The sequence below is a fragment of the Paramormyrops kingsleyae genome, chromosome 4 (assembly GCF_048594095.1).
Source record: "Paramormyrops kingsleyae isolate MSU_618 chromosome 4, PKINGS_0.4, whole genome shotgun sequence".
Classification (NCBI taxonomy): domain Eukaryota; kingdom Metazoa; phylum Chordata; class Actinopteri; order Osteoglossiformes; family Mormyridae; genus Paramormyrops; species Paramormyrops kingsleyae.
This window is the reverse complement of record NC_132800.1, coordinates 33,557,734-33,629,822: the sequence shown is the minus strand read 5'-3', so window position 1 is coordinate 33,629,822 and position 72,089 is coordinate 33,557,734. Positions and strand designations below refer to the sequence as shown.

Below are 72,089 nucleotides of genomic sequence, written 5' to 3'. Positions count from 1 at the left end.
ATTATGCAGGGATTTGAAATAGCCTTGATTACAAACATAATGTGCCTTCTCTAATATTAGGACAAGAATTTACAGCCTCTAAGATATTAATGACTAGCCGGGGGCATAGTCAATGAAGCCATGCAATGAGAAATGAAGACTTCTCTCAGAATTAATTATCTTATTTTCAACATTCAGGCATGCTCCCAAGAAATGAAAATGTGTAGCAAAGGTTTACAATGAAAGACTGAGATGTTGCATTATTCAGAAACTATTGGACGGTACATTCTTTTCTGGTTCTTAAGAACAGATCAAATATATTCATTATTTACACCATAGTTAAGTATTTAAGGTAAATTCAGTTGGTTAAAATAAGCAAAAAGCCATATTAGAAAGTCAAAAACAATATACTTTTACTCAAGTTAGAATTAAATTAAAGGTTTTAAAACACAACATTAATTTCTGTATATAAATGATTATCTTTACATTTCACATAAGCATATACAGATACGTATAGGAAATTGAATGTTTTTTGAAATTCTTGAATAAGCTGGGATCTTGTTCTGATTTATTAAAGGTATGCTGGCTACTTAATGATGTAACATGGAATATGCAGTCCATAGCAGCGAGAGGGAATGGTGGAAGTTAATGTCGGCGGACTGAGGAGCCTTTTATTAAGGCCCGCAGTCGGAGGTCAGAGGTGCAATACCGTTATGGCAGACAGCGAGGCAGACACAGGAAAAGTGAGGCAGAAATCGAGAAAGATTGGCATGGGCTCCATAATTACTGGATAAAAGCTCTTCCATCCGAAAAAACACCCTGGTGCACAGAGAAAACAGTGTTTCTTGCAAGTGAAGACAACGGTTGCTAAGAAAATATGCTGAAAGCTTCCCGCGGGCGTTTGGCAGGGCAGAACCACAAATTAAGGTGCTGTGGTGAGGAGGCATTATGAGTCTCCTCTGTGTGGTCCTCTGCCCACCACAGGTCCCTCAGCCCGGCGCCCCCTGCTGGGGCCACGGCGACAGTGCCCTCCCCAAACCACAGGCCGGGGATCAGTCTCTGCAGCTTACGTAAAAATGAGAGGGAGATGATCAGGTCTGGGATCGTTGCTCTTGCGTCGCTGTTTGTCGTCGCTGTTGTTTCCCGGCTGTCTGCCATTGGCCTTTACAGAAGTGCAGTGGGTACTTCACATAGAGACATTTACCAAAATGTATTTTGCTCTCCCTGTGCAATCCAAAACCAGGTGAATTGGTGTCTCCAAATTAAGTGTGTGCCCTGCAATGGACTGGCATTCCATCCAGGGTGTCCCCTGCTCTGTGCTCTGTGATAGACTGGCATCCCATCCAGGGCGTCCCCTGCCTTGTGCCCTGTGACGGACTGGCATCCCATCTAGAGTGTCACTCGCTTTGTGCCCTGTGCTTGCTGATAGGCTCTAGACCCTGTAGTAGATCATTTCTTCTGGAAGATGAACAGGATGGATTAATGCTATTGTCATATTACTATTATATTATGATCTTAGAAGCACAGAAGTCTCAGAAATGTTATTTATTAATGCAGTATTTCACATTTTTTATACATAATTGAGGTTCCAAAGGGAGTATAGACACCTTCTAGCCTCTGGATACTACGGGGGAATTTCTGTGGTTCCTGCTACCACAGAATAAAACTTTGTGGTGCCCCAAGTATGGCCACGTGAACCACAATCTGTGTACTTATTCAACACAGTATGTGTTACCTAAAGTATCATATAACCTTCACCTGAGTAAGTGGCTTTGAAAATGACAAATTCTACCTGCAGTCGAGTGGATAATTGTAAATTTTCTCTATGTGGCATCATTGGGACTGTTCTGAAATTCTCTTGCAAAGGACTCAAAATCCATCATGGAAAAAATCCATTCTCAAACTCAGCAGCGAGAACGTACTTTAAACTCATCACCGTGATTTAATCCTGTTCACGTTAAAGTAAGTTACTTAAAACATGTTGTTTCTGTTACTTATAACGTGTGGACTCATTTCATCATGCTGCAGATGTTTAAATTTATTTGCCTGTTTGGTTGACGTACAACAGAGAGATTGTGTTTGGCGAAGGAGCATTACGTCATTGTTTTATATAGTCACTAGAGGGAGCCAAAGCACAAATCATGCGTCATACCTCCAGTCCTCAGAAAGGCAGGCATGCATTTAATCCAGTCGTTGAACAAATTAATCATACTAAATCTTTTTATCGAAAGACCATAATGACCCATTCTGGATCTGTATAAAATTCTGTACATTTTTTATAACTAGTTCCCAGGAAATGAAAACATGTATAGTCCCAGAATGAAGTTTCAATAAAGGATAACAAAGCTCTTTGGCTATCTACGGTCACAGCTTTTGTTTTTAGATGGCAGACCATTTGTCACCTTAGGAAAACTAACTTGAATAAAGCAGGCACTCACTGTTCTACATGCTGAAAGGTTCTGAACACGTTTAACGTTACCATTGCTGCCGTGGGGTTTGTTTTAGGTATTCATCATTAGTACCGCTGGGGGTAGTGGCAGCTTTCGTAAGCCTTACTTACTCTGTCCAAAGAAAATAATCAAGACACGTTAAGTGGCCCAAAGGTGGTTGTTGCGACGTTAAAAATGGAGCGAGGAGCTGGTCATGGGACTAACATGAAGCGCGTTCTAGGGACCAGCTGGAAATATATTGATGTCGAATACTGGGAGATGCTGCGACTGAGCGTCCGCATGCCAAAGTTGGAAGAAAAGCAAAAGAGAGTGATTGAGAAGAGGTGTGAAGCATTCGTTTTTTTTTTTGTTTTTTTTTTAAGAACTGTCGTCATTACTGGCACTTTTGGCGCTGTCAGTTTGTGCCGTTTAAATAGCTAGAGAAACAGCGGTGGTCACTTTGGAAGAAAGCAGCAGATGTGTTTTGCTTGCAGTGAAATAAAAAATGTGTGAAAACTCACTTATAAATCTTGCGGTGAAAAGGTGTTAATAGGTTGTTGTGTTACTTTACAGCGAGGTCAGCCAGGAAGTGACAGAGTATAAATATATATATATATATATTTATGTTTTGTAAGTTTTGCAAAAATAATTGACCTAATTTGGCACGAGAGCTTAGCACATCGCTGGACATGCTTATGGACTGAAAAAAAAATCTTGAAATATCCCTTTAAGAACACCGTGACACCTAAAGCCTTTGGTTCCCAAACTAAATACACAAATAGAAGTGGCAGTTTTAATAATGTAAGATGTAGGAATTACCACATAGATGACAGGCTCTCTCCAGACACTGATAAAATACTTTCATATTATTCGGAAAAACATTTATAATTCTACAATGTGTAAATCTGCCTCTTCATAGTATAATATGCATCATCAGACATAATTTCCGCTTTGTCTTTGGTGTGGAGTATATAGCACACTGCAAAGATATGAATGGAAACATTCATATGATAGTCATTCATGCTGCTTCAACACATCTAAATCAATGAGTCATCAAATAGTATGTCTGATGGTGCAATCAATACCAGCCATAGACCCGAATGAAGTCGGACTACATCATACCCAGACAATGATTTTTTCTGTCAGATGCACTGGTGCTTGGGATGACATCATCATTAATTATGCCACAACTTTGGAATGACTGCAAAGTCCTTTTGGAAGAATGTCCCACTCCTTTTGTGTCCTAGTGGCAGTTGTCGATGATGACATAAGAATGAGATTGCGACACGAACTGAAGTTATTAAAAACACAATCACTGAGTTGAATGGCAGTGATGCAAAACACAAGAAAACAAACAAACAAAAAAAAAAACAACGTAATGACTGTCACGTCACAGAAAACTTGAGAGAGATTCAGGTGCAGAATCCACGGGTCTATATTGAGCTAATCTGAGGGGCAGGGTCTTGACCGGAGTCACAGTGCTGGAGATTGGGTAAGCCAGTGAAGTCAGTCCTACACTGAAGGCACCAGACGAGGGCAGGCAGACGAAGGGAATTCGGGGAGGACAAGGACAGATCTGAGAGCAGCAGGGGGATCAGGTCAAGGCTGTACAAAAGACAGCGAAAGCACACCTAGTGAGTCACTACATAGATCAACGACTTTTAAGGGGTGAGATGCAGGTGCGGCACCTTTCCCTAATGAGCTGGCGTGCTCACGAGGGGGATGTGACATCCATCTATCCAAACATCCGTCCGTCCATCCATCCATTTTCTGAAACCGCTTGTCCTGTTTACAGCTGCACGGGGGTCGGGAGCCAAGGAGGATATTATTAAATATTGTGACATATATACATATTTTTACATATATATGAAAGAGTGTGTGCTTGTGTCTGTGAGTCTGTCTCGTGGTGGATCTCGCTCTCAGCCTTGCGTTCCCCGGAATACACTCCTGGCCCGGCGTGACCCTGTTTTCGACCAACAGTCCTGGAAGACGGATGGGAGGGATAATATTTTAAAAAAGATCATTTTTAAGCGATGATGAAATTACAAATCTCTTGCATTTTGCAGGTGGCCTGTTACCACGGAGTTATTTTAGAACGTCGATGATGTCATATGCTTCAGAACACGCTTTAGAACAACATTCGAGATGGAGTTCCTCGCCGGTGACACCGTTTCGCCTGCCGGCCAGGAAACATTTGCATATAGCTACAGAATTATTAAGTGTAATTATATTATGATGAGATCTGCCGCACTTTGCTGATAGCTGAAATGTTACAAAGTACCCAGCAGAAGGGCCTGGTTCATGTTTATGTTCTGTAGAATATAGAGAATGACATCATGGTCTTGAATGGGCCCCCAGTCATACATACTCTTGCGATACTTAATGTAAATAAAAATCAGGGAGATTTCATTATTTTGTCACTCTCACTTCTAATTTTTTAATAGCGCAAAGGAATTTCCTGACACAAAAAATGGTAGGAAAAATAACACAAAAAAACCCAGCGCAGTGTTGTTTCCAGAGGGGGGAAACCAGGTCATCTGTCTCCCTGCCCTGGGTCAAGGGGGGGCCACAGGGGCCCTCTAACTTTCAAACAGTTTGCTGGAATAATTAATCAAAAAAATATATTTGTGAAAATGTTATATTGTATTTCGGAATCACATATAAGCTTGTTATTTTTTTATCTTTCTAATTTTTCTTGACAGAGTGGTGAAAAAACTATTTTAGTTTCCCTCCCTAAAATGCAAAAAAATGGTTTGGCCCGTTACGCCATGGTTAACGTCAAAAGTGTAACATTTATCCAGCCCCTCCCCCCAACATGGCAAGTCCTCGTAATTCAGGTACTCAGAAGGACTTCATGGTCTGGTATTTCCCATGGGAATCTGGCATAAAGATCACTAAATAATTTTAATAATTTTTTTAAATAACCAGTTTGGTATAAATTTTCCAGTAGACAGCTTTAAAGCAAATAAAGCAATTCCAATAGACACTTTTAAAGCATTAAAATTGGGAATGATAGCATATTTGTAATATGACTGAATTTTCAATTTTGTTGGTAGGGCAGCTACCCATTTCCATGGAGACGGAGTTGCAGGTTTACCTTTAATTTAATCATTTTAAAAGAAATCTCATTGGTTTAGCACCTTGGAAATGCACTTGAACACTAAGTGCCACACCGGTTATTTTCCTCAAATGTGAGAACCACTTAATTATTTCTTTCCTATTCCTCAATAACAGCACGCAGTGTACTTCAAGAGCAACATAAAACAAATTGGCTCTTTGAGTTGTGTTGACGGCGGCCACTACTGGCCTTACTTTGGGGGGGGGGGGGGGGAGCAGAAAATCGCTGTGGTGAAGCTGGCATTCACCGTTATATCGCCATTAGCAACCAGTATACAAACACGTTAAGGGAGCCGCAGTGCCGCCCAGGCAGAATCCACCCCGTCGCTGTAAATGCCGCTTTTAATGCGCTGTTTTGCTGCAGGAAGTGACGACACCCCAGGCTGTGCCGAACCCCCCACTTTTGCCAAATGAAACGTTAGCCCAGGCCGCTGACACCATGCGGTCGCTGGGAATCCCGTGGCACTTATCGTCTAAAAATTGCGGCTCACACCCCTGCGTTCCGCGCCAACCAGCCCGGTCTAGCTAGCTAACCGCATCCATTGCCACCCGGTTCGCTCAACCGGTGTGATGTAGCATCTCGTTCCCGTTTGTGAAAATCTCTCCTGTTAGATGTTATGTTTTGTTACGTTATGACTTTATATTACGTTACGACTCTCCTGGATGCTGGGAAGGTGGCAGAAAGCGAGAACTTTGCAGCATGAATCCAGCAGGAAGTGGCGGCTAGATTAGAATTCCTGCTTACTAATTTTTCATTTTTTCTGTTTTACAGGATTCCGAACCATAATTATTGCGTGTCGGCACCACTCTCCGCTGCCGGTTCAGATTTTCCTCCGCGACAAACAGAGACATATTGTGAAGCCATTAGCGGAGCCTTGGATGGGTCCGTTCTGGCCTCATTGGGCCGGTGATGTCACCGTGCATGAGCTAAAGGCAGACGGGGCTGAATCGAGTTTCTCAGCCTGACTGCTGATTGACTGAAGGGTAAACAATGTTTTAAAAGAATTAAGTAACAGTCCCCATAATTATCTCTTGCTCTACTGGTTTTTTCAGGACCTGTGTTTTCAGATTGTTACATTGTGTCAAATTTAGTCGAGTGTCTTTTATCGGGAATGCATGTTTCTACCAATAAACAGACAAAAGGACCTTATGTTAATGAACCACAACTATGTAGAAAACAGTTAAACACTTCTCAGAACAGAAAAGAGTTCAATACTCTAAATATTTTCCAGAGATAATATGAAATCCAAGACATGTAACTGAACCAGTTGTAACTGAGGTGTGTCATCATTGTGAAAAGCTGACAGCCTTGCAGTTCAGGACATAAATGCTTTTTAATCCCGACAGCACAGTATCAGTATCAGGCTGTGTCATACGGTTGGTTCCGGATGGCATATGTGGGGTTGGCCTCCCCACTGCCTGAAATGCCAGCCTTCTGCAGTCTCTGACAAGACCTTCGAACTGCCGACAACCAGCAGGCAAAAATCAAGCACGCAGTGTAAATCCCGGAACACATGGTAATTAGCATACTGCAAGTATTGCAATAAATTGCAATTAATCTGGCCAGTGTACAATATAAATATGATAAACACACAGCAACTGAGTAAAGGTTGTAATCTAATGGCTGGGAGCTGATGACCCCAATTAAAGAACCGCTGAATTCTTCAGCATTTACTTCAGGTTTGTTTTAAATTGAGATGTGTTAATTAACTTCTGACTGTTTGCTGGACTTCCAGCCATTACCAGGGATTCATTAAGCTACTGGTGAGAGACAAATATCAATCATGAAACACATATAACCAAAGTCACCCGTGTCTGTGTGTGTCACCGATAATACCCTGTCAATGGGGTAGGACTGGCCATCTGCCATTGCGGGCATTTTCCCGAAGGGCTGATGGGTATGTGGACTGACAAGACCTATCATGGGCACCCCCGCAGTTGGCCGAGCGATTCGTGGACCACCCCCCCCCCCCTTGGCAAATTTTACGGGGGCTGTGGGGACCCCAAAGTCCAGTGCTGATTTTTAATCCCAGTCCAGCCTTGTCTTTAAGTAATTAAATTAGCAATTGAAAAAAAGTAATGTATTGATAGAAAATAATAGAGCGGAAAAGGAAAAAATAAATCCTGATAGTTAAATATTGTGCTAGGCATAGCTACTGTATTATCATTCTATTAATAAGGATCAAGGATTTTAAAAAACATTTTATTTATTCTTACTGATAGGAGCTTATTGATAAATGCAAGGTGACCGATAGCTGACAGAGGTGGTGCGGTGAGAGAGGCTTTTACTGTGTGGATTGTAGCGAGTCCATGCTTGTGGTCTTTTGCAGCATAAACATGGGGTGACACTAGGACCTGGGGCTGCGCCACTATCATCCCCAGGGGGTTGGGGGCAGACAAATGGGCATCGAGGCCAAGCCCCAAACCCCTCAGCTCAGACAGACACAGCTCACATCCTGTCTGAGGTCAGACCCTCCTGGAAGCCCCCAGCCGGAGATAAACGTCGCCCCCTGTCTGTCGGCGTGTGACGCCTCTTCCTGCCTCTTTGGTCGGGGGGGAACTTCTCCCTCACGTGTGAGTGAGGGAGCACGAGAGAGGAAGGCGGGGACGCCGGATTCACCTCCACATGGAAGTCGCTCCCTGTTTCTCTCCCTGAGGAAACATCTGCTTCTCGAAGTGCCACTAGCAGACCACTCGCATTGTTTAGCATCACATAAACCGAGTTAAATTAAAAAGAAGCTTTAATACATATAGGTTGTCTCGGATGAAGTGTCCCTATATAAAGTGAATTGAATTTTCTGTACTGGATATGAAATTATTATTTTAAGTGCTTTTGAAACAGCCCCAGGGAAAGCATATCGGGAGTGTGTTGCACTGTATGTATTTGTGCTTTTTTGTAAGTTTGTCTGTGCTCTCTGTACTTGCAACTTTCCTCTTGGGATCAATAAAGTTTATCTTAATCATAAAGGTGTCACAATTGACTATCCATCGATCCTCCATAACCCTTATTCAGGTGGTGGGGGGGAATCAGTGGATGAGGATGAAGAACTTATTAACTTATTAAACCCCACTGATAAAGCTTTCTATCGCTCTTCCCATTTCTATTAGCCTTGCAATCCTGAGTCAGTGTAAATGTGCATTTCAGCTGCTTACCACCAGGGGGCAGCCTGGCATAAAGAAATTCATACTGGCTCAAAAATGTAAGTTTGGCCAAGGACTACTTCACTGAATAATAATCCTTTCAAAAATGGCCTTTACTGACTGATGTTGGCAGAGGCGTCATTCTTTAGAACCGAATGACTCAGGACAACCTACCTGGGTTGGGAAGACCATGGTGGCCCAGAGCTGCTTGTATATGCAACAGGAGTGTGATAAGGTGCAGCAGTTAAAGCTGGCAGATTGCAGACTGGAAGGTCTGCACCATCAACAGTTGGTCTATGGCCAGTCATAAGCCAGTAAGTATGTATGGTGAAGCTATGCCAGGGCGTCGAACAGAAGAGTGACACATCATTTATCTCTGAGGGGAAATTCTCTTTTCTCTTATGTGGTGTGAATCATCCCTCGAATTAGGGGTCAAAGGCCCTGACCATGGACACGTCACCATTCTGCTGAGGCCGGGGCTTGAACTGGCGACCTTCTGATCACGGGCACAGAGGCTATCATCCCACAATCTCTGTAGCTTTGGGCACTATGTATCGCTCCATCAAAGCTCCGTGCCTTTGCATTACACTCAAGGCCGTAAATGTGGAAACTTGCGGGGCGCCGTACTCCCTGTTGAGGACCTGAAAGCAGACAGGCTTTTCTCAGCTGAGGCACGGTAGACGAGGCCTGGTCAGGGAATCCGAGGCCTGGTTAGGGAATCCGAGGCCTGATAATGACGTGTGGTTTCCAGGGAGACTAGCAGAGGGGATCATCATTTAACAGTTATAGCCAACAAACTCTTACAAGCTGAAGTTTTTTTAAACAGAGTTTCTGACTAGTATAAGGGCTTTAATATTGCCTTGACAGCAGCAATCAGAATTTGAAGCATACTGAGCCTCGACAATTAAAAAGCATTTTCCCCAATTTATCAAAGGCACCATAAATAAACTCAAAAAGGAGGGAAGCATCTCTTGCAGGATTTTGTCGATTTGTGTTGATTTTCACAACAGCAGTGACTTTCGAGAAGGACTAAATCAACGGCAAAGCCTTTGCGTGGCCACGACTCACTCTGTGGAAACAGCCAATGACAGGGGCCCTCGGGTTGCTCAGTAACCAATGAATGTTAGCCATTAAGGAGGTGTGAAATAAAATATGAATGGACGGCACAGCGAAGCAGCTGCGATGCTTCAGGGAGCCTGTGGCGGAACCTTCCTGTCATTGTGTAAACTCTGGAATCAAACAGAACCTGACTGATAAATCTGTTTGGTCAGCGCACATTAGTGAGTGTTAAAATAGCCGCCGCTGCTATGAAACTGCTCCTGTCCTAATCAACGCCCGAACTTTTGCCGTGCCTTTTGAGATCCTCGAAAGACCCTTTATGAGTCATTGTGTTTGCAAATACTGTTTTCTTTCTCTGTAAGAGGAAATCACGCAGAGAGCACTTGACCTGGTAGCCTTGCGTATTTACCTCAAGCCGAGATATGAGTTGGGTACATTGTACTTTAACGATGTTTTAATACAGCCTGCTCATAAGGTGAGCGTCAAGAGGGACAATAGAGGCTCACAGCTTCACAGCAGCCTGATCTGTGCTGTGTAATGGGAGCGGTCTACCTCTTTACGCTGGGAAATTTAACCATTCTTGCCACAGTAACCTGTGTCCCTCCAAAAGTCGTTTGCATTAATTTCAGCCTATTAGCTGTTCAGCCCGACTTAGCCTTTGGTTAAGGTACCTGGTTAACTGTCAGCATACTTGGCACCAAGCACCCTGAATATTTTTCCAACCTGACTTGCACTTGGGTAAAGAGAAGGTCTACATGCACTGATATGACCTCCATATAGATGTCCCAGTGGCCAACAATCAAACCTCACTGCTCAGGAGCCTTCAAGCGGCCCCTCACCCAGTTCCTTATGAGCCGCAGGGAAGATACGCTCTGAAACGACATGTGTGCTGACCACTGAAGGGCACTGTGTGATCACTGTCCGTGTTGCTCAGGTACGAAGCTGAACAGGGAGTTACCAAACCCTAGAGCAGAATCTCATTCAGACATTCAATTAGTTTAACTTACAAGTTTCTCGTTTTCTGAATTATTTGAGGAGCAGCATACAGGTACGAAGGCACGGTATCACTTTTGACTTATTTTAATGTGACAATATGCAATGACATGTAAAGAACTACATTAAGGGATGTCTGGACCCTCTTATGAACAAAACTTAGATAGATGCCTTTTTGATGGCGATTATCTCAGAGGAAATATGAGTAAACGTGAGTAATGTTTGTAGAGGATAATCGGCAAACTTTTTCTTACACAACTGGATAATTGGACACAGCACAGGGCGTCAAATGAGAGCGCGTTGATTTGTCACAGTGGCTATGGGGGGGGGGGGGGGGCTTTGAGAGGCGAGGCGACTGCTTATTTTTCCAAGAAATAAAAAAAAGGCAGGCCATGAGAATCAACCAACTGAGGGGGGTAAATGTGGAGGGAGTGGGGTAGGAAGGGAAGGGGGCGGGGGGGGGGGGGGTGGTAAATGATGCAGACGACGCCTGAAACAGCACGGCCGCTCAGACGCACCGTCAGCCTCCAAACCTCAGGCCACAAATGATGTCTGGAGCATGGAAATCTTCAAGTGGGCCAGAGCGGAAGCGGGTGGGGGGGTAGGGGAGTGGGGGGGGACACGTTTCATTTTAGTTTAGTTTAATTCATCTCAGCCCTGGTTTTTGAAAAGCGTAGTCTACATCAGCACAAGGCCTGTCGACGGTGTGGTAACAATGCAGGGCTCCCTCGCTCTCTCTCCCTCTCCCTCGCTCTCTCTCTCTCTCGTTTGGTTTTCCTCCCAAAGCCGGCTGCGTTAGCACAGTGACATCCCGGCGTCCGCTGCTTGTTCTGCAGTTTTTGTCGTCTGGACTGGCAGTGTTGCCGAGCGGGGAGCTTAGAGGGGAAATACCCAGGGCTGAGGGCTCTGTCAACATCCTGCGCTGCTGCTCGCCGCATTCCCTGCGCAGAAGGACGACCCGACCTCATCGCCCATAAGGAGCCCCTCACGGAAACTAAATGCTGCTCCCGTGCCCGGTTTGTCTGCCGCCGGCGGGCTGCTTCTGAGAAGGTCTCCCTGTGTTGTGGGCTTTGGTGACGCGACACCAAAGCCCACAAGCCCATGTGTGTGCGCTTAGAAGGCTAAATCGCTCCATTTCGCTGGACAGAGTTACTAAACTGGTGAAACTAAACTGATTACTTCTGATGGGCAGAGCAGACCTAGGTATTACAATTGCACGTAACCACTGGATGACAAGCACAGGCGGAAGTCAGACCTGGGGCCTGTATTACAAAGCTGGATTTCTTGCTTAGCCGGATAACATGTTGGATTTAAGGTAGCCCAGTTTAAATGGACTTTGTCTTCGTTCACTTACATTTAGCCCAGACTACCTTAAATCCGACAAGTCATCTAGCTGTGCAAGATATCCTGCTTCGTGATACAGGCCCTGGACTGAGTACACAAGGCAGAGACACACCCCTTCTTTACTACCCCAGGACTAGTTAGAAGTAATAAACTAACTCTCTGCACTAGGCACTCAACTCAAAACTGTGTACCTTGAGTTACAGTTCTCACAGAGGTAACACAAATTCCTATATTTTTACAATTTCTACACTTATAGTTGTTCAGTTCCTGAGTTGATGCACTTTTTCCCAAAGCAACTCATGATTTTACCAGTTTATACAGCTGGATATTTTGCTGGCAAGGCTCAGGTTAAGTACTACACTGTATAAACATCAAGGAAATGTGATTAGAGAAAGCGCTTGCCATGTTCTTCAGCTAGTCATCTAGGACTAGGTCATGCAGCTCTCTCGGTGACAAAAGGTCACACTGTATTAGGGTACACTGGTCATTCCAGTGAGCTAATCTGACACTGCTTTGGTAGAAAGCAGATAGTTGATCCTGGACTGGGACGTGGGAAGTTATAAACATACCCTTGTTTGTGTCTACTTCAGAAGGGCACCTTTACCCTACTTTTCACTTTACTTTACTTAAGGCTACATGTGGGTCAGCTACGGCCTAAGAGTGATCCTGCAGATCCAGAATTCCACTCCATGTCTTCGCCACCTGCAGCAGCTGACCGTCGCTCACTCTTTCCTAGCCATTGCCTGTGAATTGCTCTTCAGCTTGGTAAGGCCATGCCAAGCCTGTTCACCTAACTTCAGAGCTTCTCCTTAGCAGATGTCCATGACAAACCTGAAGGTAAACAGGTGATGAAGTCATTGCAGGCCCATGCCAAAGAAAGCAGCACAACACCCCTCGCACCTGCCCTCAGATCCGAGGTTTCCATTAAGTCTGCGTTGGATTAGCTCACTGGAATCGCTGGTTCCTGACATTCTACGGGCAAGGCTCCGAGGTGCAGGGCTCCCCAGGTTCTCATGTGCAGGCTCCCCAGGTTCTCATGTGCAGGCTCCCCAAGTTCTCATGTGGAGGCTCCCCTGGTGCCTTGGTGCAGACTCCCCAGGTTCCGAGGTGCAGGGCTCCCCAGGTTCCTAGGTGCAGACTCCCCAGATTCCGAGGTGCAGACTCCCCAGGTTCCTATGTGCAGGCTCCCTGGTTCCTAGGTGCAGGATCCCCAGGTTCCTACGTGCAGGCTCCCCAGGGTCCAAGGTGCAGACTCCCCAGGTTCCTATGTGCAGTCTCCCCAGGTTCCTATGTGCAGACTCCCCAGATTCCTATGTGCAGACTCCCCAGGTTCCTAGGTGCAGACTCCCCAGGTTCCTAGGTGCAGTCTCCCCAGGTTCCTAAGTGCAGACTCCCCAGGTTCCTATGTGCAGACTCCCCAGGTTCCTATGTGCAGACTCCCCAGATTCCTATGTGCAGTCTCCCCAGGTTCCTATGTGCAGACTCCCCAGGTTCCAAGGTGCAGGCTCCCCAGGTTCCTAAGTGCAGACTCCCCAGGTTCCTAGGTGCAGGTTCCCCAGGTTCCGAGGTGCAGTCTCCCCAGGTTCCTAAGTGCAGACTCCCCAGGTTCCTAGGTGCAGGTTCCCCAGGTTCCTATGTGCAGATTCCCCAGGTTCCTAAGTGCAGGCTCCCCAGGTTTCTCCAGGCAAGCTCCCCAGGTTCCCACGCACTGGCTCCCCAGATTCTTAGGCACAGGCTCAAAAATATGAGCATTACTTACATGGGCAACATACATATTTTCAAATTTATATTTGGGAAAAAAAAATCTTCAAAGTAATTTAAAAATAGCTAGCTCTATTGCACGTAAGGCCTACAAGCTAGTGTACTGTCTTAGCTTATGAGTATGCTAAGTGTATTCAAGGGGGCATGCAATTAAACAGACACCAAAACATTAAATGCAACAGTTCTCCATTTTATTTCATATTACTTTCTAACCAAACTCCTGCTGCCTGGATCATTTTTTAAAAACCTGTTGATGGCAGCTGCCAGATTCCAGATTGCAAAATGCTTCTTTTCATCTTCATGTTGTGCAAAACACCAAGAGAAGCTGCCTGGTTTCTGTTAGTGTAAATGCATCTTAAATGTACGTTTGAGTGACTTTAATTTCCCTTATTTTAGCTCCCTTTTCATCATCGACCCCTGAGGCTTTGGTTTTCGAAATTACAGGGAGGTGGAAAAAACAAAAAGTAGCTTAGCGTAGCTGTGTCACCGACACGACAATCCATGCTAGCAGTGACACGGACAATAAACACAATATCGATAACCTGCGTTGCGGAAAAGCGGCTTCGGAACCTGCGCCGGCATCCAATAAGGTCGAGTCTCATGGCCAGCAGACTAACTATATCGCCATTGGTGCCTTGATGAAATCCAGATAAATAGTTGACCCCGTGCTCTGACCCCAAGCTTGCAAGATGCAGAAACCAATTAACTAGGTACCGGTATTTGTACAAATGGCAAATAAAATCGTATTATTACTGATGATCCATGAAAATGCCCATAATTGGTCGATGCATCGCACTGACAATGGCCGTAGAATGGACACTCTGCTCTCATTGGTCTTCTCTAAACTTTGACACGTTCAGAAAAAAAAAAGACGGCTATCTTGCAGGAGGAAAGGAGTCCAGTCAGCAAGCTGTAGTCCGGTAGCCAACCCAAACATAACGAGTGCAGTATAAACTCCCACTCTACCAAAGTGCTTTTTCAATGTCAATTTTTCTTGCTTCAGTTCAAGTGTTTTGCTCCTCAATAACAGCCCTTAGGGGCTGGTGTTTCCATTGTTCAGCTGTCCGGCTCTTTGGGTATCGACCATTTTGGCTAACCTCAGTCAGCTGGAACTGTTAAATATTGACCGAATGGTTTATATAAACTGGAAAAGGCATCAGGGGCAACTGAACCGAACTTGTGTCAACATGGGAAGTCGCCACACTTCCAGCCACGTCGCCTGGACGCTTGCGCCTATCCGGCGTACCGTCATCCTCATCCGGAGTTACCGTGTTCCTGGTTTTCGTTGTGCATCAAATCCGCGTGACTGAACCCAGATGGGCATCCGTGACTGGATCATATGACACGGTGCCAAAACGGGAAGCGAACCTAAAATTACTTGGATACATCTGACATGAATTGAAGTAATCTCAGATTCCTCAGCGGTGCTCTAACTGATCACATCCAGCATCTCGGCTGCCAGGTAATGGTATCTTTGGCAGTGCAGGGGGTTGTGGCTTTAAATATGGCCTCCGATTTTTATAAGTGGTTTTTCCTTCCCACATTACAAATAACATGCTGTCAGGTAAGTAATAACAAATAGCGATGTTTTAATCTTCTCCGGAGAAGGTGGCAAACCCAGCTTAGAGTGATGGTCTGCAGCCCAGTGTAGTAGATGTGAAGCATAATGAAATTGAAATATCACCAGGAAATTTGAAGTGAAAACTTCCTAACAAACTTGGGTTTGGTCCAAGCCCTGTCAGAGCTCAGGTAAGGCTATATTACAGGATGAATTTAGACCCAGTAATTCCGGCGCAGCCCTTAAAGTCCTAAGAGGCTCCTTCAACTCCGACTTTTTTCATGCACTTGTGCCACGTGCCGTTCCCCCCATGGCGCTGATGGTACCTTTGTGAAGAACGTGTGGATCGATAATCCGACCCGTAGGCAGGCTGGCCTCGCAGTCCCTGGTGCTCGATGCAGGCTCCACTGTTTCTGCGTTTCCACCAACTATCCAAAGATCCCCGAGCAGGTGCCCCTGTCTGCCCCGCCCTCCGAGCAACCCCACCCACTCTCAGGCCCCGCCCACCGAGCAACCCCACCCACTCTCAGGCCCCGCCCACCGAGCAACCCACCCACTCTCAGGCCCCGCCCACCGAGCAACCCCACCCACTCTCAGGCCCCGCCCACCGAGCAACCCCACCCACTCTCAGGCCCCGCCCACAATTCCCAATCTCAGGGTTATACTGCCATGGTTTCCGGTGGCTGCTGGCTGTGCATTTCGGAACACTCCAGTCCCAAATTAGGAAGCCTGCTAAACAGAACAGTCCGGAATCTAAATCATATACTTGTTCTTGTTCCAGGATCATAACATCCCAGAGAGTGCCCATCTTTTTATTTTTAAATTCCAGTTGTGGCCCTTTTTTTCTGTGCGGCACACATAAATGGACTGTTACCAGGCCCGGATGAGTAAAGGACACGTTTTGTGGTCAGTTTGTTTCTTTAAGGGCCCCGATTGTCATTATGGGATGGCTTCTGAAAAAAGAGTCGCCATACAATGACAGGGCGGCATTTCCCTCGGGTTTAAGTGGTCATGACAACAAGCTCCTGCAGTACAGTGACTCCGCTCTGCATGTCGTATGATTGAGGAGGCTGCCTTTTGCATGGAGTTTAGGGGACTACATCTGGCTGCGTATGCACAAAGTATTTTGGGATATCGCTTTAGAAATTCCCCTAAAAGTCATGCAATTGACCAAATAACAGCAGATTTCCAAAAATATAGAAAAGACAGTATTGAACCATTCCTGAGCAAAATGCATTTGTTTTATTTCCACGATAATTGCACACCTATGAGATGCATTGCTGATCCACTCCCACATATTTTGACTTAAGGCCTTGATCACAAAGTATATGAAATTATGATATGGATATAGATGCAGACTAGGAGAAATGAAAGCATTTGAAAGGTAGTTAAACTTCCAGCAGCGTGCAGGCGATGAACTTGCCAGCAACCCCCCCTAAGGACCTCTAATGTAATCACTAATCATGTGACTCAGAGTCATATTCTGTTCTATTGCAATCTAGATTCTGTGTGCGGAATCAGCCCTTCACTGGATCTACATTTCACACCACATTTAAAAATATACTTCAAAGACAGATCTTCAAAAGGCGAGGACTGATAATATTTCAAATAAAAATGATGCGACGGTGGAAAATGTATAGTAATAGGCACCACATGGTGAGAGGTTTTATTCATATACTTGGAAATATTTTCCTGTGACACCACAGCTGTCTGGGCAATAGAGGTGAAAACGGAGGTAATTGAAAACGTTAACAATTGAAAACGTAATTGAAAGCAGAGGTAATTGAAAACGTAATTGAAAGCAGAGTTAATTGAAAACGTAATTGAAAGCGGAGTTCATTGAAAACATAGCAATTGAAAACGTAAGTGTGAATATAACGATAGTAATAAATGTGAGATCTCAAGCAGGGTGTTTTAGCTTGTGAAAAAAAGAGAAGAGTCTGACCTAATGTAAATGAAGGATAGTCTGGATAAACACAAGCAATGGGGTCTCTAGCATAATTCAAATGAGAATCATGGGAGTCATTTGTTCCTATTGGGCAGTTGAATTAACATGTAACTCTGCCTGTTTGAATGAGGCTAATTCACAAAAAGACACAAACGACAAAGATAACTAGGATGTGCCTCTAGGCATCCTCATGGCATGTGTAACGGTCAAGGTTATGCAAATGAACTGGGGGCGAGGCGATGTGTGGCTCAGTCCTTAGAAGGCTGTGGCCGGGAGGTTGCTGGTTCAAATCCCAGGGTCAATAGAATGGTTTCTCTATCGGGCTCCTGAGCAAGGCCCCTAACCCCAATTGCTCCAGGGACTGTCTGACCCAGTTTTCTAAAAAAAAAACCCAAATGTTCACCATTTTGTCTGGCTAAATGAATAAATGAACCATACAAAAGTAGTTGACAATGTCTGCTACCTCCTTGGCAGCGGTTAGACAAACACTGGTGGTTGCATCAGCTGCTTGCACCTTTTGCTAAGATCTCGAGATCTTCCAAGACTAGTGGACGCTCCATGATGCAAATATGAAGGCTGCGATTCAATGATTCCACTCTCATTTGTCTTTTTCTTCCAGCTTTGTGCCCCCAGGAGAAGTTGGACAGTCAGCAAACAGAAAGCCGGCCTGCGTCTTTGTGCGGCCCACCTGTCGATGCTGTTGTGATTCCCGCTGAATAGGAATTCATTGTTTAATCTAGGAGATGAATAGGTCTCTCCCCAGGTTCTGGCAGCAGCTCCTTCCCAGGTGTTCGGGACTAAAACTGGATCGTTCCCAAAGCGGGCTGATCACAGCTGAGCAGATCTGTATCTGTGGTGGCCTGCTGCAGACACAAAGGGGGCCATGACTGGATGACATTGCCGAAGATGATGGATGGTCACGTGGAGGCCACGTCACATGCCTACTCTAGTTTTGAGTGCTCTCTTCTTTACCTTATGAAGAATATCCATACAGAGAAACATACCAGTAAAACATTCTTCGATGATCAGTAATTACTTTGATGACTGGTAATCTACACCTTTTTCCCAGCAAGAGGTGTTTCTGTGCAAAGAATCTGAAAGTAATGTAGTTAAATCTGTGGGACTTGATATATGTTCTTAAAAGCCAAATCTCCTTCAGGTAAGATCTTTAAGCCCATTTGATAAAGAAGCATAATAATCCAAAACTAAATGAAAATCAGGAAACTGATCAACAGAAAACGGTAGACACAAACAATTGAATTTTATCAGAATACTAGTGGTATACCCACAATTTTCCAATGAAAGATGGACATGATGCAATATTCTAAATATTCTAACTACTAAATTTCCCGGAGGAACCTTCCCGAGGGATTAATAAAGTACTATCTAATCTAATCTAATCTAATCTAATCTAATCTAATCTAATCTAACCTAATCTAATCTAATCTATTAGCACTGTGGGCAATGACAAGCCAAGTCTGCATGTGGAAGCCTGCAGACACCACAAGTCTACACAGTTGATGGTGATGCAAGTTATGCTTGTCAATGACAAAAATTATGTCAATGAGAAAGTCAAGGTTCTCATTGATGGACCTACACAAAGGACCTTGCATAAGCATTCATAGCAATCTACAGGTTTTACAGTAGTTTACTTTGTTTAGTTACAGAAGTGGATAGTTCAGATCCAGAAGGTAAAAATACAGACCAAGATTTTGTATCAACCAACCAGTTGAGTACTTTCTGACTGTGACTCTTTCTGCTCAACTGGTTGGTTGAAACAAAATCTTGGTCTGGAGTTTTACTTTCTGGACTTGGACTATGCACCTCTGGTTAGTGAACCTAACAGACGTAACCAAAGAAGAGTGCACCAGGTGTGAGACATTAGATAAGTGGGTAAGTATGTTCAACTATTACACTATTTGTATTGAAGAACATCTTGTCAACAGAGACACTACCGAAGCATATCGTCACGCTTGATTGTTATTGTTCAGCTACGGCCACGCAGGTCAGTGTTCCCACTCTGAGGGACAGCTGGCCGACTTCGCGAAGGGTCCCAGCACTCTGTGAGACGGACGAGCCGGCTTGTGGCTCCCAAACATGTCAGCTACCCGCCATGTGTCACGAAATGCTTCAGTTAGGAGTTGTGGATCAACAAGAGTCCATATCTCAGAAGTATGCCCTCGGACGTTTTCATGCACGTTCCCTGGCCCGCTGGGTTGTGAGACCAGGTGCACACGCCGATGGAATGTATCGGGTCAGCACAAAGAGATCAGATAAGCTATGAGACTGAAAGAGAACCCAAAAGACATAAATCACACTTATCATGGGAATTTTTTAAAGAATGAATATGGAATTGAGCATTAATGGGGTAAAAATAGATTCCTTACTGGTGTGAGGCAGATAAATTAGAAAGACAGACAAAAAAGCATGATTAACTTGTAAGGGCTTAGGAAAAGCCTCATGATTACCTCATTAAAATGTTAGGGTCAGTCACTGGGCACGTGCAAGTAGTTTGGAATTCCTGCTATCCAAAGCATGAAGGACACAGTTCTCTCATCCTTTCTTCAGGTGCTCCTGCCCAGGGCATGTATTGTGAAAGCAACACAGAGTTTGGAAAAGGGGGAACAAATAAACATAAAGAAGTCCTAAGCGCCACTTCGAAGCAGCGTTTTCTCGACGGAGGGTGAGTGGCACAGCTGACTGAAGTCTACTGGAGCATGTGATAGGGCTGCGGTATGGTCTCAGGTGCGAGAGCAGCCATCACTGTAAGGCAGAGCAGCTGGGGCCTCTGGCAACACACACACACGTGCGAGCACACACACACACACACATGTACGCATACACACACGCGCGCTCACACATACGTGCGCATACACACCCGCTCGCTCACACACACACACACACACACACACACTCAAACGAGTGCCCCACCTTAAAATGGACACCAGATGGTTCACAGAAGTTCATACATTTATGATTTATGCATAGAACCAACGTATATTATTTCTGAGACTTTACATTACTTGTAGGCCTATTTTTCTTTTTCTTTTTTGCTATTGAATCATATCCAGTCATATATTCTGCAGCACAGGAGAACATCCATAGGGCGACCTGAACTTGCTATACATCTTCGCAGTGTACCGTGAATCAATAGTAACTAAACTATTTAATTCATCCGGAACAAAACCCTTGCATTTTAATATATTTTTTTCCCCATATCTTCATAGTTAATCCCTAAAGCAGAAAATGAAATGTACTTGGAAAGCTTTGCTGTGGAGCAATTTAAGGTCACAGTCATTGTTAATGTGTTTTCATCAGACCAGATCTCTATAAGATCGTTCGTAAAAGTGACACTTGGATGTAACATATGCGAGGTGGGTTGAATGGAGCAACCTCAGTAGATCAGCAGACCTCCTACGGGGATTTAAACTCGCTGTCACACAGACGCGCTCCCTCTCTCCCTCCCTCTCTAACTCACTCTCCCCTTCCCTCTCTCTCTCTCGCTCGCCCCTGACTGTTAATGGGAGGAGCGCGGTCTCAGTCACTTTATAAGAAGTGCAGATCGTACAAGTAGGAACTTTACACAGAAACTCAGGAGAAACGAAATGATCTGCCCTGGAGTCGCAGCAAAATGCTGGATGGACACCTACTCCTGCGATGGTTATCGTTCACTCTCATAGTCCTCATCAGCTTGCCTGGACCAAGCACTGCTTATTTCGGGTAGGCTCAATTCATTCGCTTTACAGTACCGGGAAACAGTAAGATAAAGCCGCATGTTCAATGAAAGGAGATATATATATCACATTAACGAACAGAAGAGAATACAGTATTTTCAAAAATGCCGGGTTATAATGTTTCACCATGCCACCGGAATTATGTTTTCGTAGTTTTAGCTAATTATATCATTCATAAAAATAAAGTGAAATGCCTGTTTATGGTTGTAACAATAATAAAACATTGGCGACAATAATAATATTATTAATAATGATGATAATAATATTAACAATAATAGATGTAATTATAATGTAAAGTGTGTGTTACTCTTGGATACATGGGCACTGCAGGTGCCACAGCAGGTTGATCGATTATAGGAGCGAAAGGGGCGATAAAAAGCTCCGGGTCCGTCAAACGTGCTCTTCGCTTCAACTTTGCTGGACGTACAAACTGATCTCTGCCTCAGGGCTAGACGTCAGAAACAAGCATGGAATTAGCCGTTAATGGGGCAAAGTAGCGCACGTTGCCTTTTATTTCCAAAAGTCACCTTAGACGATTTGCTGCGTGGTATTGCTGGATAATGGGTGCCGCATGAAGGTTTACTGTAACTTAAACCGGTTTGTGACCTTTGGGGCGGTTGGTTTGCCAATGCATGCGACCTTCCCCAGGTATGGACCAAAACTGAAGGAGCGTCATTATTCTGTCGTGATCGCTGAGGTCGAAAAGAAAGACCAGCACTAACAGAGGATTTGCGGCTTGCTGCCTGCTATCTTCACGGCAGCTGGTAATAATAACACAACGCGGCTCTCTAAAGTGGTGGTCCAGACGTCTGTTGAGCGCACACAGAAAACTTACTATCCAGCATAAACACACGGACACAGATCCTGGCATGGGCTCCGAGCTCCCACTAAGTCTAACAACAGTTTAAACACAAGTCAAAGAATTTGCCTACAATTTGTAGTTTCCTCATTGCCTCTGTGAAACGTGTGCGACGGTATTCCTTAGATTACAGCGATTTGTAGTTTAACAAATTGTATTACATCCTACAGGTTCCTCCTCCCCCCCCCTTGGTTACCTTTGTCCGTTTAACTATTAGGGTAATATATTGTTCAGTTAATAACAAACAGATGGGATCATCCCCAATTGCTCATTAACTAGACAATTGAAAGAAGAGCTAAGTATACGTGTAATTATGGTTTTTATTCCAGTTTGGTGAAAAACCCTTTAGGTGTCGTCTTTTGACCCGATTCAGAATAGTCAAGGAAACCTGAGCTGATAGTACTGACTGACTCCTAGGGACGTGTTGGTTATGTCTTGAGCTGGGCGGTTTGTATGGGACTTAAGTCTCTAATCGTGTAGAGACAAGCGTCCGACACTGCGTTTCACTGATTTGGAAGGTTCCTGTTCTAGTTTGAGCCAGAATCACATAGTCAGTTCATTATGTGGACAACTGTAGCCCCAGAATGTGAGGGAACTTTCGTAACAACAGGAAAGGCGGTGAGAGATTCCGCATTTGACCATTACTTCTTAAAGAGACACATGGCTGGAAGGAGACAGTGGTGGTGAGATCCCTTCTACGTACATTCCTACAGAAATATGTGCTGTGAGAGTGTGGTTTCTGCCATATGTTGTCTGTATCACATTAAATTGACCGAACAGATTAATTTTACATCACTAGCATTGTGTGAATATAGTCTGCAGAGCATTAAACACTTCAATATTTCAGAGGTTGGGAAGTCGTGGGTCTGGCTAAGAGCTTTAATCGGAAAAATGATGAACTGGGATGAAACAATCAGCGATGAGCTTGGACCTCTGAGTTCTCGGGAAGTGACTTTTACATTTACGGTTCCTAAAAATGGAGTGAGATTCTAAGATCATTGTAACGGAGTAGAGCAGAAGCCAGAAGATCAGGCGTCTGTCAGCCAAACCTCTACTCTTGTGTCATCATCTCCAGATGTTTAGACTGGCTCTTCACTATTGAAATGTTGTGAATGGTACTTCATATCGAATCTGACAGCTTTGAGAAGCTGGACCGGCTCAGGCAGAATGAAAAAGCCGACTGCAACACGCATTGAAACAAAGTTCATCCCAGAACCATGATTCTCGCCGCAATGCCATTTGATTTCAATCCCTTCCAGTCGTGCTTGTCTTTATTATAGTCTCAGGTACATAGGAACGGGTTGGTGGGATCCTTGGTTCAGTCACATGCTCTGTTTGAGGCTGAGCAGATTTCCCAGGGTGCACTGGCCCTCGCAGGAGCTCACCCCGAACCGTTACGCCGCGGACGGCAAGAAGCGGTCACAGTGTATGAAGTGAGCAGATGTCTTTCTCAAACAAAAGCCGTCCGTGAGTGACAGGCGTCCGAGGGCTCCTCGGCCGCCGCTCGACTTGGGATAGACGGTAAATGTTGCATACCCAATTTCCCCCCGTGCACTGGTGCATGAGTGTTACATAAACACGGCCCTCGTGGCCCCGCGCTCCTTGGCAGCCGGCGGGGTGGGATTCACGGTGGAGCTGAGCAGCCGGCCGTCGGCTCCCCCCTGCCCCCCACTCCGATCCGCAAGAATGTCCCGTCTGCGCTCACTGGCCTATTGTGGCAGGTGCTTATCCCCCCCCCCCCCCCCAACAGCCATCCCCTGAAGCCACTGCCAAACCAAACGTCTTTGGGGGATTCCTTTCCTCCCTGGAGATCCATTAGTTCTCAGTTCTTGCTCCTGGGGAGTCAGATGGGTTATGCCCAGAAGTATCACCAATAACGGATGGAGCGCATTTTTGAAATCGCATTTTCTCTTGTGACGAATAGCAGCAGGTACGCGGCACCCTTAGATATGCTGGACGGCTATCACGCATTAATGCATAGAATAAACAGGAGAGTACCCCAACCCCCCCCCACCCCCGCCCCCCCACGGCCACCTTTCCATCAGGCTGCTTTAAAGTTCTGTGCATAGCTGCATTTCATAATATTGAGTTTCCATGAAGTTTCTCCCGGTGTGTGGGATCGCAGTCGGTGCAAGGAAATGCCTTATTTGGAAATGAAATGTGTTTAAACAATATCACAGGAGTCGCGAATGTATCCAATCGAAATGCGAAATAGAATTTGTAAATGTCGTTCGGTATTCCTTTAACGATTCCTTTATTGCCCCCAGTTCTGCCACCGATTTCTCCCAAATATCACTCACAATGATCTGTATCCCAGGTCTGACTAGCACTTAAAGTGTGGTCTTATAATAATACATTGTATATTATTTAAGTAACAATAAATATGTGCTTCGGAATACTGTAAATTGTAGCCTTATTCTCAGAAATGTTGTGTTCTTATTACAGGACCGCCTGACCTTAAGTGGAACGATTTACTTTGCCAGCCAGTCTGTGGATGGTTTGCATACTTTCGCCCAATGGGATTCCATGGCAACAGGCTGGCGGGACGTGCCATGGTTACTTTGAAAATATATTAATTAACAGATCCATATTGTAAAAATGTAAGGTTGAGCGAATGGTCAGCACACACAGCGCTCAGGATGTCGCATGTGGTCCAGGTGACTGAGAGGAGGAACTTCTGCAAAGAGTGGGATTCTGAAAGCGCCCAGATGACGTTTTATTTAAAGGGGGGTATTACCCGCGCTGTAATTTTTCATTCTGCCGTAATTAACCTAATAAGATGGGCAAGCATTTCATAGTGCTATGCCTTTAATTGTCCGAGGCGCTAATTTTCGCAACTGGATGCCACTGTATATGTGGATGAGATGCTGGGCTCTGTTTTCCTTCCTTCGGTGTCATGGCTGCATTTAGCGGCCCCCGTCTGTGTGAGCGTGTCGCGTGCGTGTCGGTATCCCTGTGGTCGGAAAAGGGATGCTCTGTAATTGCTGCTCGTTAAGGATTAGCGAGCCAGTGTCGTCTGGCAGATAGTCGTGTTGAGCCCTCATTATGGGGTCTTAAGGAATGATTACTCTGACGCAAGGCCTGGGGCGAGGCGAGGGTGGGGCCCCCCGCTCCACTTTACAGGGCGTACTGTGGCAGAAGTGACTTTGGAGGGGGGAGGCCAGCCAATAGCCACTTCTCTGTAGCCCTTGATGTCGTCGTCCTTAAATCCGCCACCGTTAAGCGGAGACCTGGGTCGATTCTTTCAGCTGAAACGTTTCGCTCTGTCCAGTTCAGCTGCAGATGGTCTGCCACCTAGGCAATTCAGCCAGGGCCCTGATGCACAGAACATAACCCCTGGCTAGCTGTGACATGTTGGGGAATGCCCGCAATGCACACAGTGTCCACCAGGGGGAGTGGGCCGCTTTACCACCCAGGCAACTGGTTTTCTGTCAGCACGTCGTAGCTGCTCATGTGTAATTCAAGAAGAGTGGGAAATAAAATGCAATAGCAGTCCTATCAAAAGGCTCAGAACCTGCTGTATATCAACCAATGAATAAAACTGAGCTTCCAGTTACATTAATTGTGGTCAGACACATTTTTAGGCAGCAAACACTATTGATCCGCACTGCTGTTTAAACATGTTTGTATCCACTCAGCTCTTAATTTGCAGAGTTTTTTTTCCTTCTGCATTTTCTTCCAACAAACTGCATGACTGGAGAGGTTCTGTAGGACAAAGACATTACAGATAGGTACATCGTTGAAAGATGACACATTGCTGGAAACCCTCTACAAATTGCATCAGGGATATTTCTTTTATTGCCATTCATATCCTTAATTCTGTTTGTGATCAATCAATCAACACAAGTGCAGGGAACAAAAAAAAAATGCCGGTTACTCTGGGAACGTGCTGTGATGTGAAATATGCCCGTGCGCTATTTTGCTCTCATTACATATATATGGGAAAAAAAAACCGTAAAACATTAATTCGAAAACACGCCTTGATTTCAAACCTCTCTCAAGGCTTTGAAGAATTTAAGCCTCAGATTCTTTCAGCCTTAAAACAGGCACCAGAGGTTCACCGCGTACGCTGCACGGCAGGCCATTTTTACATGGAAAAATTAACATAAATTCAGGCTCATAATTTGTCAGAACTGCTGAATAATTATTTAATTAGTGCACTAAACAAGGTAGATAAAATCGGGTTAAGGGTCAGTGTGCGTTGTGCAGGATGGTCCCCGTAGGCGGACTCTCTGCCCGTCTGCCCTTTGTCCCAGCATGAATGCTGGGAATTTCCCATTGCTTCAGCCAGTGACATGGTCAGCCTGCCTGTATTCTTTGACAGCTTGGCTAGCTTTGCACTATTTGATCTACTTGGTCGTTTGGGCGTCGTTGAGTCCCATGATGCAGTAATGTTGGGTAGCTAGTGTTGCATCCTTGTCTAAGGGCAGTGTTTTGAAATGCCAGCCTAATGCGTTGGTTTCCTGGTTACGGTTACAATATGCTGCCCTTAGCTAACCCCCTTTCCTTGGGCAACTATACTCATTCAATGGTATTAATGTTCTACTCCGCTAATGGACCCTACAAAACCCTAACCCTATTTCCACCTAGATTTGATTCAAAATTTTAATGCCACAGGTCATCTTTAGGACATTATTTATTTAAGTATAGAAACACCCCACAGCGCAAAATGGGTTGAAAAATTGAGTGTTTTATGGAGCATGGAACTTTCACATTAGCTTTTATGACAAGTTGTCTTAGTCATAATAACAGTACATCACATTTATTCAGACCTTAACATATTTCAACCCGGTCCAGTCTTCAGAAGTATCATTAGAAGAAGCTTAGCCTGAAATGATGATCTGGTTTAGGGTATTTAGGAAATGGTCTTCTGACAAACCTCAAAATGTACACTAATACCAGGGAGTGGCATGTAACTTAAGTCAATTGCACGGTTTCATTGCAGTTGGGAATGTCTTTAAAATGCATTTGGCTCACTAACATCCGATGGTTTTTATCGTTCGGGTATCATCCCCTGCCAAGGAGACCACATTTCGGAAATATTGGCTTTTTGAAGAGGAGGGTTCCAATCAAACACGGCCAATCGTCTGTGCACGTCATGGATGACTAATTCTCAGATATGAAGGAGAAAAGCTTTGAGTGAGAATATAAAGATCGCCATCATAAGCGGAAGAAAGGATGAGGGCAATTTTAAGGGCCGGAAAACAAACATAGTTATAGAACTATTTGTCCTGTACCAAATATATAAATTAGTGGGACTTGCCATTAACAGTCCCAAACCACAGACTACTTTCCTCGGCTGCCTTGATGGAAGCTTGTGAAGGAGCTTTAATCACTACACCAATGGTGGGGAGACATCATTCTTACTTCTCCTAACCTCTGTTCAATGCTGGTCCACCCCTTAGAGAGGGCGCCAACACAGCAAGCGCCTTTCAATCTTCATGCTCCTCGACGCCTCTAGAAGACACCAGTAGGAGGCTTGGATGGGGTGGTAGTGCCAGTGTTCCCAGTTAGGAATGGGCTGTCTTTAGGAATGTCTTATAGCGCAAAACGACCAAGTTGCCTTATAGAGCATGGTGGCCCCATGCGACGGAGGGTATGTTTCACAAAAGAACCAAGGTAGTACTTTGAAAGCCTGGCACGAAAATTATACTTCATCTGAAATTCTGTCAAAAGGGGATTAAACACTCAACAGCACATCGGGGCTTTCGGCCAAACTCCTATACCCCAGAGAGTGAAATTTTAATCAGAGAAACAAGGAGGATTCTCCTTCAGCCAAAGCCTGTATGTTTGCCTAATTCACTTGTACATCTCTAGCTTGGTAGTGCATGCCCTTCTGAATGCCTGCAGTAGGGTGCGTCTGCGTTTGCACGCTTGTGCCGCGCAGCATTCCTCTGCTCCTGACAGATGAGGTAAGATGAACAACCCCCCCCTCCATATTGTACATGAATGGGCTGTATTGGTATGAAAATGGTGGCCTTGCTTGACACTGTTAGACAGCTCCGAGAGGGAGCATGACGAGATAGCGTGATGGTCTGAGGGTGGATGGCCTGACAGAGGGGGACACAAACAGCATGCTGTCATGTTCCATTCTCACAAGGCTCAGAGACATTAGCCTGCCTGTTTCCATTCCGGAGAGCTGTGCTGTACGGCTGCTTCCGTTTGGCTTCATGCTATAGGCTAATACAGGTTAGCCCAGGAGACTGAAGACAATTGTTTAGGAGTTTGATATCTGCATGCGGAATCTGCTTGTACACATAATCAAAAGGTCAATATCCCTTTATATAGGAAGTTTCCTTCTAATGCTGCTTGTTGACGTCTCACAGGGATGTAACGATTACGTCACGTGAACTTTGACCCTGGTCGTCTAATGTTCTTGTAGAAGGGCACCTCTTTAGTGGATGATCCCTTACGGTCAACGGTAATGGTTATGGTGATGTCACCATCAGTGTCAGGGCCCAGGTATTCAGAAGTGGGGGCCTGTTTCTTCACAGCACCAGAGGATGAAAGATGTATCCTCCTTCCCACTTTATCAGCCCACAACCTTAGCATGCAGAAGTGATTTGCAAGCTGGAAAGGTACAGATGTCTTACAGCTTGGGTTTTCAGACAAGCAGGAATGATGATGACTGGACGGTAAATTATATGACTGGACTTGTTTTTACTTGCTGTCTCACTGATTTTCAGTGCTGGTACTGTGACTTATTATGAATTGTGAGGTCATAAAACACAGTAAAAGAACTCAGGAATAATGACCAGAGAAGCAAAATATGTCTTCTGTTGGATTACTTTTTTGCATCGTCGCCAGTTTGTGTGCCGGGACGACTGGTGACACAGAACGAAACTGCAGAGGTCATATGACCACTGAGTGACGGAGCCCTTGCGCTGGGCACATGATAGTCTCAGAGGGCCCAGAAACGTTCCACCTCTTATCCACACTCCAGGCCCATCACTACATTACATTTTATTTATTTAGTGGACACTTATATCCATTTTTTTTGAGCTGGGGCAGCTAGTCCCTGAGTTAGAGGCTTTGCTCACGGACCCACCAGTGAAATCCATTTAAAGTCATTCTTATATAGCGCCTTTCACAGCGTTCAGGCCAACATGCTTTACGTGAGTGTGCATGTCAGACATTCGTGCATCATTTGTACAGACATCACTCTTCCGATACTGGGGTATTAACCAGTAACCCATGGAGTCACACACTGCTACCTCCGAAAGATCTGATGGGCATCGTGCATGGATGATGTGGGATTAGTGCACATGTTCCTGTTGACGTGCTTCCCCAAGCCTCCGGGGACTTGAATCGGGGAAGACGGCCCTCTAGGGATAACAGAATCTGTGATGACGATGCCCTTGGTCACATCCTGTATGGATTCCCTGTAGCCTTTTACCCCCTGGAAATTCGGTGCAAATGAGTTTCCCCAAAAGCTGTCTGTGTGTCACTTCCTTGTCATTCTCCCCCGGGACAGATTGTGTTGCTCAATTGTGGGATTTGTGTTTGGTGGGGAGGGGAGGTGGGTGAGAACAGTTTGAACTCGGCACAGATGATTCCACATAATGTAAAGCAGCACTAGTGATGTGAGAGGAATGATGAGGCATTGAGCTAATGGGCTAGCAGTTACCAAAGAGGGTCACTATGAGTTTCACGGTAAGTGACATTGTGAGAGCTCACAGAGGGTACAATGCAGTTGGCCTGAAATTACCCTCATTAGACATCAGGCACGAGATGGTCTGTGACTATTACAAATGAAACTGCATCTGACTGGATCATGATCTGGACTGAAGGAGAACCGTGGATTCTTAAGCTTGGTGCACTGGAGCAAAACGAACAGCAAGAACTTTATAGCGCTGGCGTTCCCATCCCTAATGAGGAAGGGAAAAAGAGCAGACGATCTCCACGGAGCAGGCTAGAGTTTGCCTAGAAAATAGTGACACACCAGACTTGATCTCAGCAGAGAAGTCTAGAGTTCGCTTAGGAAATATGTTTTTTTTTCCCTCTGTAGAACGTTTCAGGCTTATGAGGGAAACACCTCAGATGGCATTTCGAACTCAAATGGCGTCTGTGTTTTTTTTTAGTTGTTTCTCTTCTCAGGGCAACGCTGCTTCTTATACGTGGAGGTCACCTATCACGGCACATTCCAAGATAAAAGGCCTTTTTAATTATGGAAATATATTTATCTTTTAGCCTGGGCAGTGGTGGCTTGATGGTTAGGGTAGCGCACTTGTAATTGCAGGTTCGAATCCCCCCCCCCCCCCCCAGCAAGGCACCACTGAGGTACCCTGAGCAAGGTACCGTCCCCAAGCACTGCTCCCTGGGCGCTGAATTAGCTGCCCCCTGCTATGTCACGAAAGTCACATATGGGTCAAATGCAGAGGTCACATTTCGTTGTTGCGCACTGTGTGCTGTGGTGTGTTGACAATGATCACTTAATTCTAATTCTAAATTATGGACATGCTATTTCATCCTGTAGGCACAACACTGCATTTTACCCCTAACCCTACACATCTCTGTCGTCTGAGATTTCACGTTTTCGATCACAGTCATTTTGGTCACTTTGTTCATTCTAGTTATGTTTTTAACCAGGTACTCACGATTTCGTACATTTTTTTGTATCAAGTTGGGTTTGAAGTCTTATGCTTACCTGCAACCATAGCGTAAAATTAAACATGGCTGTAAATATATTTCGGAGATGCGACTGGCCAGTTGTCAGTTCTTGTTGGAAAGCGAGATTTTCGAGGATAAGGATTTCCGAATGGCTGTAGACACGTAGAAAAACGCACACGACCATATACTTTGGTCATAGGAAATTTAGAAATGCATTTTGTTTTTGAATCTCATGCAGGTGGACCACCCTATTTTGTTGAGGTAGTAGGTTTACATTTTCAGGTTTTGGACTAGAGTGGTCAGGACATGTTTTTAACAGTGAGCCTGGTTTTCTGGTTTCGTTGGATGGTTTGTTAGGCTTGGACTTGAGCGCTCAGTCGACACCCTTCTCAGTTTCGGCGCTTGGACACAATGTAGTATCACACAGTCTTTGAAGGCACAGTTTCATAATCTGTTCCATACTTTTAGGCTATTGAAAAAAGTTTTATCGCCTCCTGTTATCGCAGCTTTCGAGGTGACGTGAAACAGATGGCCCATTTTCAGTCCTGGTTCTGAGCCCACGGGCCTGAAGCTACAATGAAGATGTAACCTGGAGAATTTCTAGAGACAAACACTGTTATTCGAAATTAATCACTTCTGCCAGAGTGGACTCTCTTGCTTCAGGTTTTCAGGATTTATGGGTTTAGTTCTGGTCGCAGGCCTTATTTCTGTGGTTTTCATCCATACAAGTCCAGTCCAATGACAGGAATTTCATGTGCATTGGGATTCGGAAAGTATGTGTGCATGTAAGGGCCTTTCAGTGGAGTCAGATTTTGAGTTAATGTAATTTAAAGTGGGCTAGCATCTACTGAAAATGGCTAGAGGGATGTGCTGCCCAGGGTGTTCCTCTGATTTGTGCCCTGTGCAGCCTGGAATAGGTTCTAGGTCCTCTTGGTGGTCCTGACCAGGATAATTGCTTAGAAGATGGATAGACGGAGAGTCCAGTAAGCTGTTTTTTATATGTAAATGCACAAGGGTTTGGCAATGATGTGGGACTGAGGCTGTTTCTTGTGTGTCATTCAGAGCTCTGCTGGGTTAGTCTCAGTATTGGTAATAATCTTGGAAATAAACATGCAAACTCTGAGCCGTGGCTGCGGTCCAGGAGCACAGTCACATAAACAAACTCATGAGCTATAACAATGGCTTTATTGGGCCATTGTGGTAAGGGAGGGGGGGGGGGTATGGGTAGTTGATCCTCCGCTCACTTTCGGGTCCCAAGCCTGAACATCTGGAGCATTTGGTTTTAGCTAAGGCTAAAAAAATGGGCAGATTGGCTGGCAGGCACAGCGACCGGAAGGAAAAGCCTAGAGTGCCAGCCGCCACTGGAGGAAGGGATGTTGCTCAAAGTGTTGGTTTACTCGTTTGAAAGCTGTTAAATTTTAAGTTTTAAGACACCTGCCAGAGTAACCATCAAAAACAATGTAAAAGCAACACGTTCCGAATTACCGCTGAACACCGACTTCTTTATTTACTAGGGCATTACCAATAACCTAAAGCTAACAGCTCAAAGAGTGAGACCCTTGAAGGCCTTTGTGGCTCTGCAGTATCTGAAGCCGTGCTGCTATTTTCTTGCTGTCGATTGGCTGAGGGGAAAAAAAAAGGAACCAATTACGATGACCCCACTTGGAGGTGTCGGTTTCCTGCGCTGCCTCGACGCCTCCGAATTGCCGGTGCCTCCGGGCCCTGGAGGCACGGAACTGTGCTCTCGGGGCCACCTAGACAGCTGCACCCACCGCCGTGCCAGGTCACGTGACAGGAGGGGAGAGACGTAGTCTCTGGCAGCCCCTCCGTCCGGCCTGAGGTGGGCGCCGGGCACGGCCGGGGGCCTCAGGGGGTTACGGAGACCGCAAAGAAAGGGCAAGGCGCCCACAAGCGGGCAGGAGACACCTGCAGCAGGGGGGCTTTCAAGAACCCCTACCTCGTCTGTCAGCTGTTTCATAACCCCTTCATACCGTTTAACCACTTTATCATATACAAATGGACTGGGTCACTCTTCATTTCGATGACTCCTCCAAGGTCTCAGGTTGACGTTCAAGACTGACTGCCGTAGACTGGGGTTGAAAAACAGTAGTAAAAAAGAAAAAAAAAATCCTGCTTTGCGCAGGCAATTCAAAATTTACCGACTTCCAACAAATTTTAAGCAACAGTTAGCTCAGTTCTTTTCCGGCACGGTCCAGACCGTAGTGAGGTTATGTTCCTGTACCTTCATCCTTAGGCCAAAGCAATACTTTAATTTCCTCCAATGGCAAGTATTGGAGGTTAGTCACCCATGTAGGTGGAAGTCCAAAGGGAACGCCTGGCTGAGGTAGGAACCTTAAGTTTAGTGTCACTGTTGTCATCAGGACCTCTAAAGTTAGGGACGGGGCCTCAGGAATAGGCCAGAGCCTTTTACTGGACCACAGATGGGAAGAGAAGTTGGTTTTTTTGGTTGTATATTAGTGTATATTGTTACCTTGCTGTTGCTTAAGCTAAAATGGCTGTTTATTAGCGGATCTCGCTAGGGTTTTCCAGGGTCACTCCATTACATCTGCTCTCTATTAGCCCCCCCTTTCTCTTTGTCGCTCTGGGTCATTCACACCCCAGTCCCTTAGTCGGCACCATGTGGGACGATGCGTGCACAGCCCGCTCTCCTGTTTTCCCGCCTTGTTTCCCTTTTTCATTATAATTCCTCAATAAAAACGATGTCTTTGGCCATGGGGCCGTGACTCACACAGAAGCTGGCTCTACTTCTAAGTCCTTTTTTCCTTGTCAGAAAATAATCATTTTTCATTAATGAGAAGGGCCACTCCGATCTTGGCAAGGGCAGGATAGATGTAATTGCCAGTGTCCATGTTGTCACTGGCAATTTAGGGCAAGGAAATTAAATACGGTATGTCAAATACGAGCAGGAGTTAGAGAGACTGGTTCAGGATCCTTCATTTGTTGAAGGCCTAGAGGACATGAACATTGGCTAAGTAAATTTTTTCTGTGGTTCTTCTACCTACTGCCTACCGTACTCTTTGCCCGAGGTCAAGAGGATTTTACTTTCAAGGGTTTTGGTGTGAATGGGTTCCCTGAATTTTGGTTGCATGTTTTTATGGTTAACGTTAATGTTTTTGATTCAGTGCCTGATTCGTGTTCTTTTTTGAGAAAGAGGCACCAGAGAACAACGAGGCTCTGGATGGGAGTTGACACAGACAGAGAACTTCAGGAACCACATAATGAGTTTTCATCCGCATAAACTAGCCATATTTTTTTTTCGTTTCCTAGACAATGGTGATTTTATTGGACAAGATTCTCAGATGGCACACAACATTGTGTCTTAGATGAACAAGTTCCTCCTGGTTCTTGAATTAGCCTGTTTCCCCTACAGTGTTAGCTTGTGTTGATATTGGTGTTGCATGTGAGTCTACATCTGTTATGATATGATTTATGTCTGATTTTCAAGTTCAAGTAATATCACAGCATACCTTAAGGTTCTGGGGTCAAATTTGAGGCTGGAAGCCCACCTACCCACACAGGAAGTGGTAAGTGGGTCAAGACATTCCAGACAGCACACTGCTCCAAGGCTCGCAGTTCGGCCTGCCCATTCTCTCATAGGTAATACAGCTGCAGTCCCATGAGTACTAGCAGGCTTGCAGTGATCTGTGAGGTGGGGGCAGGGTGGGGTTCTGCGGTTTAGAATCACTGTTATTCTTTCTCAGCTCATGCTATGGAAGGGTGGGGGGAGTCTAGCCACATTTGTGGAGCTGCTGCAGTGAGAAAGGGGGGTATTGGGTACATCAAGCACAGCTCCGGACGAGTCTAATAGTAGCCATGGAAGGCGGCTGCGGGGATCGACGTCTGCCGGCCTGGTCTGTTTAATCGCTGTCCTGTGTGAAGCCCAAGCTTGCTGCTCCTCCCATTTCCGAGCCTAATTCTGAGCCGAAGCTTCTTCATGAACTTCCAAAGTACCCCCATAAGTTTGCGGTCAAGGAACTTCATAATAATGTCAGCATATAGCATAGCCCATTTGCATGGTTGGCAAGAACAATGGCTATGTTTGTTCTTGCTGGTCTTTGGGTGGTAGCTAGTCCAGGATAGGGAACTCAATTGTGCCTCTGTTCCCCCCCCCCCCATCCCCTTTAACAGTAGAGCACAAGAGTATTTGGCTCACCTCATAATATCACTGTCAATCACAGCTAATCCCGCTCCATGCAGCTGCCGGGAGGACCAGGCAGGTCAAGGCGTACGTGGCGAGGCACCGCTGTTCTTGGACGCATAGACTTCAGGCGCCGCTCTTGAGTGACATAAGGAGTTAGGGCTCACGGGCTAAATGTAGCTTATGTAGTTTATGTATGTGACGTTTCATTTGTGTCCAGTCCCTGGACTTGTCACCTGAGCATTAATAGCCGTAATCGACTGTTGGGGCACGGCGTCACTAGGCCCGGCACCGCAGGGGGGGCAACTAGGGAAGTTGTCATGGGTCTAGGCCTTGGGGGGGAAGGGGGGGGGCAGAAGGAGAAAAGGGTTCAAGTGGGATTGGTTGCACATCATGGGGGCCTGCTAGAAGTTTTTTTTGTCCCGAGGCCCTGGAATTTTGCGTAGCGGGGCCGGGCGTCATTTTGCGGCATAAAAATCTTACTGCAAAACTTTGTTCTCATCTTCCAGCTGATGTTCACTTAGCATATCTTATAGGTGCAGGGTAAATTAATACTGAAAACAGATACTCTGCAACAGTATTTTTACAATATCGCAAATATAAACTGAAATACTGTTTTGTCTCCTTGGGAGTCTGACCTGGCACAGTGTTTGTCAGGGCTCAGTTGGGACGTTAGATGAGAGGATCCGAATTCTGGTCGTGATGAGCAGCTGAATCAGCAGTGGTCACTGACTCTCAGACTTACACTACAGGCCTTGCTTGCGAACACCTAGGCAACAGGGATCGTGCATATAAATAAACGATTGCGTCTCACCGAACATTAATTTTGAGGCCGCTCAAGACATGATGAATTGGTTTTCCTTTGCACCTGCTATGGAAAAAAAACAGTGATAACGAACTCACGCATGAGAGCGTGTGCATGTATACATAAAATACAAAAGCAAGCTTCGAGACCGGCATTACGTGTTGACATTCTCCTTAAGCTACACAACAAGTTAAACTCTCTCGTGCATTACGCAGCAGATGAAAGACAGGTAGGACTCAAGATCGGTCATTTGCCACAGCGTTAAATCGCGCTGGGAGCTCAGGGCTTTAAAAATGCACCTGGTGAGAGCAAAGCTATACAAACAGCTGTGAGAATATCACCTCGCTTAAAGACATTACGGGGACTTAATAATATCTTGCACCTGTTTGCATCATGTTCCCCGCATGTCACTGTGCCAACTAAACAAAACAAAACAGATCAGGAAAAATAATAACATGCATGCAGAATGAAAGGTTCCCTATGAACGATTATTTCAGAGGTGTTGGCATTGAAGGGTTTTCTTGCCATGGCCTGCGTGCGCTGGAGTATGCGCGCACGGCAAAAGAAATTAACTAAAGTGTCTTGAAGCATTGTGTATCGAAATCGGGGTGTTACTGTAACTAGCAAATGCTCTATGGATTACAGGTAGGAGCTAATAATATGGATTTATTAGTGTGCTAGACAGTCGTCAATCGTTGTGGTGAGGCCGGTGCACTAGCCAGACTCCTGCGGTTGATGAGATTTTGGAGGAGGCCAGTTCAAGGTCTCCCTCCAGCCCTCTTCCCCAGTAAGAGTTCAGTTGCTCCTGACATGTGGTTTTGTGCGCTCAGCTGTCAGACTATATTTGCCTTGGCATTTCAGATGCTGGAGTATGACACCATTGCATGTAATGGCCATTTTACTGTTGGGGATAATCCCACATTTTGATTGACTCAAGGGCAGCTATCCTGTAGCGTATTGTACCCCACGGTCTCGGGCTCTTGTGCAATCGTCGCCTTCCTAGACTTGCTGACTGTCCATTATCTCATCTTGTCCATCTCCATTTCGTTTCAGTTTTCTGCCCTAAAAATAACCCCCTACACCATCGAGCATCCACTTCACCTTCTATGATGACACCGGGAGCCTTAACGCGAGCGATGCCGTCATTGTTACTTACACGCATAAATGTGTCACTAACCGACACGTGCTGCCATATTTCCAGACACGTTGGATATATTTAATGGTTTGCTGAAGTTAATCACTTGTTCCTCTCAACATACTGTCAAAATGATTACCCCCCATTAAAGACAAGACAAACAGATGGTAGGGTAATACACAGTCGATGCTCTCCTTTCGAGGATGACGGATTTCATTTGCCATTGTGCAAGTGGATTACACAAGTACAATGAAATTCTGTAGCTGGATCTGAAATGACATAATATAAATACACGTAAAGGTAATACTAAAAGTACGTATGTAACAACCCAGGAGGAGGAGAGAGGTAAGGAGGGCACCGATTACAGCACGTTGCCAACCCACCACACGAGGAACCACCTCAGGGATGAGAACCTGAGTGCAGCCATGGAGTGGGTGAGACCTCAGCACCACAACAGTGTGACTTTTTGCAGTAACTGGAGTGTCAGTCCTGCTTCCAACCCCCAAACTTTCCCTGTAAGTTGGAGAACCTACTCAACCTACAAAACCTAGCATAAATTGTGGGAATTCAGTAATATTAAACATTTACCTTTAAATATTTATCAGACATTTTTTTCCAAAGCAAGACACAAGTCAGGCATAAAGTACGCTGCAAACATACATGCTGTCGAGGGCCAGTGAAGGCCCAGGAACACGTGTGAACAGCATTGGGGAAGGAGGTACACAATACCTACTAAAAAGAAAAGAACCTAATAATGACCAGAAGTGCAACATAAGAACATTCAGGGAACGCAAAGAGGAATTTATTAACAAGCCTTCGTTAAGAAAATTGCACGTTCCTTAGCAAAACTACCATTGTTATAATGAGCTGTTTAGAAAAATCATCAGTCAACATAGATGTGAATGGGGTGGATGTGGGCAAAAGGTTTCCCATAGATTCTTCGATACAGCTCATAGCTATCCATGAAAATACATCGGGGGAGGGCCTTTAGGTTGGAATGTGGTTATAATTAAATAAAACATTCAACTGTAAAAACACAGAACACAAAGCGTTGGCTAAGCACACAAGGAGAGGTGCGCATGACGAGTGACGACAAGAACCGGCATTAACGTGTAAGACGGCATGACGGTAAACACGATATCGAGCTCCCCCGCTCTCTTTCTTCATCTCTTTCGCTGCACATTTTTACACACAGCTAGAGGTTTTGCTGGATTTTTTTTTCTGCTTAATAATCAACAATCTCGCCCCCCCCCCCCCCCCCTTCCTCTTCCCGAGGTCTCACTTTTGATATTAGCTTTGCGCTAATTTTAAATGCTAACCAGCCTGGTTTATTCAGACCATTTATGTTTCTCATCCCTACACCCACTCATTTGACCTCTCACCATACTCCATGGTTGCTTTCAACATTCGGGTTGTAAACACAGTGACTCAGCACACTTTTTAAAATATGTTTTATGGCTAAGCATGCGGCCCATTTCTTTAACGGGCAGGCCAACAGAACCCCTGCCGTCGTCTCGAACAGCCACACACCCACACGTGCTAACTCCCAACGGCGTCTGACGGCTGTCACTCTAACTGGGCGGGCGGGCGGACTTGTGTGGCCAACGGAGGGAAGTGTAATTGCTTAATGAACGTGGCATAACTGCTGCCACATGGTCTCTGGGCCGAACCACGCTCTGTCAATTAAAAGGCTACTTCACTTGTGGCAGGTATATAGCTGCAGGCACAGACCCAGGATTCAGTGAAAACTCCTGCAAACCCCTGGCCTTCGCTATTTGGTGCAGGATGTCGAAACAGTGGGAGGAATTGCTCGGTTGGGCCTCAAACACAAGAGGAGAATATCATAAGGACAGATTTAGTGAGTGGTAGTAGAAATCATAACATGAATGGCCGTCATTTAGGGTAAAAAATGTAGTGCAAATAAGTGGTCTCAGACATAAGAAGGCCTATTCAAAAGCCTTGCCATTTTTAGGGATGTATGCCTGGCGCATTTTTGTAAGATTTCCAACTAGGGTTGACACCCGTCCCTTATAATATACGACTGTCATTATTTCGGACCCCTTTCTGTAGGTGCCAGTACTTTCAAATTAAGAAACCTGTAATGATAAGACGATATATACTGATATTCACATGATGTAGTACTAATGGATTGGACACAAAGATGCTCTATTATATAGGCAGCCTGTTTAGTCCCATGAAACTTTCCTATTGGCTGTGACACTTCGATTGCTTTCCATGTTCTGAGGAGGAGAGCTTGGACGAATTAAAAAACGATACCCTAAACTTTTGGTTTATATTAGACTTCCCGATCCCAAATGCCATTTCTGACGAGTCTCGCATAAACGCACAATAAAGTCCAGACTTTCCTCACCGTGGTCCAGGAATTCTGTTCAAATAACATGTCTAAGAACAGCAGATGTCTGCAGTTGCTGCAAAAGCCCTGTGATTACTTGGCCAGGCCAGCTGCAAACTGGCATGTGCGTTGGGAAGCCTTGTCCTGCTCTTTCTAGAGTAACAATTAAGAGTCTCTACATCCTCAAGGCTCTCCCTGTATTTTAAGTGACAGAAATACTGGAATTCCCCCCCCCCGGGACAAAAAATACAGTCACTACAAACTAACATCTTAAAAGTCACTGTGATTTACGTAAATATATTTAGAAACTTTAATGAGAGGATTGTTTAAATTAGATTTGGATTTTGTACAAAAATATTGAGAATCTTGTCTGTGATTTTAAGTCTCATCTTTTGGCAAAGGTTGGATGCTAAGATCCTGGATGCTAAGATCCTGGATGCTAAGATCCTGGATGCTAAGATCCTGGATGCTAAGATCCTGGATGCTAAGATCCTGGATGCTAAGATCCTGGATGCTAAGGCTAATAACATTTTATTCCCCCTCTTTCCGAGGATCTCAAGATGGGCATTAATCAAGCAGGCGAGTCTCGTGTGTGTGGTGGACTTCAGTAATTCAGTTTGTGTTATCTAACCTTCCCAAGTACTTAAACAAGTCCTTGTTGCTGTATTACATTTGTGGCTTAGGGAACTAAACACACACACACACACACACAGAGGGAGAGAGAGAGAGATTAGGTATCTATATGTCTTTGAGGCGACTCTCCATTAATTTCTATGGGCATAACCCTAATCCCAACAATGACAACCTGAACCCCTACCCAGCCCTAACCTTATCCATAAGTAACCAAACAAAATACAAGACTTTTAGCATTCTTGGTTTTTTGATTGCATTCAAAAAACTCAATTTTTACAAAATTGAGTTTCCCCTAGTGGGGAATGAAAAGATTGTCTTCCACAAGGTCAAAATAATTGTGGGGACACTTTGTCCCCACAGTGTGGGGACATTGTGGAGACGTGTGGTCCCCACAGTGTGATATATACTTAACCCACCCACACACACACACACACAATGCTGATGACTCAAGTGAAAAAGTTGTCCAAGAAACATTTTTTCTATGTTTGATTTCACAAAAAAACAAAAACAGCCGTGCAGACACGGAACATTCTATAGATGCTTTAAGGCCCGTGTGCTGTACATAGGAATTGATTCAGAGCAGTGCAAACGAGAGGCAGTTGGCATGCTGGTCCATTGAAATAATCAAGCAATGCCTGTGGAAACAATGCATGGTATGAGGTAGACTGGGTGGACATGGGCCTGCGTGTACCTGCATGAGAGGCAGCGGAAAGGCTGTGTTTCAGTCAGCTGGAAGCAAACCATTCAAATGATCACATGACCCTTCAAGGTCATTCCAGATATTTAATGGGATAAAGTAGTTGAGGGGAATGTGAAGAACGGAAAGGTGTCTGAATCAGTGCCGTGGGTGTTTCTGACGAGCAAATACTATGGGGATTCCAATAAAATACACCTCTAAACTGTTCCTGTAAGAAAAAGGGTTAGAATCTTTTTTTTGTGTGTTGCTCATCTTTATTATCCGGATAAAAAAAAAATCCAATATGTGTAAAGAACAATATTTGTACTCAAAATGCAGAAGCAGAAACTGGGACAAAAGCTTAGCAGTGGGGCACCAGAGAATAGACCCACAAATGCCCCCCCCCCCCCCCCCCACTGCCCCCCCAGGGCACTGCTGGTCATGTGTCAATCATCCTGGAAAGGTTTTATTCATTGGCTAAAATCTGTGAGAAAATGTACGTAGTAACCTAAGTCCTAAGAATTTGGAAAGTCCTTAAAGTCATTTGCAGGATGCCCGTTGGCTAGATGTTTCATTGTAACGACTAGAAGTGAGCTCATAAATTTTAAATTTAATAAATGATGTGTTATAAATATAAATCACTGTGTAGACAGGGTAACCTTATAAGGTCGACAGAAACCTAAGAATACATGATGCGCATGTTCATTATTCGGCATTACCAGAGAAAACGGGTTGTGTTGTCAGGGAATTCAACCTCATCATGTCAAACAGTAATATCAGGAGGGGCGTATGACTGGTGGAACTTGTCAAATGTTTGGATATTGAAGTAAGGTAATCAGACATGCCTGAATGTGTCGCGTTTGAGTTTAAAGAGTTCATTGTTTGAAGTAGTATCTTTAACTTTTAATTGCAAGCGTACTAATGATTAATATTTGCATCCAAATGGTGGGAGATTTGCATAAAGAAATAGCTGTTACCTCAGCCCCCAGGCCGGAGGCCCTGCTGCATCCAGGTCTGATTCTTTCAGTCCCATTAAAGACGTTTAAGGCCCTCAGATCGAAACCGTTCTTAGTTGCAGGCTAAAAATATTCAGTTGTGTATAGGTCAGTCCGAGCTGGCCGGGGATTAGTGTGGTGACTCGACTGTGGTTTGGCTCTGGTGCCACAATGTCCTTTTTGTTCCGGGGAGACGGAAGTCACGCATGCTCTCGTTAGGGGTGACATTTTCTGCTGGGCTTGTTTCGGACAACTGGGGGGGCAGCACTGTGGGAAAGCAGCCATTCATTCAGCGACGCTTCTGAGAAGGTGATTCGTCGTTTCAGACGGCTAATGAGGAGTCACATGTAAGCCGGGAACCTGATGACTCACTGTTAGGGGATTGGACAAAAGCATGTACGAATCTATTTTCAACACACACACACCAGATTACCTGTCACGCTGGTGGGAAATCTTGGAATAGCATGTGAAAGCAGAGCAACCCTTCGCCAATCCAATTCCCAGATACCTCAACGGATTAGATGGCACCAATTGGTTTAGTGCTGTTATTTTAGCTTTGGTTTTCCATTGTTATCTGAATTAAGGGCCTGTATTCACATGCAGGAACATGGATGGATTCCCGTGTGTGTTTGTATATGAGGGCACTTGACCTCAGTGAAACCGACATAATCCCTCAGGCAAAGGACTGGAGGCTGAGTGATCCACCATTGAGCTGGGCGCTTTACCTCGGGCTGTTTTGGTACGGGAACAGCTGTGAGTCTGACTGATGGATCGATATTAAGCAGCATGTGCTTAGCTGCCCGCGATTAGGCTGGGCAAACGGGTAATCCGGAGGCATGTGATAATGCATTGACACCACCGCATTCCAGGTCATCACTGTAGTGACTGACACCAAATAAACACAGGCGGGCCCAGTATTAAACTATCTCAGCTACTTATTGTCCTGCACTGCAGACTCACTACCCTACACTGATGACGCGTAGCAGCGACGCTAAGATGAGTCTGGCAATTCGTGTCACAGACCTCTTCAGAACAGGAAGCATGTACCTACTATTTAGTTAGTAGCTTCTGTCAGGTGGTTGGTGCGAGGTTACTTCCAAGCCTGGGAGAACCACGGAGAGCATTTAAAAGCCTTTTTTGCAGCTGGCTCTAATTTAGGTGCCAGATGTGTGACTGAGCTTAATCAATCACACTCAATACTTATTGTCTTAAGGGCTTTAAAAGAACAAAAGATTAAATAAACCTATTTAACTCCGTACCAGCCCAGAAACACGTAGAGTAAATCTTTCTAATGAGAAATAATTTTCTTATTGTAATTTTTAATTGACGCGGCATTAGGTTAGCTCACCAATGAAAATACCGTCAAAACAAAGTAAGGAAAGCATTGAGCAATGGTGCAGGAGAGACGGTCATCACTCATCCTGCCAGTTTCCTCAAAGACACACTGGCAGAAGAAGGCATGATGATGATGAGAGCTGCTTTGGTGCAGGGATGTCCAAGCCTGTGGTTTAGTGACAGATCAGCTACATACATAGGTAGGCAAATAGGTAGGAAGGTAGGCAGGTAGATATATCTATCTTCTCAAGCACGGGGGCCGGTTCCTTCACTTGACAGAGCCCGTTTGGCAAGCAGAATGGTCGTCAAGACGCAGCTTGCTGGGTTTTCGCTGGGAAATTCAGTGGCGAGTTTTCAAATGAGCACGGAAAGGCAAACAAGAACTTAAGAGCGCAGGGTTTCTGAATCTCTATCCTGAAGGCAAAATTCCTGAAAAAGGCAGGTCACATCTGTTATTTTAAACTTCTTTAGATTCCCTCTACCCTACATGACAGTACAAACAGATGACATAGTAAATAACAGGAGCTCAGCATCTCGCTGATGCAAACACCTGAAACATGACACAAGCATGATATCACGATATGATATTTATGGGACAGGCTTTGTTACGTGTGTCTTTTATGCACTTTACTTTCAATTCCGCGTTTCTCCAATTGAATAACAATTCATATTATTCACAGTGAAATCAAGTTGCAGTTGAAAAAAGCAAATTTACAAAACTCACTCCATTAGTTGTTGGTATTGAGATGACACTGCCAGTTACCTAAAGTCAGGCCGTTGCATGTGTCATATATGGAAACCAAATCTCACTCAGTAATGCAACATAGACCTTTCATTAAATTTCCTAAACCCACTAAATCCACCCACTAGATCTGCCCGAATACATACCCTGTGGACTGAAGTGCGTTTTCAAAATTTGTTTTCTAGGGTGAAATAAAGACATATTAAAGGTTTATTTATGCATTTATTTATATATATTTATTGAGCCTTTATTGAGCCAGCTGAGTTCGTGGAGAGTACATTCCCGTTTAAGATGAAACAAACGCTCCGTGAACCTTAAAATACTGAAGCGTCTAACGATGGCAGCTAGCAGTCAGCATACCTTAATAAAAGGATCCTGTTTAGTGATTATGTGCAGATACATTGTTTGCTATGTTTAGTTGTCAAACCTGTCATTCTCCTGTAGTCTGTGAGCTTTGAAAACGGTTTGTTAGATCTATCTGAATGCAGTAATCGTGCTTTTGTTCTGAGATTGAATGTACAACTGTCAGTTATTTGGAAAGCTTCTGTCAGGCCTTTGATGTAACACAAGCAGTCACACACCCCGTTGTCTGATAATTTAGGCACAACTATTAAACAGAAATATGCAAAATCCTTCCTTATCTTGCATGCTAAAATGATTTTATTAAAAGTAGGCAAATTGCTTATCTGTTGAAAAAACATTATGTTTTATTTCTAAGTCTGGGTTAATTAAAGGGGAATCCAAATGTTTTCTGTTACCTTCATTTACTTTTGATCAGGTATATGGTATCTTGCATTAATGCTTATGGGATGTGTGCTATTATGAATTTGGGTGTATAGGAACAGACTCACCTAGACCTACTGTACTCATTTATGAAGGAACACCCATGTCTAGTAACATTAAACGTAACTAACTTTGAAACTACATGCTTGATGTTCCATTCATCCATCCATCCATCCATCCATCTCTCCGTCCATCCATCCATCCAGGGTCATGGTATATTCAGTATATGGCTCAGCTAGGGTATGGAGAATTCCAGTCATGTTCTCAGAAGGGATGCATCTGCATCTTCCAGATTCCAGTGAGAGTTGCTGGAACAATGCAGAACAAGCTGAGACTTTTGTATGCGTAATTACTACACTGTAAAGCTGCACATCACCGGTCCTGGAAAGACCTCCCTGGCACTCTGTCTTTACACAGCCCTGGAGAAGTAAAATATACATATGAAGCTGAGTGAGCGATTAGGCCTCTAACCAACACATGGCTCCTGCATGTCTTTAGTGCTGTCACTTTAAGGCAGTGCTGTCACCTCAGGGCAGTGCTGTCACTTTAAGGCAGTGCTGTCACTTTAAGGCAGTGCTGTCACTTTGGGGCAGTGCTGTCACTTTGGGGCAGTGCTGTCACTTCAGGGCAGTGCTGTCACTTTAAGGCAGTGCTGTCACTGTAAGGCAGTGCTGTCACTTTGGGGCAGTGCTGTCACATCAGGGCAGTGCTGTCACTTCAGGGCAGTGCTGTCACTTTGGGGCACCTCCAAAGCAGACTGATGTGATGCTGACAAAGCAATGGACACGGTGCCTCTAACCTGCCACTAAAATGAAACTGTAGTTCATGTATCAAAAAGCCCACTTGCTCAGGCCGTAAAGTAAACATCAGCTTTTGCGATTAGAAGAAGCGGGACCCTCAGCAGTCCTCACTCTGCTACCTGGGGTATTGGAGTTTTCCAGCACTGCGCACATTGCATTTGCTTACTTTGCCACTTACTGGTAACCAAATCTGGCCCCTGCAAGCAGTGATTGGAAAATAAGTTTTTTTTTTATTTGTTTGCAACAGATTATCATGTACAAGTATTGATTTTTAAATGCAAGTCTGTGTGAATATTATTCATTCATTCATTCATTAATACCTTTATTCATTCATTCAGTCATTTTCCCTACCTGCTTGTCCTATGCAGGGTTGCAGCTCTATGTGGATAATAGTACCGTAACTACATTTTATTAAGCAGAACTATGTCTCCGTTGAGTGTCTTTACCAATGATGACCGTCACGTTTCCCTTTGTAGATGTATCCGCTTTGCGTAAACTGTGCCGTCTGTCGAGCTCTGAGGTTATGCCTTTCTGCGCCCCCCCCACCCAGGCTGACGGGTAATGAACCCCTGTCCTTCCTGCCGCTGAGCTCCCAGCCGGAAGACAGCATGGGCAAAGCTCACTACAAGCTGTGCGACCGTCTCAAGCTGGAGAAGAAGCAGCGCCGCATGTGCCGACGGGACCCCGGCGTGGCCGAGACCCTCATGGAGGCCATCAGCATGAGCGCCCTCGAGTGCCAGTACCAGTTCCGCTTCGAGAGGTGGAACTGCACCTTGGAGGGGCGCTATCGCACTCACCTGCTCAAAAGAGGTACAGGTGCTGAAACCCAAGCTTTGTGGTGTGGGAATCAGGGTGCAGGTGATTCTAGGTCATGGGAATTTTACTTACACAAAAATGTTCTGAACGCATAATGAAATATGATTGGCTCAGAGAGATAACCAATCAGATTGTAGAGGAGGTGAATCCAACCAATCAGATGTCTTGGTCCTGTCTCCTCTATAATCATTTTTCGTTCTGTCCTCAGAACATTTCTATGTAAGTAAGACTCCCACATGCATGGCTCAAGGATATTATTGTCTTCTGGGTAGACTGCACACTATGTTGCTAACCACCCATGACTGACACCGTTCTGCCCACACTAGGCTTTAAGGAGACGGCCTTCCTGTACGCCATCTCTTCGGCAGGCCTGACTCACGCCATGGCCAAGGCCTGCTCCGCGGGCCGCATGGAGCGCTGCACCTGTGACGAGGCGCCGGACCTGGAGAACCGCAAGGCCTGGCAGTGGGGAGGCTGTGGGGACAACCTCAAGTACAGCCACAAGTTCGTCAAGGAGTTCCTGGGCAAGAGGTCATACAAGGACCTGCGGGCCCGCGTGGACATGCAGAACACCAACGTGGGCATGAGGGTGAGCGGCCTGGGGGGGGGCTGCAGGCATGGTGCGGCCAGGCCTTCGGAGCTGGGGGGCGACGCGGTTTTGTCAATAGGAAACTGCAGACTGAAGAGCTGCTCCTCCCTAATCAATTCAGTTCCATTCATTTTTATATAGCGCCGTTCACAACAGAGATGTGCTTCTCATGGGTGTGTTTTGATACATTACATCATCATTAAGACAGAACAACGCAAGATCAGGAAATGGAAGATGAGCCTCTGCTAGAAACATAGCACAAATTTGTACACAGTGGTATATAAGGGTCTGCAGGATAGGACTTCATGTCTGGAAGGTCACTGGTTCAAATCCCAAGGCTGGCAGAGAGATTCCACCATTGCGCACTTGAGCAGGGTCCTTAACCCCTATTGCTCCAGGGACGCTGGATGCTGGGTGGCCCTTTGCTTGGACTCCCGGTCTGTGTATGTATCTCTTGCAGAGCATGATGGGATAGGCGAAAAGCTTAATTTCCCCAAGGAGATGAAGTAAAATATGACCATTCTATAGATGTGAGAAGGACGGAGAGAATTCTTGGCCTCGTCGCATAACGAGATTATATTATCAACAGATTCATAGATATTTTTTCATACTATTTTTAATTTTTATTCACTCATTTCAAAGTCGATGCATTTTAAGAGAGCTGTTCTGTGTCTTCGCATGTGTAAAATGTCTGGAGGCATGTGAGCAGACTGACTGAAGTTATTCCCCCCAAAGGGATGAGATCAATGTTTAGAAATCACTCCTGCACACTTTCTGTAGAGTTTATTTACCAAGTAAGGGGAGGTTCTGTTTTTCTTAGTAGTGCACTTCTGGAAGTGTCAGGACTCAGTGTCAGGACTCCGCATTACACACAGACCTGTTATGAGAGAGTCTATGGGATGGAGGGGGTGTGGGCGAGGGGGAATTTGGGGGTGCCACAAAAAAATAAATTGTGACGTTCAAGTCAGGTGCCCCTTGAGACTGGAACAATGGCAGGAAATATTTAACCCCTGCCAGGCTGCTGTAGCATCTTGGCCAGCTGTGTGAACTGCTGACAGGCTAACTCGTCCAGGGCGGGCCCCACCCCGCCCCTCCACCTCCCTGCCTCGTTGCCATGGCAACAGGTGGTCCGCTTGGAAACGGGCAATCGAAACCATATGTCCCAAAGTGCTCGGTGCGAGTTTTATGATTTCTGTTACGACCTACAGATTAACACTTGAAATGCTTGGACGGTGGATGGCTTTGTGCCGCATTGCCCTACTGCAGCTGAATCGGAAAGGCAGTATGACATATTCATAACTGGGCACAGAGGAAAACGCACTCTCGTTATAGACGAGAGTCTATAATGAGAGCCCCCGTAGACAAGCTTATCTATGGGGGCCGTGTGCAGAGCGGATCGAAACTTCTGTGGCTTTTTGGAGAATGTACTCATCGGAAAATGCCCAATCTGCTTCCCTAGAACTTTGTGGACGTTCATGTGTTGACTACAAACAAACATCTCTGGTCTTTAATTCATAAACAATGTATATTTTGTGTAATTTGTGTAAACAGCGTATATATATATATATATATATATATATATATATATATATATATATATATATATATATATATATATATGTCTATGATGGGTCAATCAGTTTCTCTGCCCTGAGCACATGGCCAGTAATTCACTTTAAAAACTTTCAAACACAGCACTTCTACTAGTAGTAGACATGCTGTCTTTTTAATGGTATAATTCTCTGGAGGTTTAAATAAACTGTTTTCTAATAGTGCTCTTGAAAGGATTTAATGTTCATTTCTGCAGAGCATAAATTTTGTCTTCAAATTGACTGTGAAATTCAAAAAACTTGTTAGTCGTTATTTGATTCATTCAGATTAAAATAAAAAAAAGCACAGGCACAAGCATGCACACCCCCCCCCCTCCCCTTGGGTTTGTCATTGTGTCGGTTGGGGGTTGGGGGGGTGTGGCTTGGACATGTCATCAAGAGTAATAGTCAAGGGCAAAAACATCAAGAACTAAATCTAACTGTGAATCTGGCGTTGACTGCTCCGAACTCATATTTTCTCATATCGCTGCCATTTTCATTTTAGTTTGAATGTAAATTATTGCACAGAATGTGGCCCAGATGTTATCACATGCAGGCAGTTCCCCGTAGGTCAACAACACACACATGCTCCTCCATTTGTCTTCCCTTATCCAAGCCCATCCAGAAAAAATGTTCTTATGTTAAAAGTTTACTGTGGCTTCGCTCAGATTCGATACAAGCGTGACCTTCACTTGAAAGGCTTCTCTGTTCGCAGACATGATGTGAACACAAACGGATGACCCTGGGCAAGACTTGTGATAATCTTCACGTTGAATTTTATTGATTAGCGGTTGCTTCCCCCCCCCCCCCCCCCCTCTGGGGGCTGCATCTGGCTCAGTGGGTTAAGCCTCTGTGTCTGTGATCAGAAGGTTGCCGGTTTGAGCCCAGCCTTAGCAGAATAGTCATATGTCCCTGGGCTCTTGATCGCGGCCCTTAACCCCCCCCCAGCTCTGGTTGCCCTTTAAAGTATCATTAACCATTTATACCACAGGGCAGTTTATTTATTAAGGTTAAGAGCCACAAGTCGGCAACCCGGTCCCTCGCTGGAAAAGACTTGACGAGTTTTATTTCAGCTCATCCTCAAGGCGGTTGCCAGTTAAATCATCCCCGGTGAGCTATCTGAGGTGTGGCCGTGAATAGCGGCTCGGCCGTAACCCAGCGGCTAATGAGAAGAAGCAGGAGAGACACGGCGTTCAGAAAGACGGGGGGCAGTGGGTTAGGACAGGTGCTTGTGATTAGTAGATTGTTAGTTCAAGCCCTCGAGCACAACCATTGACACCCCCCCCCCAAATGCTATCCAATCCCGCTTTCTCAATTATACATCACTTTGGATAAAAGTGTTTGCTAAATAAACACGATGGCATCATGGTGCTGGACCTCGATGCTTCTCTGCCCGGCCTTGAAAGGAGGCTGCGTTCGGTCTGAAGCCCCGCCCCCCCCGTCCCCTGCTGAGACCTGCCCTTCACCTGAACCTACCCCAAATTCTTCAGCGCAGGTGACACATTTTGGCGTACGGTCAAGGATGGACCCACGTGGTTTCAATCAGAGCCCGGCGCCCGGGACTGGGGGCCCCTTATCTACTTCACTTGTCTCGTCGTTGCCCCTCAATTTTTTTTTTTTTCCCAAGACCATCTCAAAGGGTCTTTTATTCAAAATGCTCAGTTGAAGAATATAGTGTTCCTCTTATTACTAACAGCTACGATTGGCTTTAATCAAGCTCTATTACCCTTGATAATCTTAATAATATCAGTGTCACATTCCTTCCCGTCTTCCTCTTGCCATTCTGCCTTTTTAAATTCTTGCCCAGACTTTTTTTTTGTGGTTTGTTAATTAAAGCCTGCAGTATTAAAGCGCTTATTAAATTTTTACCCTGAGCAAACATTTAATTAAGAGCCTTTATGTCCCCGAGACGTCTTATTGGTACTTGGAGCGACTGACCAGGCATCTTCAAAGACATTTCGCAATAGTCTGTCATCTGGCATTAGCGCAGCCGTTGGAAAAATGTAATCTTTTTTTAATGGAAGAGAAAAAAAAAGAAAACTTAAATCATACATCACAATGGGGAACTCCGATAAATCACAGAGTCAATGAGTTAATTGGGCAATTTTAAAACTGCAGAAAAAAAATTAATGTTTATGATTCATAAAGTGACTATGCCACTCGGAGGCAAAACAAAAAGCCCCTTTCTTGTAATTTATGGATGTCAACGCAGATTTGGTTTTAAAAAGCCAACTTTGAATGGATTTGGTTATCAAAGCGTCCCTTTGTTGTACTGATTTGGTTATTACGACGTCCTTTCATCTTTTTCTTCCCATTGGTTACATTTTGAAAATGGCATCACTATAATTCTTTCACATTTGAACATGCATACTGTGATAAGATGACGTTGGCTCGGCTATCTGGCGGTGTTGTGCGGCTCACCGGGTTGCAGTACTTCATCTGTGCTCATGATTGGATGGTTCGAATCCCATGGTGGGCCGGGTAACTTGACTGTTGGGCCCTTGAGTGAGGCCCTTAATCCCCTATTGTTTCAGGGACTGACTAACCCTGGTTACGTCTCTTTGGCTAAAAGCATTGGCTAAATAAATTAATTGACCCTCTAAGTATCTGGGTGCTGTTAGTGAGACAATGAGTGTGGTGATGATATGCCTCGTCTGTGCCCCCCCCCCCCCCCCCCCCAGGTGATCAGGGCCGGGGTCGAGACCACCTGCAAGTGCCACGGGGTGTCGGGCTCCTGCACGGTGCAGACCTGCTGGAGACAACTCCTGCCGTTCCACGAGATCGGCAAGCAGCTGAAGCAGCGTTACGAGACTTCGGTCAAGGTGGTCAGCCCGTCCAACGAGGCCACGGGGGAGGGCGACATCGGGCATCCCCGGGGGCTGCAGCCACTGCCGGGCCCCAGCGACCCCATCCCTCGCACCATGGATCTCTACCACATCGAGGACTCCCCCAGCTTCTGCCGCCCCAGCAAGTACTCGCCGGGGACGTCAGCCCGCAAGTGCTACAAGGACAAAAACTGCGACGCCATCTGCTGCGGCCGGGGCCACAACACCCAGAGCCGGGTGGTGACCCGACCCTGCCAGTGCCAGGTTCGATGGTGTTGCTACGTGGAGTGCAAGCAGTGCACGCAGAGGGAGGAGGTCTATACCTGTAAAGGGTAGACGCTCCCTTACTCTGATTTCTCCCCAGACCGCGCCCACTCGACTCCCCAGCCAAACTCTGATTCTCGATTCTCGGCGGATCGCGCTATAAAGAGGTTCGGGGGAGGGGATCTCGCAGCCAAACACACCCCGCTGCTCCCCTGACGTCAAATTGGGGATTGACGAGAAACCAGCTGGTGAACGAAGGAAAGCACTTTTGTAAATGACCCCTGGGCTGCCTCAAGCCCCCCTTTTCACTCTGTAGGTGGTCCACTGTCAAGCGAATGGATCGGAACTCCAGAGTTTTTGGCCGGGAAGCCCTGACTCGTAGCAAGCGGACCCCACGCCACGCTTACTCCTTTCTCCGCAGTGCCTGTGAGTCACGCAAGTCTCGTGGACTGTTGAGGAAGGGCGGAGTGAGGTCTTCATAGGGGAAAAGGACTTCTCGAAGACATCTGGTTTAGAAAGAATTTCTAGGTTTTTAAACCCAGCTAATCGAATAGATAGCAGAGTTGCAGATGGGGAGTGGAGTTTATCTAAAACAGACAGTGCTCTTGGTAATTTAAGAGGAACTGTAAAGTGACAGGGTGTATGATGTATTCTGCACACACATATACACACTCAAACATACCCGTGTGTATGCATATGTATGTAAATATATTAAATTATGCCTTAAGTATATTTAGCAATTATCTAAGAAAACAACCACTACCCATGCAAACATTTGGAGCTGTTTGCGTGTTTCTTTTTTTTTTTTGCTATGTTTTTGTGTAATTCACTTTGACAAGGCCCTTTGGAAAGCAGTAAATATGTGTTATATGTATCTGTGGATATAATTTATGGAACTATGGCGTATTGCGTTCCCTAAAGAAAGAATATCAGTCCAGAGCAGTTCGTGTAACAGAGAGAAAGCCAGGCAATCTTTTTTTCCGACTTCCCTTCATTGCTTTGAAGGTGCAGGGGGGGGCAGTTAATCTTCTTCTCGCAAGGCTTTACTTAGCCTGAAGTGAACTTGTCAGTTTATCGTTCAGGGAATGACTGAAACCACTATTTCCACTCAGATTCCGTGCCTAATTAAATTATGGTACAACTAATACAGGCAGGAATCGAGGGCGGGAGGAACTGCCGTGTTTGTGAGCTTCCCTACGCCATGATGATTGGCACAAGTCCTGTATGATGTAAGAGGATATCTCCTGTCAACCTCAATGATGGATCGTCTACTGTGCTACTCGGTTGCTGATACGATGTTCCATCTCAGACAGTTTGGTAACCGCGGCGTGCTTGTATGTTTCGCATTTTAGAACACGAGGGGGCCTCGTCTCGTCAACTCGTCTTCCTCCTTGCTCATGCACAGCACCATGAAGCCAAATGCCAACCATCAAGACAAATTGGCCATGGACATGAAGACCAAACATTTTGGTGATATGATCAGTTATGTTATCCAGGCTCTGTTTGATTGACAAGACTGAGTTGCAAAAACCTGAAGGCTATGTCAGCTGTAGCTGGTCATCTGGTTCTCTGTTGACCAATCGGCATTCACCTTAGACACACAATCACTAGCATAGGTATAGCATGTCATGTTGTACGATTAACCGAAGCTTTAAAAACGGAACGTTTTTCCAACTAAAGGCGTTCATTGTGTCTCCTCCAAAGAAGTTGGGTAGCGTGATCTTTCCGTAATGTCCATTGACCTACCTGTTACCTGTCAGATGTGGGCACAGTGGTTTGTGAAGGGGCCGAGGTGGAAGGTCCAGATCGATCACGATCATTGTCTTCAGGAGGCAATACTGCAATGCAATGGGATCTCAAAACAGAATTTGGCCAGAGTAATTCAGTATATAGATTATAATACATTAAAATCAATGTTGCTGCTTAAACCTTTGCCAAGCCTGCAAAAACACTGCAATTTCTAAGGGCTGTACAGTAGGAAACTTACTGTAACTAGTAATCCCTTTCGTATGTGTGCCATTCAGATGTGGGGATGAGTGTTGACGTCGTTATGATTTTATAACCATAATGCTTCCGTAACGTTGGGTCATCTCTGAAACACGCTGGTATGAATCTACGCATCCCAATTAACATCATGACTGCAAAATGAAGTATATCTATATGTTTTAGATGCCTCAAACGCGGAACATATGCATTTTGATGCGTCAATAAACATTAATCCGGATTATAGAAACAAGGATAAATTCAGGTGATTCTTGAGTCGGTCTTCGGTCAGACAGCTTGACGTGATGATTCTCGATTGGCCCTCATCAGCCTGTCCCGGGGTGCGGATCTTTTCCTCTCCGTTCCACATAACATATGTACCAGTACATTTCAATCTCTTTTCAAAACTGAGCATGTCCTGCAAAATATATATATATATATAAACAGTGTATATAGTAGCATACAACAAAATATATAACTATATAAAAGGCAAATATATAGTAACGTTTTGTATTGTCTTAGGCTAGTGTGAATGAACTACTGAGCGAAAGATCCTATATTGTAATATAGTCCCATTCACATACTGAGACCTGGAAGCTTTCTGAGTATTTAAAGAACCATATTTATAAATACATATTATGTGGATTTGTTTCTTTTTTTTCCCCATTGTAAATAGTTATGGTTTATTCTTCTGTGGTAAAGAGGCATGATTGAGGCACATGCATAAAACTCGCAGGTGATTCTTGGGGAAATTAGGAGAGAGACATTTGACTCGGAGAAGCGTGAGAATAAAATAAGGCAACGCTAGTAGCTTTAGCGGTGGATCGGCCAAACTCTCTGGGCCGAAATCATACAGACGGCCTTCATTGGCCGAGATGGCCTCTTATGATAGGCTGGCGTCCCGGATGCAGGTGGCCTATTAAGGAGCCCGATTCTAGCTTCTCCGGCCACTTGGCTCCAGTCACTTCTGTCAGGAAGACACGGGAGCGGACCTTCGGCTAGCAGGCCTGCGAGCTCGATTCCACAAGCCAATCGGCACGAGCCAATTAAGGAGCAGTTGAGAATTTATACATAGAACTTTGCACGCTACATGAAAACCATAATAGCTATGTACAGGGCTTGGGCAGGGATGCTGGCACACCGCAGCTGAAAACAGGATGAGGCTTGCAGGCTGGCAGGCCGTGCTGTTACCAGGCTGCTGGACTAGGCGGCCTATCGTGACGTCCTTGTCAATATCACGACAGTTGCATTCTGGGATGCTCCAACCCTCCAGCCAAGGATCTATTCATAGGATCCTTGCTCAAAACCCACATAAGCATTTAAGCACGCCTACAAATCCCTGACTCTCTTCTCATTTAATGGTGGTCCAGATATTAACTATTTCTTTTATGCCACTCAGAATATTCACATCAGTGATTTTTTTTTTAATGATTCTTTATTTTTTTTGGTATTTGAATCGATGTGTTCTTCAGTTGGTGAACTAGGCAATCCCAGACTAGCCGATGGGTGTGGTAAAGACAGAATGTCATTAAAAAAGAAAGAAAAAATGGACTATGTATGAAACATTTATATTGTAGGAAAAAGGAAAAATGAGAAGTTAAATTATTTTTTGGAATATGGGCATGTGTGTCACTGTATATAGTGTAAAGTCCAGACTGTTGTTATATTCATTATTTGTTACTGTGGCTTGTTTCAGGCCTAACGGGGGATTCGCTTATTTTTGGGGTGGAGGCATCAGCAAAGGAACATAGGCTTTATTTGTTTGTTTTTTTTATTATTATTTGTTGCACCTGATTTTATTTAATGGATTCTCATTTTCTATTTTTCTGCCACTTGAGCACAAAACCAGACGTAACAAATTGTCAGTTTTTCAAAATTCAATTTTGTAACCTTTCTTTGTCGGAATACAGGAAAACCTGCGGTTAGATATTAACTGAACTCCCAGTCATAACATTTCCTTTGCATGGTAATTAAAACTTTATGCTAAAACAGTGATTTTGGTTGAACGACTTTCTCTAACGGCCTGGGTGAAGTGGAATAAAAGATTTGCGTGAATTCACTGTTTTGGCAGAGGTACACTTGAGCCACACGATTGGTTAAATTTGAAAAGGGTATCACTATAATTCTTTCATATTTGAACATACATACTGTGATAAGATGTATAAAAAATGAGCATTTTCCAGGATTATGAATACTGCTGTTGATGATGCTTTGTAAGCATAACCAGAAGAAGGTTCTGGAATACAAACATTGGAGAGAAACAACAATCAATCAAACATTTGGCGTTTAGCTCCAATAATTAACGGCAAAAGAGGTATTAGCGATTTCGTTTTTAGAAATTTAACAAATGAGTCAAATTATAAAATGGCGTAATAGTTGGACGGACAGCCTGAAAAGATGTAAAAAGAATAGAAGGATTAAACCCAGGGAAAGTGAAGGGTGATACCTATTAGAGTAGCGTTTCCCAACCCAGTGCCCGAGTACCAAAACACGCTCCATGTTTTTCCTCCCTGCCAGACAGTTCACATTTTTGCACCCTCCCAGGCCCTTCCCAGGAGCTGGGAGGGAGCAAAAACATGGACTGTCTGTGGGTCCCTGAGGACCGGGTTGGGAAACACTGCATTAGACGATGACCCATGTCAGGTGGATTAGCGAATTCCTAGCTTTCCTGGGTTTCTTTCCGGAAGGTTCTGGACTGCGTGGCTTCACTGTGGGATTTGGCGGTTTGAGACTGAGGTGTACAATGACACTGCAAGGATGACATCTGACACTTATGATGCAAGTCAAACCATTTTAGATTTTTTTTTCTAATAAATCAAAATTGTGAAAATGAGTAGAGTGTTTGTGGGATGAACAGGTTTGCCTGCTTTCGGGTTTATTTTGTGTTGCCTTTTTTTTTGTTTTTAAAAAAATAAACTTTAATGTCCATTGTGGGGATAATACTGACAGAGGTTTGTCTTTTTCCTCTTTTCATGTCTTATGGGAACCTAAATTATTTTCCTCTACCTCATGTGTATAGCTTGTAGGTATAGAAACTGATTCTGAATGACTGGTAAGAATGTATTTAAGTTATTTAATATCTTTGTATAACAAAGGCAAGAAAGTCTGGAAATAATAAATGAATTTTTAAATTATATGTTTCCAGGGTCTGTTCATCTACAGCTGTTATCATGATTTTGGATGTCAGAGCATCGGCTCATTTTCTGAGATTCAAATCAGAAAATTCTTTGTTTCCTCCCCAAAATTGCAGTTTATTCAGCTGAATAAATGTTAAGGATCTGTACCCTTTTGGTCCCTATTCCTGGTTTTTGGACACACACACACACACACACACATTATGAAAAAACCAGTGCTTTCATTGTCATTGTCCAGATAACACATTAGCAGACACCAAATGGGCTGTTTTCTTAGAAATTGCTCCCAGTTAAATTTTAACCTGAAGGACACAAGTCCTCGTGCACTTACCGAACCACCAAAAAGTCAAAGCTTTTCGCACATTATGGACTTTCTCCCTGACTCATTATTCTTCAGGAATGAAGATACTGACCTGGTTCTGCTTTACAGACCTATTAGAGTAGGTGATGTCAGTACATTTCTATGATACAAGTGTTACCTGTGAAATGTTAAGACTTTGTTTTCCATTGCAATGATAATAAAAATGTAAGAAAATAATTTTCCTCCTTTGTTATTATTTAAATTTTTTTGTGGATATCGCTACTTGCGACCAGCACTCTTCTCTAGGTTCCGGGGAGAACGGCTCTCCCCCGACCCCTTGAAACAGAAGAGAAACCCCCACTTCAGACTTGTAAAATTGAAACGGGGTTTCGAGCATCTGTTTTAACACCGGTACCATCATGCTCCGAAACCTGCGATATCCCCAGAACAAGGAGGACCGTTACGAGTCTTAAAGGCGAAGGCCTCGCCGTTTGCTGTTCCGCTCCTGGGTCCCGCTCGCAGTGCCCCGAGGATCGGTGTGTCCGGAGCCGCCGGGCCCGCACGGCCCCTCCCGACTTCCTGCCCCGTGCCAGGCTCTAATGTAAGCCGTAACTTTGTGGTGCGCTGTAATCCTGCAACGTTTTGACAGCTGTTACCATAGAGGAAGTGGGCGCAACTGGAGCAGGGACTGTAAAAAAAATAAAAATAAGTGGCTCTGTTCCCTCCCTTCTGCCCCACGTCCTGTAGTCCGCAGCCTCAGCCAGCCTGGGGGCTCTGGCCGACGGAAGCGTGAGACTTTCTTCTGCTGGGTAGCCCAGAACTGCTGAAATCAGCATAAAGAGGCAGCCCTTCTGTACTATCTAACCCCGCCCCCCCCCCCCCCGACCTCCCATTCCTCCTGCCCCACACAGCAGAAGAGGATGTTATTGCTTATACTTTACTGAGGTTTTGGCGGAGGGGGTTATTCGGTATTTGGATGGTCCTAGAGGTGAAGAGTTCAGCAGGAGACCTCGAGGTTGCACAGCCGCAGAGGTGGACCGGGAAAATCCCCGAGACGTCCCCGCTGTGGCCCGAGAGAACTCGCCCCGGTTCCGTGTCAATGGGGTGCCGGGTCTCCCAGGCTGCAGACCATGATTCTGTCTCTTCAGCCATGCTGGAGTGAGGATGTAAGATTTACGCCCCCCACCTCGTTCCCGAGATTAACTAGCCGTCTTGTCTCCAGATGATGCGTTGGCTGAGGTCAGATGAGAAAATACTGAAGGAAGGGTGACACACAGCCATTTCCTTTTCTGTGTTCCAAGCTGTCGCCAAACGCAGTCGTGCCAGGGGGGTCACCCCTCCCCACCCACGAGCTGCTCTCACCCTTAGAATCTGCTAGGAGGTCATGAAACATCACAATGCACTGTATCTTCCCATAAGCTGGGATTCCCTCATCATCAGCAGGCTAAATCTGGATCATTACAGTGCTGTGTCCACTTGCAGTTTATGTAGGGTGACCAGACGACCAATCAGCACACAGCGAGAACTCAGTGCTTAAGTGAAATCCACGTCCTTTTAAATGAAAGAGTAACGTACAGATTCTTTCCTAGCTCAAAGTGTCCGTCCTCACATGAATAATAACACTCTACTTTTTAAGTGTTATTTTGAAATCATTGTTTCTCAATCCATTCCTCAGAGACTGAGTCCACATTTTTGCTCCCTCCCTGGTCCCAGGGCACCTGTACCAGGTATTTGTGTTCCTGATTGGCTGGGAGTTGGTAGGGAGAAAAAAATGTGGACTGTCTGGGGATCCCTGTGGACTGGGTTGAGATACACTGGTCTAATTGCTACTTGTTTCACTAGACTATTGCACGACTATTGTCCATTTATTAACGATATATTTTTGTTCTTTAGCTTGGGGCTGGCTGGAATCTTGCCAAGGCACTTGTTGGACTTGGCCAATAAACAAATCTAAAGTTTTGAGTCTTTAATGTGCTCGGAACCTGCTGACATGCATTGTTGAGCCTGTTGACATGTGTTGTAGAGCCTGCTTGGTTGCCACACACAAGCCAGAGACATTCACAATGCAAACCTGTGGTGTAAGAGGAAAAACAAACCTACATTATATCTTGGGGGGGGGGGGGATGCTGCGGTGGATGTAGCTGTGAAATGTCACGGCGTTTTTGCCGGGGTCTGGGCCCGTCACACACCCACAGCCATGTTTGGCTCCAACTGTATCGCATTCCAGCCTCTTTCCACAATGACACGGTGTGCTAAATCGCAGGCTCTCTCCTACAATGTGCACTGTCAACACCGATTCACTTTACAACTGCCCGATCTGAATAAAAACACGTGTGAGTCTACAGGGACAGCGTTACAGGGACCGCATTTTTCACACAACAGTTCGGAGGGCCTGTTTTGGTGGCCCGTTCCAGTAATCGGCAGCTTTAGGTCACTGCGTCTGTTTACAGTCATCCATCAAAACATTGTCCTAGATTATATATTATTGCCCACAAAATGGACATACTGGAAAGAAATGGAGAAACTGGCTTTCTCTTTCGCAGGCTGCATTTCGTGGACGGCAGTTGCAGGTTCAGGAGAGTTCGTTTGTTCCGCTCTGTTATTAACTCGCTGACTTGTTGCATTTCTCCATAGTATCCTCACGCAATCTGGCATATCTGCATGGTGAGGTCTTCACTGAAGGCCCGAAGCCGCGTGGGGCTCAGGAAAACTGAAATTTGAAGGAAACAAACTTGCAGTGGCAGCGCTGAAGTCTTTACCACTTTTCTGCCTGCCCCCTTTGCTGTGGATTCAGATATCTGCCGAGAGGTAAATTTATCACACGGCCTAGGTGGAAGTACAACGCTACTGTCTGCTAAATTTGTATGGTGATCGTTGGGGGATTACGGGTATGGCCAGCACTAAGAAACTGAGGTCAGCCCAAAGAAAATCTGACCTGACTGATTTTCTATGAATGGCACGTCTTTAAGAATCTATGAACACATTCATAACACATTATAATGCATTCAGAAAGAATTATAAGTATGACTATAAACCTATATAAAAAGGCATAACACATTATAGCCATGTTTATTATGCATTATGAATGCTTTATGAAGCTCTCATCTATAATGCATTATAGATACCTTCATAATGCAGTACAAAGTACTGTATCCTTAATTTTTATACCGATCATTATAATTCATAATGAATTAATCTACAGTGCATTATAATTGAGAGCACTGGAGCTTATGAAGTATTATAATCAACACCATAATGCCTTATGACTATCCATAGAAGATGCTGTAACTCTTTATTAATTCTTATACCAACCATTATAATGCATAATGATGACATCCATAATGCATTATAGCTGACAGCTTAAGTGTAAAGTTTGAGATGCAAGTTTCAAGTGGAACCGTCTTAAAGCCATGACAACATATACACCGATGCACATTGAACTGGCAGACGAATGGCGGTCAGATTGAAGCTCATGGACGGGAAGTGGCGGACATCGAACCGGAGAATTTAAAAACACCAGAAAAGCATAGCCTCAACACCTGGAGGAATTTATGTGGAGGTCAATCGTTCAGAAAACAACCCTGTTCAAGGTCAACATGCAAAGACACATAACCTGGTGTGAGGAGCATAAAATCCTGAGTAATGGGGAAAAAGGGCTCTGATGAGTCATCTATTCCCCCTTTTACTATGACTGGATGAGCTTAGGTTTGGAAAAAGCGGAAGGATGCATTCAAACCACAATGTGGGGGATCCGTAATGCTATTCACAGTCATCTCGTGGGACTCTTTGGGTCTCAAGATTACTCTGCGTGGCCGTATAATAGCCAAGGAATATGAGGCTGCTTTACAGGACAAGGTGCACCCTGCAGTGCAAACGCTGTTCCCTAATGATTTTCCCATATTTGAAGATAATACACACATACATACTGCTAAACAAATTCAAGGGCTGTTTCATGAACACCGAGGTGAAGTCAAATGGATTCCATGGTCTCCCCAGTCACCAGATCTAAACAGTGAAACTTTATGGGAAGTTCTGGAGCTCAGAGTGCAAAGTAGATTTCCAGCACCTTCTTCCCTGCAGACTTATCTTCTTGAGAAATGGCCACTGCATGCAGTTCAGAACTTTACTGCAGGAAGGACTGAAGCTGTTTTGAAAGCAAAGTGTGGCCACACTCTTTATTAGGTCCTTGATATTAGTTTATTATTATTTTCTGTTATTTTGTTTACCCCTGTACAATCCAACAATACTATATGTGCGTCATCATCACGTTGTATTGCGTATATCACATCTCATCAGAGCTACATTAGTAAATAACTTATTGTCTTCTGAAAAAAAAAGAACACCATAATTTTTTGGACATTGTATATGATTATCTTTTTAATATAAAGATTATGTTTAGTTTAAACTTTATTTTGTTTTGTTTAGTAAAATAACTGGAGGGATTATCTTTTCAGTAAACTGTGTTCTTAACCTGAATTTAAGCGATGAACATTGATGATCAATATTGATTTAGGCTTAATAGTGTTGTATTATTACAGTACACTATAGGAATAAGAGGATAAAACGGTTTGGCAAATGGATCGTAAATCCTTTTACACGCAATGGGCCCAAGTCAAACTATTCCTTGTGCAAAAAATACAACCAAAACAAACAAGCTAATCCATAAATATAAATATGGTGGATGTTTTCGTCATTAGTGGACATTCTGGCATGGAAAGGGAAGCCCTTGAGATCCCATAGTTGGGGTCTTCAATTAATGCCATGGCACACCTGGCAGTTCTGGGGGGGGGGGGGGCACCGGTGAGCTTTGACGCTCTCTGACGGGCATCGACGCACTGCGATGGACTCTGACACGCTCGGCTTCGCACTGCGGAAAGCAGTGCCCCAAGTACACCTGCCAGCCGAAGACCGGCACTTAACATATTCTATTTAAAAAAGGAAATACCTTCTGTAGTTCCATTATTCATCGGGGTCTCGTAAGGGGAGAGACGAGCTGAAGACTCTAGCAGGAGGTCGGTTGGAAAGCGGCAGCTCCAGTGAACGGCTCCAGTGAACGGGTCTCATCCAGTGGGAGATTATGTATGAGCACCATGATGTGTGCAGTAGAAATAAACACCCCCTTGCTGATTTCACCTTCCCGCAACATCTGCTCATCCTACTTACAGTATGTGCACATATGGGTCAAGGGAAGCACATACAGGTCAAAAAGACATTTTACGTGCAAGAATCTCCTGATGCTATTAAATGCCGATGATAGAATGAAAGACGGCGAAAATATATCAGCTTTATGTTTTTTGCATTGTCTGTGCATCCTGGCGAACCTGCAATACTACTGATTGCTAATTCGATCCAAACTAAAGGATAAAATTGCTAATGCAAAGCAAGTACTAACGCACTGGTTAATACAGTATTGATGAGTATTTTAAGGTTAGGTCTATGAAAGAATGGATGTGGAAATCTATTATTTTCCGGATGCCTTGATGCAAGAAGGATTTGGACTTTTCATGCAATTTTGTTCTTGATACTCACAGGGAAAGTCTCAGTGTGTATGAGAAACTGGAGTATTTACCATGGCACCTTATTTATGATAAAGTTCATTTATCTTTTTCGGTATATTTTGTAATGATCTATATGAATGATGTCCCACATTTCTTAGTATAATCACACTTAATTAAAGCAATTAAAAGGTGTGGTGCATGTAAATCAGCACAAATGTATGTGCTTGTTAGTTTTTAACCCTGTGGAATGTGATCAGTGTGTGAAATTGAACTGTTACTATTATGATTAATTTACTACACTGTGAACTGTAGATTAATGTTAATTAAATTCAACCTGACTTTTTCCACTTTCGGGAGTTACACATATTACCTTTCGGCAAACAAAATCCCCTCATTACAAAGGTTGTGTGTCTGTTACTCTTTGAGGTAACCTCAAGTTAACAAATATAGAATACTTTCTATATTTTTTTATGTTAAAAGGACAGAAAAAGGGTAAACTGCAAAAGGAAACAGGTTCTTCCTTCACTGGCGGGCAGATTAAAACCTAGAAAGGCTAGAGCGTGCACTTTCAACCTCAGAAAACTCCAGAAACGTCAATACAAGTGAAAAACACGGGCATGAAAGCCAGTTAACATATGGACTAGCACCACAATATACATGTGACTATACCACATTTACTGGTATCCCATCTAGGGTGGCCTCAGCCTCATGTCACGTGATTCCTGGGATAGGCTGCAGGGTCACCACATCCCTGTACAGGTAGGTATGAAAGTTGGATGGATGGATGGATGGATGAATGGATGTACCACACTTCACATGGGTCTGGCTAACATTGTGCTAATTGCTGTGTGATTAGGTATAGCTATTGTTCATAATGAGGGTTGAACAGGTTTTTTTCCTGTTCATTTTGCCATAGCTGACATCCTAGGGATGAGAGAACGGCCTGGTGTTTACGTTGTACCTATTTTTACACTGGCTGTTGAGGTAACCCCAAGAATGTTGCTCTGCTTGTCTACACACACCGGTGGCCAATGTAAGCACCTCAAATTTATAACGTGGCATTAAAATGCTCGGCACCGAAAAACCCATTTTTTATAGACATGTGGTCTTTGTAAAGGGGCAGACATTAACACATGCTAGGGAGCATTTGCCTGATTAATTTAATGTCAATAGGAAGGTATGTCGCAAGGGGAGTTCAATCTGTCTGTCTGAATTTGCTACCTGGACCATTTCACGCTTAATCAATAGTTAATTCACGGATACTTGTGAAAATTATGTTCAAATTTGAATGTGCTTCAATCGCAGTGTTGCTACATTAGGGTTCCGGTGACAAAGCTAGAAAGAAAGGAACAATTGGTCGTACTGAAAACGTGATTTAGCTCTATCTTTTGCGAAAAATGCAGCCATGCATTCCCAAAGGCTTTGAGTTTCAGCGTTTTCACAGGAATCCCAGAGAATGCGAGGTGACCTTCTGTCAACACTCCCTTTGCGCTCAGGTTTTATTTTGCTTAACAATGAACGAGCTGTAATATCTTCCATAAATGCTTATCCAGTGAAGTGGGAGCCTGTCCCAAAAATCGAAGGGTACAAAGTAAGGGACACCAACAAAAATGATACCAGCACACAAAATTCATGAAAAATGTAACTTACCTTGTTGCTATGAAAACAACTCAGTAGTAAGACATTGGTCTTCCAGAACACCTAACGTTAAAAGCATATTTTTTTTCAGATCATCTTTTATCAATTTTAGGAATCCTGAGCAAGTGCTTTTTACGTACGTCCTCTATTGAGCGTGAGAACGCTCACTAATAATGTGACAGCAAGTTAGGATGGTGAAATACGGTAAAACAACAGCAGCAGCTAAAAAATTCACCCACGGAAACTTTTCACCGAATGTCACGGCAGTAACACACATCTTTTAGAATCCACAATGCCAGATGTTACTCTTTCATATTTATTGGTATGCTGTTACTCGGCCTTTTCCATAAATCATACTAACGCTTCAAAACAAGTAGGCAATTTTCCACAGTTTTGATAATCGGCGTGGCGTTATTTGTGTTGGCACGCCAGCTAGAACTAATGCAGAAAAAAGCTTGCATCAAAAAACAGAATGGGACGTGAAATGTAGTTTCTGTCACTAAGGGCGACAGATGTATCAGAATCAGAATCAGAATACTTTATTAATCCCTGAGGAAATTATGTGGTTACAGTTGCTCCAGGACAGTAAGAAAGTAATCAAGTTAAAATACCAAAATTAAATAATACAATATATTACAAATGACAAAATATTACAAATAGCTCTAATGATGCAATATATTGCGGAAATTAACTATAGATAAAGTTGAATTAAGGTTCCCCTCTTATCATTCTGCCTTTGTTATGTTAAGGGTGTAAATACAGTTGCTGCAATGTATAGATGTTCTTAGATGGAGGACTTGTACAGAGAGATAGCCACAGGCAGGACTGATTTCCTGTGCCGTTCAGTGGTGCATTTGGGTAATCTTAGTCTCTCACTGAACGTGCTCCTGTGACTCGCCAGCACGCCATGGACTTGGTGGGAGGTGTTGTCCAGCATTGTCCTGAACTTGGACAACATCTGCCTCTCCGACATCACCTTTGTACGCGTCCTTTTTGCAATAATGGAATGATCACCAATGAGCCAAGAATCAGGTTGACTTAACCAAAAGTATCTAAACACAATACTTTTGAAACAATGACACCGCAAATGAAATCCCTTTAGTGCGTTTTAATATGAGCCAAAGATTCCGTTTGTGTGGTACCAAGTCACAAAGAACCGTTTGAACCATAACTACATGGCTACAGATTGCAATAATTTTTCACCAAATGTTATACAATGTAGGCACAGTCTTACACCATTTATAAAAACTTGCAAAGTTAAATATTTCCACCAGAGCTATGCATGAATATTTTTGAGCATATCAGGAATAGCAGATCACGCCAAGAGGGGAAACAGGAGTGGTGACCAACGTAGTCTAAAGAGTAGGGGAAATCCTGTAATCTTCCTAGAGAAAAAATTAAACAAAATATAGCTATCAGCATTTCTTGTAAAAACTAGAGTAGTACTCTCTGCATTGATTAATAGTTCCTGTGCACATTTTCATGCTTCTACCGTTCAGATCCAAGGATCCATTATTTACATCAAGACTTTACTTTCTCATTTTCTTTTTCTGGGAAAGTCCAACATCTTTTACAAATGTTTTAGGAAAGTAGGAAGTCTACAGTTTATTTTCAAATTGACATGAATGTGCTCAGTGCCCTCAAACTCTCAGGCACATTTAACTCCCATTGACACGGAACACCAAGCTGTGAAACATTGCAGATTAGGGTGTGATCAGTGGCCTTGATGGAACGACGCAGCAGGAATGCAAAAAATGTGACTGCAACGGTAACCATGGAGAACATCAGCCGTGTGTTTTGTCCCAGGTGATTGGTTGATGGGATAATTACTCAGTGGACTCGTGCGGCCTGGGGAATCTCATGGAAAAGCACCACAAGCACGAGCTCATGCAGGTCCCGCACGACAGCCAGCTAAAGCGATCTATGACCTCACAGATGGGGAAACACTGTCACCCATACACGACAGCCAGCTAATACGATCTATGACCTCACAGATACGGGAAACACTGTAGCCCACGCATGACCGCCAGCTGATATGATCTATGACCTCACAGATGGGGAAACACTGTCACCCATACACGACAGCCAGCTAATACGATCTATGACCTCACAGATGCGGGGAACACTGTAGCCCACGCATGACCACCAGCTGATGTGATCTATGACCTCAGAGATGGGGGGAAACACTGTCACCCACACACGAGAGCCAGTTAATGTGATCTATGACCTCACAGAAGGGGTACACACCATCACCCACACACACTCATCTCCCAGTCTATGTAAACAAAATCAAAAATACCCATAATGACAATGAGAAGCAGATTATGCAGCACCCACTAATACAAAGGAACTAAAATTTAATGAAGATCACCTTAAATGCAAATACATATTGTATGTAAGCCAGAAAGCCAAAATTTTTGCCAAAACCATCCATCCATCCATCCATCCAACCATATTCTAACCACTTATCCTGGTTATGATCATGGGACATATGATATGAATCCCTATAATAATCCAACATGCTGATGACTCCTGTTGATGCGACCCCCGGTTGAGGTGCATTTCCCCTTTTTTTGGCAATCGTCCGTGGAGCAATTTTGCATAATTGGGCTCCTCCCTTCGACTGGCCCCTCATTGTCACGCTATTGTGGGGAAAAAAAGAGAAATATATGAGTACGTTTTCCAAGAGTTTAACACGACCAACCGCATTGACACGGAAAATACTGCATGTTTGATTCTGGCTAAGGACACCGTGAAAAATCCAGTGGTTACCCACACCGATGAGCGATTTCAGACAGCCGTGTATGCGACTGACACGTGAACAGACAGGGGGACTCTTTGGTATTCGTGGTGTTAATCCTTTGGCTATAGTTTTGAACGCTGGGCCGTCAGACTCACCGTGCATGAAGTTCTATCTATCTATCTATCTATCTATCTATCTATCTATCTATCTATCTATCTATCTATCTATCTATCTATCTATCTATCTATCTATCTATCTATCTATCTATCTATCTATCTATCTATCTATCTATCTATCTATCTATCGTGTTTCTCTCCTTCTTGCGCCCCTGGGGACGTCCCAGCACTCTGTCAGCGATGGGGAGGGGACGTGCCCCGTCCTGCCTTAACGCCTCGCCTCTCCCTGGGCCCAGCGGCGCCGCGGTCACTCGCCCTCCCATGTGTCTGAATGGCGTAATGGAGGCCTAATCCCATGGACAGCTGGGGAATCCTCCCCGCGTAAACCGAGCGCGATGCGCAGGCCGCCGCTCCGTCCCCCCTCCGCCTCCAAAAGCCCCCGTCTGAGATGTCGCACCCAGGCTGAAGCCCTGGCACAGAACAGGGCCTCGGATTTCATGTTTATATAGCAGAATAATTCAATATCTCTGAAGTCGCCCCATTCAGCGCAATGCGATTAGCTGAGGCAGAGGCAAACAGTTCACAGGGTTACACAGGACTCAGTATCAGAACAAAATACTAACACAACAATAAGAATTCCATTAGGGAACCTGATGAACCAGACGGAACTTTCTGGAAGAATGCCATACACTGTATTTGGCCAGGAGATGACACTGACTACCTATTAATAATTATAACTCTATTGAAAGATTTCACATTTATTGTCATTCATTAGGCATTCCTTGAATTTAAACTAACAGTTTGACTGAAAAGACTGCAGGTTACCATCTGCTGATTGTAGATCATGGCTCCCTGAAGGTTTAGTCTACATCATTAAATGTCTTGATTTTCTGAGAATGTAGCCGGATAATGTGAAATTATAAATCCCCCCCAGGCTGATGGACATACATTTTGTGCCTCTCAAGCTCTCGCCCTCCCACCTCGCTGAAAGGGAAGCCGAAGCTGGGAGGTGACAAGCGGCTTGGCGCCATAATCCCTGCCACCCCCAGTGCCACGGGGGAGGGGTCCAGGGATCTTTGCAGCTGGGGCCACACTTGCGCAAACATCAGGGCCGCTACCGAAATGAAGGTCATGGGGCCGCTGTCCTTAGAGGGGTTAGAAATGATAACAATATGGCCGTCCAGTGATCTGTCCTTAAGGGGGGGGGGGGGAGCTCGGGACAGGCACCTTCTCATGACATTGATCTGGGGAGTCAGACGCGGTTCATCACAATGGAATGATAAAGCATGATATGAATTGGTTATAAATAGACACAACTCTACGATGGACTTGCTGGCAAAGTGATGATGTGAAATTCCTATAGAGCAGAGGTGGAAAACAAAACGAAAAACAGAAAAACTAAATCTTGGTCTGGATTTTTACTTTCTGGATTTTCACCTCTGCTCTGCTGTTATGCAAGTAAAGTACAAATCCAGACCAAGATTTTGTTTCAACCAACCAGTTGAGCATAAACAGTCACAGTCACAGAGTACTCAATTGGTTGGTTGAAACAAAATCTTGGTCTGGAATTTTACTTTCTGGACCTAAAATCTCCACCTATGTGATGGAGACTGTCTACAGTGAGCTCTGAAATGTCTACAGTGAGCTCTGAAATACATATGAATTGGTTTTTGTTTCCCAGGCTAAATCTACTTTTTATTCTTTTATTCTTGGACATTCTGAAGACCTGAAGTAAGTAAGGGAATTAAACCTACAAAACCCTGGTGACTTTAAGTCCACAGCTATGAAAAGTTGAAATTTCTGCATCTAGAAATCAGACAGCTGTCAGTTTGGGGGGAATTTAAATTTTTTTCTTGTTTCAGAAATAATCTGTGTGTGGAAACATGCAGCATATTTCACTTTTAAACTGGACTTATCTTGTCTGTCGTGGTTGCGCTGATGAACGCACGCTTTACGAAAATTGCCGCGGTTAGCGGGCCGCGCGAAACACAAACGGGTGTAGGATGTGTATCGAGTTACTGAAAGGCAGAGGCTGTTCGAGATTCCGGTGAGCAGTAATTCAGTCGGAAAGACATTCCAGATGCGAGGAGCCTTCAGCAAGGAGCTTAAGGGAGCCGTCATACACACAGACTGAAATGTATATGGATTCTGACAGAGGAATCTTAATGTCCTGCTCCGATGAAGCCTGATCTTCCAAAGGCTTAGGGGCTAGCAAGAGGAGCAGGGGTGCTCCACCAAAACACATGCCAGCGAGCTATTCGCAGAGACGGTCCCACTACTGCAGCCCTCGCTAACAGCATCAGACATGTAAGGTAGGTTTAATTCCAGCCGGGCTCATTCAGAAATAGGAGGAAGACTTAGGGAAAGGTTCATTAGTGCAGACTGCTAAATGAATGATCTGCTCAATCATTCAGATGTAATGCAAATTTATTACATTTTCATTGCGTTCTTCAAGAATAGCAAACAGAAGAAAGAATTAAAATGTTGGATCTCTTTGCACGTAAAAATGTATGAAGTCTTTTGTTTCTAATTCACTTCCCTAAACAATGTGATTTGACAAACAAACACAGATATCCCTCAGTACAGACCCTGAATGAAGCGATCACTTACTGTAGGTCGTCATTCGGAATTTTCGGTCCAATATGCACTGCATGCTGGGAATTAGGAAGTGACATCATCAACAGAGTGCTGGCAGTGTGAGACCAGTGTCTCGGGGCCCCGAAGCAAGGTGAACCATTTGCGGCCGTAATCTCATCCCCCAAATGCAGGCCGGTGGGCCACCTCCGCATTCCCACCCCGGCGGGTTTTGTGCACGGTGTTTGCCCACCAAATTAAATCCGAGGGGGACCGTGCCGAACAGAAAGGCACTTTCAGATCCGTCGCTGCGAGCTCACACAAGTGGGGCTTGGGAACTGAATGCCAGCCACTGACAAAAGGGGAGACATTTTGAAAAAAAATGGGGGGGGGGGGGGTGCATTTTGTGTGAATTTGCCCATTTGTTGGCTAAGTTCTGCCCCTTAAGATTAGGGGGGGAGGAGAGCGTAAATCCGTTGACTTTTGAGCACTTACCAGACTGGCGTGGGTACAAGCCAGACTTAAGTCACAATTCAAGAGCGGAATGGATATTGGGAGCAGAGGGTGGGAAAGCTGGGAAATGCTTCTTTTAAGCAACAATAAGTGGAGCTTTGCGGATTGGTCCGACGAGGAAATTGAAACTTGGGGTCCGTGGTGGGTACTCCCAGATCTACTCCGGACCGATCCTGCCAACGTCATGAAAGGGGAAGGAGGTGATGGCATTATTGAGGGCATCCCGGTGATTGTGCCATCCTCTGGGAGGAGAAAATAATTGCAGAGCTGACCAGTGGATCTGACCTCTAACAAAATGCTTCTCTACAAAAAAGGTGGGTCATTGGTGTTGGCTGAGTAGTAGGGTATGATTCGGGATAATCAGGAGATTTGAATATTCATGCGGATGCCTCAGAGCCAACGGCCATTCTCCTCCAGACAAAATCTCCCAAAAGACCCCAAATGCTATAGAAACCTCACTGCTAGCTTATATTGCTGATGATTCATTGAATGGCCTTTGAGAATCAGTCATTTAGCAAAGACGATATTAGGAACTTGCAATAACACAGGAAGAGCGGAATGTTCCGGAAGATTTGGACTGAACTTCTGTTTTGTACATTCTAGAATAAAAAAAAATTGACCACCAGCTAATAGGGGTACTCTGATTTGTAATTCATTGAGTTCCTAAATCTGGATGACATTAATTGAGTGCTTTTATAAACTCAAACAATTTCAGTTGGTATTTAAATACATATAATACACTCAGCGGCCATTTTCTTAAGTAACAGCTACTAGTACTGGGTTGAACCCTCTTTTGCCTCCAGGGCCACTTCAAGGGGAGACAAGTTCCTGATTAGTTTTAACGAGTCTGGCCATTCTCCCGTTCCTCTCTCATTAACAAGGTGTTTTTAGCCACGGAAATTTTACTTACTGGGTGTTTTTTGTTCAACACATTCTCTGTGAACTCTACATAGTGTAGTGCATGAAAGCCCGATAAAGGCCCAATATCAACAACAAACCATCTTCAAAATCACTTGTATCAGGCCTCTTAGCCATTCTGCTGGTTAGCCGCACAGCAACTGACTTTCTTGACCTTGCCTACGTGCCGAACATATTATTCGCTGTTTGCAGAAGCAGGCTGTTTGCGTTAACAAGCACGGCGTACCTAATAAACTGTCCACTGAGTGTACGTATCGGCGCACACGTGATGGTCTGTCATAATAAAATTCTTCCAGTTTAACCGAGCGAAACAGAGAATCGAAACGCCGCAGTCCTTCAGAAATACCTTTTTGCTAAGAACAGTTATTTCTCTGTGGTGACAGAGGCGGGCTTTGTGCCGTGTTGTGACAGTACGTGGGGCTCTTCAGCGCAGCTGGGCCGGCGTTTGCATTCCTCTCGTCGTCGCTCTTGTTTTCCTTCCCCTGCGGATGATTTTGGCCGGGTTGGATGTTGATAGAGGCCCCTGGTAGGAGGAGGAGAGGCCGACAGTCACGTAGCGATGCCCCTACTGCTCCGGGTTATTGAGTTATTCGGGGGGCCGTTGACAGGTAGGAGAAGAGACTGGCACGTCACCCCGCCCACGTCCTCGCCGCTCTCATCGCCACTCTACGCCTGCCATTTCCCAGCACCTTAAATCTGCCAAGTCAGTGATTCCCCACCGACTCCAGGGGGATCCTCAGACAGTCTACGTTTTTGCTCAAGTGTGGACAGTCTGGCAGGGAGCTGGGAGGGAGGAAACACCTAGCCAGTCAGGGGGTCCCCAAAAAAGAGGTTGGGATACCCTGCGTTAAGTGTGTGCCTTACTGTTCTCCAACCACAATGGCCAGCTCATCGGCTTTCACTTCCTATATAGTCACAGACCCCGGCTGCTGATTGTTAAGCCCACGGATTTGTTGAATCGACTGAAGCTGGGTGTAAAATCTGAATGGAATAAACCATAAGATCTGTGACGTTATTATCGGGATGGAGCAAATATCATGAAGTTGTGCAACACAACGAGGGAAACCATGGATGCAAGTCATTTTATTCTAGTAATTTTAATGGAAGAAAAACTAAACCTGTTTCAATGATGACAGTTATTAAATGTGTCCAATTATACGTCATTATGATAATAAGCGTTTCATGCAAATTCAATATTTAATTACTGAAAACTGGCCAAAAACCAGGCACTTGGGGGTCAGTCAATTATTCAGCGGGTTATTATCAACTAATCACCTAGCTAATTGGTATTAATTGATGAACGTGCCTGACAGACACAGTATGGGCTAAGCCTCTGTGCTTGTGATCGGAAGGTCGCCGGTTCAAGCTTGGCCTCGGCTGAATTGTCACGTCTGTGGGCCCTTGGGCGAGGCCCTTAACCCCCCCAGCTGCACGGGCGCTGCTGCAGGTGGCTGCCCTTCACTGCCACACTGGCTTTCACCTACACGTCTGTCTGTGTCATGGAGAACAAGATGGCGTCTCCTGGAGGAACATCTGATTCGCGTCCACAATCCCGATCTAAGCAGACGACAGTTGGGTTTGCATCAGCTCAGAGCTGTCAGAATGGTTGATTAGACTTCCCAAACCTGATATGTACTATT

General features: G+C 44.7%; 1 protein-coding gene across 1 annotated transcript; it reads left to right on the top strand.

Moving 5' to 3' along the window:
• The first annotated feature begins 20,849 nt into the window (after positions 1-20,849).
• On the top strand, positions 20,850-56,648 carry wnt9a (wingless-type MMTV integration site family, member 9A). Its single transcript, XM_023815760.2, is given in 4 exon segments — positions 20,850-21,049; positions 45,499-45,758; positions 46,091-46,353; positions 50,624-56,648. Coding segments are annotated over 4 exon segments (1,203 nt in total). The 3' UTR covers positions 51,104-56,648.
• Positions 56,649-72,089: the final 15,441 nt, after the last annotated feature.